Source organism: Mizuhopecten yessoensis, unplaced genomic scaffold (genome assembly GCF_002113885.1).
Source record: "Mizuhopecten yessoensis strain PY_sf001 unplaced genomic scaffold, ASM211388v2 scaffold716141, whole genome shotgun sequence".
Taxonomy (NCBI): Eukaryota; Metazoa; Mollusca; class Bivalvia; order Pectinida; family Pectinidae; genus Mizuhopecten; species Mizuhopecten yessoensis.
In genome coordinates this window covers 5,050-62,405 of record NW_018479968.1, presented here as the reverse complement: position 1 = coordinate 62,405, position 57,356 = coordinate 5,050, and the positions used below count along the sequence as shown (strand labels likewise).

The 57,356-nt window shown below is 37.4% G+C and overlaps 3 protein-coding genes and 1 pseudogene across 4 annotated transcripts in view; all 4 read left to right on the top strand.

Annotated features, from left to right (window-relative positions):
- LOC110441823 (sushi, von Willebrand factor type A, EGF and pentraxin domain-containing protein 1-like) overlaps nucleotides 1-1,718 on the top strand; it is a 34,846-nt gene extending 33,128 nt beyond the window's left edge. Inside the window, exon 4 of the mRNA XM_021485088.1 lies at nucleotides 1,540-1,718. Within this exon, the coding sequence (XP_021340763.1) occupies nucleotides 1,540-1,718 (179 nt within the window). The remainder of the gene's footprint in view (nucleotides 1-1,539) is intronic.
- A 5,191-nt stretch (nucleotides 1,719-6,909) lies between these two features.
- On the top strand, nucleotides 6,910-10,425 carry LOC110441822 (annotated as a pseudogene).
- Nucleotides 10,426-35,684: 25,259 nt separating this feature from the next.
- On the top strand, nucleotides 35,685-41,596 carry LOC110441820. 2 transcript variants are annotated; one of them, XM_021485087.1, is made up of 6 exons: nucleotides 35,685-35,753; nucleotides 36,287-36,496; nucleotides 37,051-37,118; nucleotides 39,894-39,978; nucleotides 40,539-40,669; nucleotides 41,256-41,596. In XM_021485087.1, the coding sequence occupies exons 2-6, from the start codon at nucleotides 36,340-36,342 to the stop codon at nucleotides 41,427-41,429; spliced, it is 615 nt and encodes a 204-aa protein (XP_021340762.1). In that variant the 5' UTR covers nucleotides 35,685-35,753; nucleotides 36,287-36,339; the 3' UTR covers nucleotides 41,430-41,596. The 2 variants fall into 2 exon arrangements, with proteins under 2 accessions (XP_021340762.1, XP_021340761.1); XM_021485086.1 differs by having other exon boundaries at nucleotides 40,536-40,669.
- Nucleotides 41,597-46,416: 4,820 nt separating this feature from the next.
- LOC110441825 lies at nucleotides 46,417-48,647 on the top strand. Its single transcript, XM_021485090.1, has 2 exons — nucleotides 46,417-47,196; nucleotides 48,154-48,647. The coding sequence occupies exons 1-2, from the start codon at nucleotides 46,432-46,434 to the stop codon at nucleotides 48,157-48,159; spliced, it is 771 nt and encodes a 256-aa protein (XP_021340765.1). The 5' UTR covers nucleotides 46,417-46,431; the 3' UTR covers nucleotides 48,160-48,647.
- Nucleotides 48,648-57,356: the final 8,709 nt, after the last annotated feature.

Sequence of the window (57,356 nt, the reverse complement as noted above, 5' to 3'; positions counted from 1 at the left end):
CCCACAACTACGTGAAATTGAGGTGGAGCCCTGTACCCACTGACATAACACAGACCACAACTACGTGAAATTGAGGTGGAGCCCTGTACCCACTGACATAACACAGACCACAACTACGTGAACTTGAGGTGGAGCCCTGTACACACTGACATAACACATCCCACAACTACGTGAAATTGAGGTGGAGCCATGTACCGACTGACATAACACATCCCACAACTACGTGAAATGGAGGTGGAGTCCTGTACTCACTCACATAACACAGCCCACAACCACGTGAAATTGAGGTGGAGCCCTGTACCCACTGACATAACACAGACCACAACTACGTGAAATTGAGGTGGAGCCATGTACCGACGGACATAACACATCCCACAACTACGTGAAATGGAGGTGGAGTCCTGTACCCACTCACATAACACAGCCCACAACCACGTGAATTTGTAATAAATCATCTGTTGTTAAATATTTCTTTTAAAGTTATCGAAAGAAAAAATGAGCATAATCTTCATATACTGACATAACACAGCCCACAACTACGTGAACTTGAGTTGGAGCCTTGTACCCACTGACATAACACAGCCCACAACCACGTGAATTTGTAATAAATCATCTGTTGTTATATATTTCTTTTAAAGTTATCGAAAGAAAAAATGAGCATAATCTTCATATTGATTTCAATACCTCGATTTGGCTTCCCTCACATACCCCTGCAAATCGGGATAGAGAAACTATTACACCTGTTGGTACTCACGGCATGTATCGTAAGAGGCGACTAATGTGGGAACCCCTTTTAGAATTAGGGACTTGCGTTTGTGCCCTTTACTTCGGGACTTCTAACTACATTTTGTTTCCTACCGCCTTGCCTGCCAATAACTTACTTTTGGCTTTAATGTTGAACACCCAGGTGAGGAAGGTAATCAGTTCTGTCCTCGTGCCAGAACATACTGTACCAAAGTCTTTAAAATGGCATATGTTGTTGCTTGCTTAACCTTGAACATTTAGAGCAATGCCAACAATTGGCTTACCTTTTGACAGTATAATGTGGCGGAACACTGTGCTGGGTGACTTCAGCATGGTAATTCAGTAGGGTAGCACTATTAAGTCGGCATCAGATCCGCGCTATCACAAGGATGCATATACACCAACATATCCTGCCTCCAGCCCTCATACACACATGGAGACACGTCCTCAAATAACCCTAGCTGTTGATAGGACGTCAAACCCTGTATAAATAACTAACCCCTCACGCATTGTATGTGGAAGGGTAAGAATACCTTTTCTTAGTCGAGGGCCTACTGCTCAATATTTTATCCCGAGGGTTTGAATTACCTTATCCATACCTCACACCTGGGATGGCTTCTATTATTACAATGCCGTGACCGCAATTAAGAAAATATGCTTTTCTTTCAATTAAAAAAAACCCATTCAAAGTGATAAATGTAGTACTGTCTGTCAGATAGAAAAAGCTGTTGAAGTTTAATGTTATAGGAAATTTTGAAAGAGGAGTAGGTCTTACTGATGTATTCGTCGTTACAGGTATACCGGCCTATAGAGACTACACCATCACCATAACGACGGGATCTGAAAGTTCCTCTGGCACTGATGCTAACGTTTACATACGTCTTATTTGTGAGTTGGAGGATTTCACAATAAACTGTCCTTCATCCTCGAGTTTTGAAAGCGGCAGTGTCGACGTTTGTCAGGTAACTTTTTAGTGTTAAACTTTCTGACTGCATAGGTATGTCACCCAGTAACTCCCGCTACAGGGTTATGACCAACTTCTGGGGACCAGTAGACAGGGATCTAAATTAATAACTTATTCCTAGTCGATATGATTGGCTAGTTGATAATACATTATCATTAAATCTTGGAAAAACTGAGAGTATTATGTTTGGTCCAAAGCTTAAAATAAAAAAGGTTTATGNTTGGAGGATTTCACAATAAACTGTCCTTCATCCTCGAGTTTTGAAAGCGGCAGTGTCGACGTTTGTCAGGTAACTTTTTAGTGTTAAACTTTCTGACTGCATAGGTATGTCACCCAGTAACTCCCGCTACAGGGTTATGACCAACTTCTGGGGACCAGTAGACAGGGATCTAAATTAATAACTTATTCCTAGTCGATATGATTGGCTAGTTGATAATACATTATCATTAAATCTTGGAAAAACTGAGAGTATTATGTTTGGTCCAAAGCTTAAAATAAAAAAGGTTTATGGTGAAGAGAGTTTTACAGTAAGCTGTAATAATCATAATATTTCAGATACATCATGTGTAAAAAATCTTGGTATTGTAACGTGACGGGAAGGAGGTTTCCAGAATACAACATTTCACAACAGAGTTCTATTTACAAGTTTACTTACACTTTATATACAACGTACACCATTACGGTCAGCATAGTCCATAACAACACCTGAGAGAATCCCCTAGCTAATTTACCTCAGCTAAGCTATACAGGAGACAGCCTAATCACGTCTGTACTCCACTAGATCACTCCCCTTTCTCCCCGGACCCCACGCTGGTCTCCCCCCAGTTATTACACCTAGGTGTACCTGAGGCCAACCCTGTAGCAGTGACAGCTCCCATGACCTTAAAGGTCAACTCTCCGGCTCAGCCATGTGACAGCCTGCCTGCTATCAGTATGGTCCCCCCTCCCGGTGTAAATTAAAGTCTGTACTAAATACATGCCCCATCATTCTTATCAACCCATTACTCTTAACACAATATGCACGATTAGGGATATACAAACACCAATTTATCACAGTATATATATTTACAACTAGCTATCTGGTGAAGAGATTGTTGATTCGATAATTAAAAAGGTTAACCAGAGATTAAAATTTCTGTATAGGAATAGTAGTTGTTTGTCTTTCGAATCCAGGAAGACCTTGTGCTCTGCGCTTATTCTATGTCACTTTGACTATGCAAGTGCTAGTTGGTATGAAGGACTGTCAAAAAAACTTAAAAATAATCTACAAGTGGCACAAAACAAGGTGATAAGATTTATTTTAAATGTACATAATAGACACAGTTTGTCCTACCATGATTTTAGTTGTGTCAACATGCTGGATATCAATACCAGGGCAAGGCAACTTAGACTTAATAATATGTTCAATATTTCCAATGGAAAATCTCCTTAGTATACACTGTATGTACAATGTATCATTTTTTTTAACGGGAATCCATGTTTCTATATCATTCTCTTAAATCTATGTACTTTTATTCTACAACTTTATATTTTTCTTGTACCAAAGGATTGGAATTCACTTCCTGACAGCATAAAAAGTGAAAATAATAAATTAACTTTTAAATTTATATAAGGTGAAGAGTCATTTACAAAAGCTTATGAAAGGAAAACAAGAAAGTGAATATGTGTACTTTTAATATGGTTCTATGTTTTAGATTATTATGAATATTTTCTTGTATGTTTCAAATTCAATTAAAAGAAAACATTTAAGGTATTATGTGTACTTTTAAACTGACCATCATGTTTTAACGAAATAGTAGTTCATGTTATGAATAATGTCTCATAAATGTATCAAATAATTGTAAAACATCAATATTCAATTTTGAAATTATACTTTAGTTTCTTTGAAAGGATCCCAATGGATATACGCGTTCTGCTTTTTTGGGTTATCCTAGGTAAAAGGCTGCAATTTCTGTGATATATATTTTAACTAGTGCTCAATTTTGTTATGTTATGGTACAAGTACTGTCGTCAAATCTAATGTTGTACTGTTACTCTACTCTGTGATATTCATGTATTGCTATATGCCTATTTTACTTGAATAACTGTTATTATTATTATTATTATTATTATTAACTTACTGAAGTTTTTTTTATATATAAAACACACGTCAACATTAGTCAAAATGGGATGTGATTAAAAGTAGTAATGATAATATAGGAGGCAAATATTTTATTTTTGACAATGTATGTTTCATTTGGATTATAATTATGATTTACAGGAATCGTTTCCCAATCGGGGTCCATTGGTCAAGGTTGTAATCGGGCATGACAACACCGGCGTTGCCGCAGGCTGGTTGGTACAAACGGTATGTTTATCGTCTGTTTTTTATGCCTGGTTTTATTAAGAAATTGGTTTCATTTGAAAAACAATTGTTCTTATTTCATGAAGTGAAGAATTGATTAACTGAATAATTGAGCCCGTGCTTATCCTACTCTTGTGCGGATGTAGATGCACTGTATTTTACAAGTACATTATAACCTATTTTTTGTTTTCTTTTTCAATTGACTAATGTGTAGGCTACATTTAACAATTGACATAAATCAAACACGTGACTGAATGACGTATGCTGGGTTGTTGGCGATAAGATCTTCCGTAATATAAGCGTATTTTACAAACGTGATAAAAAGAATAGCCCTAGTTTATAGAATAATACTATTGTTATATCAACGTATCTCATGAACACTCTAGTTTACCACGGCTGTAAAGAGGGAGAACGGAAAACAACCAAATACTCCTCTATTCTATGAATGGAAATGATATTGATAACAGGAAACAAGATAAACCACTATACACTTTCAGTGACGAAAACGTAGTCCTACTTGCACAAATTTGATGTCGTATTTGTAACTGACGGCCGAGAAAGATCTCCACTTGTTCTCTCTCAGATGACGATTTCTCGAACCTAAGAAAGAGATATCCCACGTAATACCCCATGCTAGATTTTTCTATCTCGTCAAATCAGTCTGGTACCTTTACGTGTCATTCCGCGGCATTTTTACCCTGCGATGTACTCATCCGCGTGTAAACGGCTTGAAATTGACAATCTTCTGCATTATAAATATTCTGTTTTGCCGTTATATGTATAGTTTTGATAATGGTAGATATCTGATATTGTAGATAATATATAATCTACACTGTAAATTACGTTGTCTTCTTTGTAAGGACAGACTACACTTTACGCGGAAGCATTCAGATGTAGCTTTAGTAGTGTAATAGCCATTACTATTTGAGGCCTCAGACTGGATACTTGTAGCATTCAGCAAAATTGAATATTTTCTTTTTCGAACTAAAAGTTGCGAGAAAAACAAATCAATTACCTGTAGTAAATAAGCAAGTTCAGTTACAGGTAATAGATTTTATTTGTCATGTTCATGTCAATCCTTCCACAGCCAAACTATAGCACGGAAGTACATTTTATAATATTGCTGTAGACTGATGGGTATGTGTCGATGTGTATTCGATATATATGGGTTGGAGAGTGTAATACACTAACCACCACCTATCAAATTAAATTCTGATCATGGAGCTATACAAAGTTAGGCTGATACTGTTTAAATTTCCAAACTAATCTTCGTACAGTTTAACACTCAATGATAGTTTCATAGGGTTTCATACAATTCCATTTGTTGATATGAAGTAAAATATGTTATTGTTAATTGTGGGAAATATCCGGGTGTGTCGCTTATACAGCTCTGGGAATATTTGATTTCCTTTTAGTTGTTTCCCCTGCACCAAATGAATTACTTATTGGTATTTCTCTCATTTCCGTGTGTGTAAGACAGAGCTGTCCAGGGTAAGAAAGGGATGGAAGAAATTTCAATCTTACTCACCGTTTCACGTGACGTGGCATCACAATTGCTCAATAATCACGTGATGTCACGAATTCGGAAATGTCTGATGCCGCAATGCGGAAAAGGCTACGTGATGGAAATAAACCCTTTCACAATATATTGACCGTACAAGTTGAAAAGATGATTTTTTTTTGTGCAAACTAGGTTTGCAAATATGGGGTTTGCTAAATCTAACTGACAGAATCGTTTTCGACAAAAAAGCTCAGGGAAGAGTTGAAATTTTTAGTTCAAAAGCATTTTAATTGTTTTAGACCTTATTCTGGGTAGTTGGAATAAGAGAAGACCCCTGGGTGAAATACTGTATACCATGAACGTCCGCTTTGTAAAATTGAACCTCGAAAAATATATTTACCGAATTAAAGATACATATTTGACAACAATTTGTATGTATGTGATATCCGCGAAAGTTACCATAAAACGATCTAAATAGCTTCAAACCACGAGGGAAAACACACAGGAACATTTTATGTCACACATTATAGGGCTCAACAATGTTTACCAATACGCCACTTCAATAGTCCTTTTCATGATTTCAAATTTAATTTCAGTATAAGACATGAAATGATGGCAGACAAGCGACCATTTACGTTAATACTACATACATTTTACAATGAATTCCCGACAATGTGTAGATTTCTAACACAAGTTGCCCTCGACATCAGATGAACGCACATGTGACTGTAATATCCCTTCAAAAGATTACAAATACTCTATACTCAACATGAACTTGTGCTGGAGTATTTACTTTTGATTAAGATTTAAATGGTTATTTTTTAATAACAGGTCGTCCTCGTCGACAACAGTGGTGGTGGCAAACAATCGTACAATTGGGACGTTAATCAGTGGCTCCAAGATAGCAGTCTGGAAATCACTCTATCTGTGTCTTAACCCCTATTACTGTCTATGTCTCTATCTGTGTCTAAGTCCCTCTCACTGTATCTGTCTCTATCTGTGTCTTTGTCCCTCTCACTGTATCTGTCTCTATCTGTGTCTTAGCCCCTATCACCGTCTCTGTCTATATTTGTGTCTAAGTCCCTCTCACTGTATCTGTCTCTATCTGTGTCTTAGTCCCTCTCACTGGATCTGTCTCTATCTGTGTCTTAGTCCCTCTCACTGTATCTTTCTCTATCTGTGTCTTTGTCCCTCTCACTGTATCTGTCTCTATCTGTGTCTTTGTCCCTCTCACCGTATCTGTCTCTATCTGTGTCTTAGTCCCTCTCACCGTATCTGTCTCTATCTGTGTCTAAGTCCCTCTCACTGTAGTGTTTCTGTACATTGTATGTACAAGTGGTTGTAAGGAACCCCTACCATGTCAAACTTCAAATAGGGGGTAAGAATGTGGACATGGAAATCGATACAGGCGCTGGAATTTCAGTGTTGAGTGAAACAACATTTCGCGAGTTATCTGAGGATACTGGACTTGAACTAAAACCCACCCAGGTCAAATTACGCACATACACAGGGGCAAGTGTGCCTACTTTGGGCGAGTGCGTACTCACAGTGTGCTATCGTAACTTTACGAGAGAAATGTCGATTGTAATAGTCAAGGGTAACGGTCCGAATCTCATGGGACGCGACTGGCTAGGGAAAATAAAGTTGAACTGGGCTGAGATATTCAAGGTCAGTGAGGATCATGAACTACAGACAGTGCTTGATAAGCATAAGGCATTCTTTGCAGGAGGACTGGGTAAGGTGAAAAACTTTAAAGCCAAGATATATGTGGATCAGAACGAGAAACCGCGTTATTTCAAGGCAAGACCAGTTCCATACGCATTGCGGGAAAAGATTGAAACGGAACTGGATAGACTGGTGCAGGAAGGCACCATTGAGCCTGTTGAAATGTCAGAGTGGGCGACACCTATCGTACCCATTGTCAAGTCGGATTCTACCATTCGTATCTGTGGTGATTACAAAGTAACTGTAAATCAAGTGAGTAAGTTGGACAACTACCCAATCCCTAAGACTGAAGATTTGTATGCTAGTCTTGGAGGTGGAGCTTTCTACTCGAAACTGGATTTGAGCCAGGCTTATCAGCAGTTAGAGTTGGACACCGAGTCGAAACCCTACACAACAATCAATACCCATAAGGGCCTGTTTTGCTATAATCGTCTACCATATGGGATTTCGTCAGCTCCCGGAATTTTCCAGAGGACAATGGAAAATATCCTTCAAGGTGTACCGCAAGTGATAGTTCGTGTCGACGACATCTTAGTCGCCGGGAGGGATCGACAGAGTCATATCAAGAACTTAGAACTGGTTTTGACCAAACTGGAGAATGCGGGTATACACTTGAAAAAGAGTAAATGCTTTTTCATGAAGGAAGAAGTTGAGTATTTGGGTCACAGGATCACTGGAGAGGGCATGCAACCGATTGAGGTCAAGGTTAGAGCCATCAAGGACGCTCCTGCGCCCAGGAACGTGAAAGAACTTCAGGCTTTCCTTGGTATGCTTAACTATTATGCGTGCTATTTACCCAACATAAGCACAGTGCTTGCACCACTTCACATGTTGTTAGCCAAGGAGACTGACTGGAAGTGGGGAAAACGCGAAGAAAATGCGTTCGTCAAGGCCAAGGAACTTTTACAGTCGGATACGGTACTCGTGCATTACGATCCGAAGAAGAAGCTAGTGTTGTCGTGTGATGCTTCTCCTTATGGCCTTGGTGCGGTTCTATCGCATGTCGAGCCAGACGGCAAGGAACGGCCTATCGCCTACGCGTCGCGTTCGCTGGCACCGGCTGAAAAGAACTACTCTCAATTGGATAAGGAGGGCGCAGCCCTTATCTTTGGTGTGAAAAAGTTTCACCAGTATTTATATGGAAGGACATTTACCATATATACAGATCACAAGCCGTTATTGGGGATTTTCAAGACTGATCGGGCCATTCCGACTATGGCATCTGCGCGCATCCAGAGGTGGGCGCTTCTACTCGCGGCATACGAGTATGACTTAATCTACCGTCCGGGAACATTGAATGCTAACGCCGATGGGCTTAGTCGATTACCTCTGAGTGAAACTGTAGATGAGGTACCAGTTCCAGGAGAAATGATTTTGATGATGGACACGCTTAACTCTTCGCCCGTAACCTTTGAGCAAGTGCAAACCTGGACAAAACAGGACCCTACGTTACAGGAAGTTATCGGCTGGGTGTACAGAGGTTGGGGAGAGAAGTGTCCGAATGAACGGTTAAAACCCTATCACAACCGGAGACATGAACTCAATCTGTATGAGGATGTTCTACTGTGGGGGAATCGCGTAGTAATCCCTACATTTGGACGAGCATCGTTGCTCGACGCCCTTCATGAAGGTCACCCAGGCATCGTCAAGATGAAAAGTTTAGCTCGAGGGTACGTCTGGTGGCCAGGCATTGACGCCGAAATCGAGGAGCGAGTGAAGTGTTGTGAGTCGTGTCAACTACAGGCTTCCATACCGGCAATGGCACCACTTCATTCATGGGACTGGCCATCGAGGCCATGGTCACGCGTACATGTGGACTACGCAGGTCCATTTCTGGGTCACATGTACCTGGTCGTCATTGACGCATACAGTAAGTGGGTTGAGATTTTGGTTACAAACTCATCCACATCGGCAATCACTATCGAGAGACTGCGGTGCGTGTTTGCGCAACATGGATTGCCAGAAATGTTAGTGTCGGACAACGGTCCGTGCTTCGTGAGTGAGGAATTCAGTGTTTTTATGTCAGAGAATGGCATAAAACATGTAAGGACTTCGCCACACCACCCCGCTTCAAACGGACTGGCAGAGCGGGCAGTGCGGGGATTCAAGGAGGGCATGAAGAAACAACAGAACACAGAGGGTAGTCTGGATAAAAAACTTTGTCGTTTGGATTGTCTCCAGCAGAACTCTTGTTCAACCGTAGAGTCACGACAAAACTTAACTTAGTTCATCCTGAAGTTCGTGAGCGTGTACAGCAACAACAGCTGTTGCAGAAGAAACAACTTGATCAGCACACGAAGGAACGTCATTTCGCTGAGGGAGATTCCATATTCGCGAAGAACTTCTATGCTGGACCTAAGTGGAAATCGGGTGAAATCGTGTCGCGAAATGGACCCCTGTCCTATACCATAAAGGGGGAAAATGGAACAGTGGCTAGATGCCATGTAGACCACTTAAGCCAAAGACATTGTCTCCCTGTGAAAGAAGTCGACCCCGACAAAGACTTTTATGACACCATACCTACCTCTGTACCTGTATCTGTACCGGTTACTGAGCCAAACAACTCAGTTGGTAAACCAAAGCCTGCAGATAACACATCGACACCTGTACCATCAACAAAATCGTCGATTAGTCCAGGAGAACCTTCAAGGAGACCCCAAAGACCGCGTAAACCACCATCGTACTTGAAGGAGTATGTTCGTGATTAGCTAGCATTGAACACATTATTTTGAGTTTCTGTTAAGCTTTAAGTAAGGATGAACTGTGTTCTATGAACTTGGTAAACTTAAGTGTTCAGCGTTGGTATCGCGCATTATTGACTGTGTTTATTGATGCACTCTATCTGTGCAAGAGTTTTTGGTTCAAGAGTTAATAGTTCATTTCATTTCTAGTTATATGGGAAACTTTAATTTCAAGAGAACAGCATCTCACAATCGGTGAATGTCTTCACTGTGGGTGGAGGGATGTAGTGTTTCTGTACATTGTATGTACAAGTGGTTGTAAACGCTCCGTAGCGGATCGGTTACGGATGCTGACGGATGCTATGTCGGTAATTTGTATTACGTAATGTATTGCATGATGGGTAATAAAAGCACATGTTTTGAGAAGCCATCTTTACCTGATGTTTGGTTAGTTGTGTCTAGGTAAAGAACATAACACTCACTGTATCTGTCTCTATCTGTGTCTAAGTCCCTCTCACTGTATCTGTCTCTATCTGTGTCTTAGCCCTTCTCCCGTCTCTTGTCTCTATCTGTGTCCAAGTCCCTCTCCCGTCTCTGTCCCTATCTGTGTCTAAGTCCCTCTCCCGTCTCTGTCTCTATCTGTGTCTAAGTCCCTCTCCCGTCTCTGTCCCTATCTGTGTCTAAGTCCCTCTCCCGTCTCTGTCTCTATCTGTGTCTAAGTCCCTCTCACTGTATCTGTCTCTATCTGTGTCTTAGCCCTTCTCCCGTCTCTTGTCTCTATCTGTGTCTAAGTCCCTCTCCCGTCTCTGTCTCTATCTGTGTCTAAGTCCCTCTTAATGTATCTGTCTCTATCTGTGTCTTAGCCCCTCTCCCGTCTCTGTCTCTATCTGTGTCTTTGTCCCTCTCACTCTCTCTGTCTCTATCTGTGTCTTAGTCCCTGTCACTGTATCTGTCTCTGACTGTGTCTTTGTCCCTCTCACTCTCTGTGTCTCTAACTGTGTCTTAATTCCTCTCACTGTATCTGTCTATGGCTTAGCCCCTGTCACTATATCTGTTTATGTCTTAGCCCCTGTCACGATATCTGTTTATGTCTTAGCCCCTGTCACTATATCTGTATATGTCTTAGCCTCTGTCACTGTATATGTCTACGTCTTAGCTCCTGTAACTGTATCTGTCTTTGACTAGCCCCTCTCACTGTATCTGACTATGTCTCAGCACCGCGGGGCGAGGGGAACGATTTTGAAATTGCATAACACCTGTCAAAGCCTCGTGTTTGGCAACTTAAGAATCTCCCCCTCGGGTTGAGATTCCCCTATCTCACCTTANGGGTGAAACAATCATACACCCCATTTCACGTGACGTAACGTCACAATGGCTCAACAATGACGTGATGTCACAAATTTGGAAAACTCAGATGCGGCAATTGGGAAATGGCGACGTAATACAATTAAAACCTACTACGATATATTAACCGTACACGTTAGAAAGATGAGGTTTTTTTTCTGCGTAAAACTCTGTTTGCAAATACATGAATGGGATATGCTAAATCAGACAGACATATTCGTTTTCGTCAGAGGAAAAAATGATAATTTCAAAATGGTAGCAAGTCCAAACGTATTTTCATGCTTTCTGAGTCTATTCTGGTAGTATGAATCAGAGAAAAATGCTCGTTCATGCCCAAGGGTGTATGATAGGGAAAATTCCACCCTCAGGATTTTTCAGAATTGGAAAATTTTAAGGGCTTTTTGATGTACTATTTTTCCCGTGAACTTCTTTGAAATTATTTTAGATCAACGTCCCGATCCGATTTTAGAAATGAAAATTCGTTATATGTACCTGAATTTGCAAGTCATACTTGTTGGGGCTGGAAGGGGAAGATGAGAAATCGGCCTGTAGCTGGGGTGACAACAACGATCCTTCATCTGTCACCTGCTTCTTGTGTAAAATTAAGAGGGATACATGCTTATATGTTTATAAAGATGTTGTTAATATCCAGTGGCTCTAGAGGAAGGACGCGTTATAAGGTATAAGACTTGACATGAAAACAAAGTTTCTTCAACTGGTAACTGGTTACCTGTGACATCAAAGTAAAAAATAAAAATTAGAATAGAGTACGGACAAGAATATCCGGAAGTTTATTTTTATATCAAAAATGTGAATGTATACTTATTTGTTAATATATATGTATGACGAATACTGATACTTGATCGAATATTTTTTTTCTTGTAATATAATAAATTTATCATTAGAAGAAGAATTAAGTGAAGCGGTCAGAATGAAATGTGAAGGCGAATGCAAGATGTACATATACTGATCAGGGTGTAGAATTTTGAAAGTAATATTGGAAAATATCAGCTTGTACATTTTTTAAAGGTTATTCTAGAGGCCCATGTACATTGTATGTATATATATATATATACATTCTGTATGTTTGTCATAAAATTTTGGAAAATATAATAAAAAAAAAGAAGAAGTAAGCATGGGGCGTGAAAACTTTCTGATTTTTTAAAATGTTAATGGCAAACAATTTGCAAGGTCAAGTAAGTTAATTGTTGTTATTGGTGCCTTTTTTGTTGAGGTTGTAGGCAATAAGAACTTTGCTCTTATGTTTCCAAAGAGTTCTGGAGCATTCAAAAATTCTGTGACAACAACTCCTTTCTCTCTTGCCACTACTAGTACTTTCTTACAAGATAAGTCACCCGTTTTGGCTATTTCTGTGATTTTATTTTGTACATACTCATAGTTACTTCTGCATACCAAAGAGCCATTTTGGTGGTGGTGGTGGTGGTGGGGTGGTGGTAGGGGTGGGGGTGTTGATGGTCGTCAAATAAAGTGCACTCTCGTTTCGTAGCGAGCGGCTGGTTTTCTACTTTGATGCTCCGGAATTGTAATTCTGCACTGTAGTATATAAAAATACAAAGAGTTTACTCCCCTGATGAACCTCTACTGAGGTGAAAACGCCTAGAGAGGTACTCAGAAACTCTTTGTATTTTTTTTTTTTTTTATATTTAATCATTACAAGGACTTTGGATGTTTTTCTGGTTATATATATATATAGTTGTATGAGGGTGGATATGTACGTTTTTGTGTGGAAAATTCAGCATTGAACTGTTTTTGTATGACATGTATGATATATTTGAATAACACAGCTATGCCAGCAAACATCATTATGCGCTCCAGCGATGTGATGATGACGCAGTCCTGTGATATGACCGGACTGAGAATTCGTTTTTGTGTTTAGACATTCACATGATATGCCTTGTCTCAAAATTTTGATCATTTCAATATTGTACGAATCTGGATGAGCTTGCATTCGTGTCAATTGGTTCAAAATCAATGTCTGTCAAGTTGATAGATGTTAAAGTTTCATCCACGCTAGATGACAATTCATCAACCAGATAAGTCGGGAAAATCGAAGGAAAAATTGGGAAAATCGTTTCATTCTGNTTACCTGTGTAATAGTACCGTGGTGGTGGTACAGACCTTATTTCTTACCTGTGTAATAGTACCGTGGTGGTGATACAGACCTTATTTTTTACTTGTGTAATAATACCGTGGTGGTGATACAGACCTTATTTATTACCTGTGTAATAGTACCGTGGTGGTGGTACAGACCTTATTTCTTACCTGTGTAATAGTACCGTGGTGGTGATAAAGACCTTATTTCTTACCTGTGTAATAGTACCGATGTGGTGATACAGACCTTATTTCTTACCTGTGTAATAGTACCGTGGTGGTGGTGGTACAGACCTTATTTCTTACCTGTGTAATAGTACCGTGGTGGTAATACATGCCTTATTTCTTACCTGTGTAATAGCACCGTGGTGGTGATACAGACCTTATTTTTTACTTGTGTAATAANGATGTTTTTCTGGTTATATATATATATAGTTGTATGAGGGTGGATATGTACGTTTTTGTGTGGAAAATTCAGCATTGAACTGTTTTTGTATGACATGTATGATATATTTGAATAACACAGCTATGCCAGCAAACATCATTATGCGCTCCAGCGATGTGATGATGACGCAGTCCTGTGATATGACCGGACTGAGGATTCGTTTTTGTGTTTAGACATTCACATGATATGCCTTGTCTCAAAATTTTGATCATTTCAATATTGTACGAATCTGGATGAGCTTGCATTCGTGTCAATTGGTTCAAAATCAATGTCTGTCAAGTTGATAGATGTTAAAGTTTCATCCACGCTAGATGACAATTCATCAACCAGATAAGTCGGGAAAATCGAAGGAAAAATTGGGAAAATCGTTTCATTCTGTCATGGTAAGACCAGTGCAGGTTAACAGACGATATTTCTTATAAGTTGTATCAGAGTTAAAATAGTTTTCAACCGATGTGCATTTTGTACAACATTGCAGATGTTTGTCTTGTTTTGTTGTTGTTGTAATAAAAGTATTTTTTGAAAAATATTTTCTCGCTTTGTTTTTTACTCATTTACAATTACTTTGTCAAATCTCACAATGCCTAGCGATACATTGGATATTATAGTTCCGGTCAGTAAACAATCTATAAACAAACAGTTTGTGATGTCCAAAATATTTGGAAATAAAACGTCTTCGACGAAACTACATCGTATGACCTTAAGCAATCAGTTGAAAAAAGGAAAAATCGAAATTGCATGTCAATTCAATAACATGTATGGACGCCGACGAACGACTTATTCAACGTATATTTGTGGTCTGTATGTAGGACATGTATTTCAGGCACAAAATTTAATATTTTGAAAATCTGGTCACGATCTTGATTATATCATATGTTTAAAGTTGGCTAAGGAACATCCGGATTTTTATTTCTGGTTTGGATAAGGAAAGACTGACTTACCAAAAATACGGCTATGTCACCCGAAGTTAAATTTGTCAGGAAATACAGAAAGAGGAGTTAGTTTTACCTGTATATACGTCGTTACAGGTTCAGCTGTTAGAACTTATATCATCAACATTAATTCGGCTGATACACATCTTGCTGGCACTGATGCTAACGTGTACATGATACTTACCTGTGAGTTCGGAAGGTTTACAATAGACTTTCCGTCATCCATGGAGTTTGAACAAGGTGATAGCGACAATTACCAGGTAACAAATTCATTCTATTTTTCAATGTTGTTGTATTTGTAGACCTTTTAAGTAAATACAAATCAATTAAACGCAATCATAACCATTTTATTTAGATTACTGATTATATGACAAATAAATCTAATATGTTACTTCATTTCCTACATTGCTAAAACAGATTATACTGATATAAAAATCACGGTCGTTAAGATAGTATTTTATCAATCGGGGAATGTTAAATTGACATTTATTTGTTGGAACTGAACATTTTTGGTACAGTTTGGTACATTTCAATGGTCATCATTCCATGAAACTTAATTTGGATATCACTATAATACATTTTAAATTTCGTAAATATTTTAAATGAAATTAAAAATATCTTTTCTACAGGGAACATTTCTCGATGTTGGTCGTTTGGAAAAAATTACAATTGGACATGATGATTCCAAAAGATATCCATCGTGGCACTTAGGTTCGGTATGTATATTGCTTCTGTTGTTAACGACTGGTATAGTGGTTAAATTATTTTACACATCCGTATCATACATATACTATTTACGTATCTTTAATAAGATTCATCAGTTTGGAAATTATGCGATTTGATATGAGTTTTAATTTTTACAAAAACAATGTACGTATTAAACGTGTCGTAACGTTTCTAGACCGACTGGTCCCTTTGTCAAGCAATGTCATTCAAAACTTAAATACATACTTTTTACGGCATACAAACTATATTTCTTACCTGTGTAATAGTATCGTGGTGGTGATACAGACCTTATTTCTTACCTTTGTAATAATACCGTGGTGGTGATACAGACCTTATTTCCTACCTGTGTAATAGTACCGTGGTGGTGGTACAGACCTTATTTCTTACCTGTGTAATAATACCGTGGTGGTGATAAAGACCTTATTTCTTACCTGTGTAATAATACCGTGGTGGTGATAAAGACCTTATTTCCTACCTGTGTAATAGTACCGTGGTGGTGGTGATACATGCCTTATTTCTTACCTGTGTAATAGCACTGTGGTGGTGGTGATACAGACCTTATTTCTAACCTGTGTAATAGTACCGTGGTGGTGGTGGTACAGACCTTATTTCTTACCTGTTTAATAGTACCGTGGTGGTAATACATGCTTTATTTCTTACCTGTTTAATAGTACCGTGGTGGTAATACATGCTTTATTTCTTACCTGTTTAATAGTACCGTGGTGGTAATACATGCTTTATTGCTTACCTGTGTAATAGTACCGTGGTGGTGATACACACCTTATTTCTTACCTGTGTAATAGTACCTACGTGGTGATACATACCTTATTTCTTACCTGTGTAATAGTACTGTGGTAGTGATACAGACCTTATTTCTAACCTGTGTAATAGTACTGTGGTGGTGATACATACCTTATTTCTTACCTGTGTAATAGTACCTATGTGGTGATACAGACCTTATTTCTTACCTGTGAAATAGTACCGTGGTGTTGATACAGACCTTAATTTTTTACCTGTGTTATAGTACCGTGGTGGTGGTACAGACCTTATTTCTTACCTGTGCAATAGTACCGTGGTGGTGGTGGTACAGACCTTATTTCTTACCTGTTTAATAGTATCGTGGTGGTAATACATGCTTTATTTCTTACCTGTTTAATAGTACCGTGGTGTTGATACAGACCTTATTTCTTACCTGTGTAATAATACCGTGGTGGTGATAAAGACCTTATTTCCTACCTGTGTAATAGTACCGTGGTGGTGATACACACCTTATTTCTTACCTGTGTAATAGTACCGTAGTGGTGATAAAGACCTTATTTCTTACCTGTGTAATAGTATCGTGGTGGTGGTGATACAGACCTCATTTCTTACCTGTGTAATAGTACCGTGGTGGTAATACATGCTTTATTGCTTACCTGTGTAATAGTACCGTGGTGGTGGGGATACAGACCTTATTTCTTACGTGTGTAATAGTACCGTGGTGGTGGTGGTACAGACCTTATTTCTTACCTGTGTAATAGTATCGTGGTGGTGATACAGACCTTATTTCTTACCTTTGTAATAATACCGTTGTGGTGATACAGGCCTTATTTCCTACCTGTGTAATAGTACCGTGGTGGTGATTCAGACCTTATTTCTTACCTGTGTAATAGTATCGTGGTGGTGGTGATACAGACCTCATTTCTTACCTGTGTAATAGTACCGTGGTGTTGATAAAGACCTTATTTCTTACCTGTGTAATAATACCGTGGTGGTGATAAAGACCTTATTTCTTACCTGTGTAATAATACCGTGGTGGTGATAAAGACCTTATTTCTTACCTGTGTAATAACACCGTGGTGGTGATAAAGACCTTATTTCTTACCTGTGTAATAGTATCGTGGTGGTGATACAGACCTTATTTCTTACCTATGTATTAATACCGTGGTGGTTATACAGACCTTATTTTTTACCTGTGTTATAGTACTGTGGTAGTGATACAGTAATAGTACCGTGGTGGTAATACATGCCTTATTTCTTACCTGTGTAATAGCACTGTGGTGGTGGTGATACAGACCTTATTTCTTACCTGTTTAATAGTACCGTGGTGGTGGTGATACAGAACGTATTTCTTACCTGTGTAATAGTACCGTGGGGTTGATACAGACCTTATTTTTTACCTGTGTTATAGTACCGTGGTGGTTATATAGATCTTATTTCTTACCTGTGTAAAAGTATCGTTATATGATATAGTTCATTTTTACTTCTCACCTGGGTAATGTCATTGTAGTGTAATTTAATTATTTCGTTGCATACCTTATTCTTTACTTGTTTGACATTGTTTTGTTGAGAAAGTTCATCTTTCTTACAGTATCTTTGTAATAATTTTTGTTGTAATTAAGACCTTATTTCTAATCTTTGAATGATGTATTTAGAGATACAGACCTTATGTTCTACCTTTTTGTTAATGCTTACGCTATACTGGACTTATTACATCAATAGGAGTATAAAGCCAACGTCTTAGAAGGGTTGTGCACGCATTACCTAATAAATATTAGCGCAATACTCTTTTTTGTTTGTACTCTCTATTACAAGTATTGAAAATTAAATTAAATGATACTATTGTATTACATAGTTGTGTGATACATACTTGTTGTATCATTTTATTTTAGTGATACATTCTGCATAATCACCCTTGTAATGTATTTTTACTATCTTATTTTAGGGTGATACCTTTGTATATATTTTTTTCTGTTTTGATGTTACATTCCTGTTCGGGAATTATATTCCTGTTTTATATTATTGCCTTACAATTGTATTAATATGATATTATATAAAAACTATCTTCTACACTGATAGTACACGTGTAAATGTATCATAGATGGCTTTGCCGATAATTCAATTTATACATGTTCATCCCAAGAAATCACCTGATAACACGACCGAAAATAAAACTCCTTCACAACTGCATGGTCTATATCGTTTGGCTGATACCTTTTCACTTCTCTTAACTTGCTCAGTTTTGCACTTATTTGAACATAAATAGTACTTTACATGTAACTGACCAGGCAGTATATATAATAAAAAAAGAAATTGGAGGTTCTTATATACCGCTTTATCACAACCTAGTTCGTAGGTCGTCTCAAAGCGGTTCACAAATTATTATCCGTGGTTATAGGGCCTTTGCTACTTGCCAGTACATTTCTCAACTCCCTGGGGAGCATACAGCCGGAGCTGCCATTTCAGCGCTAACAGCTACTTTCAATAATTCTAGCACTGACCAACCACGTACTCATTTACAGCTGAGTAGACTTGAACAAGCGGAGTAAAGTATCTTGCTCGAGGATACAACACATTGCCGTATTGTGTAAAGGACTATGGAACATTTACCAACTACCTTCTTGAAATCATTTTGTATATATTTTGTCTTTCATTTGGTGATTTCAATACAGTTTTCAATTAGTAGCAGATAAGCTAACACTATCTATTTTACGACAATGGGAAGAAACAAGTTGGCACCTATGTTGGGTTTCTCAAACATATCTTTTAGTGAAAATTACAAACAATATATGCCTGATGCGTGTTTGCGTTATCATATATTCAATATTTATTCACATCTTAATGTTGAACATTTCTATATCAGATTGTCATCACGGACAAGTTTAGCGAAGAAACATTCCAATGGACCGTGGATCAATGGATACACAGCGGCAAACTGGAAGTAACAGGGATAGTGCATCGACTTGATGATGGTATAAAAGTTAAGAGTGAAAATTCTTAGGTAAAAGTCAGTATGGTACGGGTGGATGATTTTATAATCTGTGGATAAACATTGACAATCAGGTGGACCCAGTGGATGTGGTACGTGGCTGATGAGTTTATAACATGTAAATAAACATTGACAATCCGGAGGAAACAGTGGATGTAGAACGGGGTTGATGATTTTATAATATGTAAATACACATTGACAATCCGGAGGACCCAGTGGATGTGGTACAGGGTTTATGATTTTATAATATGTAATTAAACATTGACAATCATGAGGAAACAGTGGATGTAAAACGTGGTTGATGATTTTAAAATATATGGATAAACAGAGATAATCTGGAGGAAACAGTGGATGTGGTACGGGGTTGATGATTTTATAATATGTAAATAAACATTGACACTCCGGAGGACCCAGTGGATGTGGTACGGGGTTGATGAGTTTATAATATGTAAATAAACATTGACAATCTTGGGGAAACAGTGGATGTAGAACGGGGTTGATGATTTTAAAATATATGGATAAACATTGATAATACGGAGGACCCAGCGGATTTCGTACGGGGTTGAGGATTTTATGATATGTGGATAAACAGTGACAATCCGGAGGAAACAGTGGATGTGGTACGGGGTTGATGATTTTATAATATGTGGATAAACAGTGACAATCTGGAAGGAAACAGAGGATGTGGTACAGGGTTGATGATGTTATAATATGTGGATAAACAGTGACAATCTGGAAGGAAACAGTGGATGTGGTACGGGGTTGATGATTTTATAATATGTAAATAAACATTGACAATCCGGAGGACCCAGTGGATGTGGTACGGGGTTGATGATTTTATAATATGTGGATAAACAGTGACAATGCGGAGGACCCAGTGGATGTAGTTCAGGGTTGATGATTTTATAATATGTGGATAAACAGTGACAATGCGGAGGACCCAGTGGATGTAGTACAGGGTTGATGATTTTATAATATGTGGATAAACAGTGACAATGCGGAGGACCCAGTGGATGTAGTTCAGGGTTGATGATTTTATAATATGTGGATAAACAGTGACAATGCGGAGGACCCAGTGGATGTAGTACAGGGTTGATGATTTTATAATATGTGGATAAACAGTGACAATGCGGAGGACCCAGTGGATGTAGTTCAGGGTTGATGATTTTATAATATGTGGATAAACAGTGACAATGCGGAGGACCCAGTGGATGTAGTTCAGGGTTGATGATTTTATAATATGTGGATAAACAGTGACAATCTGGAAGGAAACAGAGGATGTGGTACAGGGTTGATGATGTTATAATATGTGGATAAACAGTGACAATCTGGAAGGAAACAGTGGATGTGGTACGGGGTTGATGATTTTATAATATGTAAATAAACATTGACAATCTTTGGGAAACAGTGGATGTAGAACGGGATTGATGATTTTATAATATGTAAATAAACATTGACAATCTTGAGGAAACAGTGGATGTGGTACGGGATTGATGATTTTATAATATGTAAATAAACATTGACAATCCGGAGGACCCAGTGGATGTGGTACGGGGTTGAGGATTTTATGATATGTAAATAAACATTGACAAACCGGAGGAAACAGTGGATGTGGTACGGGGTTGATGATTTTATAATATGTAAATAAACATTGACAATCCGGAGGACCCAGTGGATGTGGTACGGGGTTGAGGATTTTATGATAAGTAAATAAACATTGACAAACCGGAGGACACAGAGGATGTGGTACGTGGCTGATGAGTTTATAATATGGAAATAAACATTGACAATCTTGAGGAAACAGTGGATGTGGTACGGGATTGATGATTTTAAAATATATGGATAAACATTGACAATCCGGAGGAAACAGTGGATGTAGAACGGGGTTGATCATTTTATAATATGTAAATAAACATTGACAAACCGGAGGAAACAGTGGATGGGGTACGGGGTTGATGATTTTATAATATGTAAATAAACATTGACAATCCGGAGGAAACAGTGGATGTGGTACAGGGTTGATGATTTTATAATATGTAAATAAACATTGACAATCTTGAGGAAACAGTGGATGTAAAACGGGGTTGATGATTTTAAAATATATGGATAAACAGAGATAATCTGGAGGAAACAGTGGATGTGGTACGGGGTTGATGATTTTATAATATGTAAATAAACATTGACAATCCGGAGGACCCAGTGGATGTGGTACGGGGTTGGTGATTTTATAATATGTAAATAAACATTGACAATCGTGGGGAAACAGTGGATGTAGAACGGGGTTGATGATTTTAAAATATATGGATAAACATTGATAATACGGAGGACCCAACGGATGTTGTACGGGGTTGAGGATTTTATGATATGTAAATAAACATTGACAATCTTGAGGAAACAGTGGATGTGGTACGGGATTGATGATTTTATAATATGTAAATAAACATTGACAAACCGGAGGACACAGTGGATGTGGTACGAGGTTGGTTATTTTACATTATGTGGATAAACATACATTATCTGGAGGCCCAGTGGATGTAGTTTCGGGTCGGTGATCTTCCGGAGAAAGAGATGTGATACGTTGGTGTTTTGTAATGCTTGACTGTACAATTTGGTATTGTCTTTGGTGACGCAAGACAGTATAGATGGTATTCGGTAACACCAGGCAGTAGAAGGTCGCATTATTTAACGCTAGACTGTAGAAGATGGTGTGTGGAAGTTAGTATTCTGTAAAACTAGACGACAGACGTTTGTACTTTGTAACACTTCACGGCAGAAGTTGGTGTTTTATACCACAAGACCGTGACGTTGATGTTTTATATTATTAGACAGCAGATGTTCATATTTTGTAACAATCGACAGTGGACATTCGTGTTTTCTTACACTCGACTGTTTAAGTTGGTATTCTGTAGTATTTAAAAGTAAATATTCGCGTTTTGTAATACATGACAGTAGATGTTGGTATTTTATAATACTTAACAGAAGATGATTGTATTCTGTAATACTAGACAGTGGATGTTGGTATTCTGTAGTATTTAAAAGTAAATATTCGTATTCTGTAATACGAAACAGTAGAGGTTGGTATTTAATAACACTAAACATTTGAAGATTGTATTCTGTAATACTAGACAGTAGATGGGTTTTTTCATAATACTAAACAGTAGAAGATTGTATTCTGTAATACATGACAGTAAATGTTGGTTTTGTATAACACTAAACAGTTGAAGATTGTATTCTGTAATACAAGACAGTAGATGTTGGGTTTCCGTAGTTTTTAAAAGTAAAGATTTGTATTTTGTAATACTAGACAGTAGATGTTGGTATTTTATAACACTAACAGTAAAAGATTGTATTCTGTAGTACATGACAGTAGATGTTGGTATTTTATAACACTAGACAAGAGGACATGCACAGAATATCAGAAAATAGCATTGCAGCATGATATTCGGAAATATTCATTTAGCTTTAAGGTTGTTGAAATCTTGAACAGTCTCTCCGAATATGTTATTTCATCGCCAACGATTAAGGATTTTGAAATTAATCTTGATACTCGTTGGAAAAATCTTAAACCGAAATACAATCATTTGGCCGGCCATAACGAAATCTCATGAAATGACAATTAATGATTAATATTTTCTAAATACGCTACAAATATGTTAAGATATGGATATAGAGGCAGAGTATCTGCCTCTTTCCATTTTTATCCTATTGTATTGAATCCTATTGTAGACTGTAGAATTTGTTATTCTTGTTAACTAGACAGTAGATGTTCGTATTCTTTATTATGATAAACAAGACAGTAGAGGTTGGTATTCTTTGTTTTGTAATACTAGGCAGAAGAGGTTGGAATTTTTGTTCTGTAAAACTAGGCAGAAGAGATTGGTATTGTTTATTCTGTTGTACTAGACAGTAAAGGTTGGTATTCTTTATTCTGTTATACTAGACAGAAGAGGATGGTATTCTTTATTCTGTTATACTAGACAATAGATGTTCGTATTCATTCATTCTGTTTAACTTGACAGTAGAGGTTGGTATTCTTTTGTCTGTTTATACTAGACCGTAGAGGTTGGTATTCTTTATTCCGTATTTCTAGACAGTAGCAGTCGGTAAGAATAGAGAGTAAAAGTTAGAATGGGGTGAAAAAAGACAGTAGAAGTTGATGTTTCACTCTGATTATGTTTTTACCTGTGAAATATTGAAAATTATTCAGTCTATAAAAGAATATCGTAGCATATCGGTAAGCTACCCAGGCTTTGACATATGGACCGTGACATATTGGTCAAATCAGCAAAAGTTATTTTTTACTAGTGAAAAATATCACTTTTGCTGATTTGACCGATTAAAACACTGATTACAAACTACTATGAGAAAAATAACAAGTAGGCTATTTATAAAAGCATTGTTAGCTTAACGATACGCAGAGGCCTCCAGAAAATCCGTCTAAGACATCCGCTTTTTCTACTGTCAAGAATAATCAGATATGTTACCTATCATAGGGGAACTATTCTCTTGGGATCCCACCGTGTAATTCCATAGTACCTTTCATTTTAAGGAAGCCAGCAGACTATGAAGGTCAGTGATTCTGACTGTTTGATCGGAGGAATCGTATGTCAAATGAAACACGGTGCCAGGGTCCAAAAGTACCAAATTAGTCTAAGTGACTGACATGGGGAACCATAGTCATCTCTCACAGTGTTTGACTATAACTTACAAAGAAGGTGGTGTTGATATTTGATTATCAAGATAAATGGTGTCATAACTCTGCATTTTTCCACTCCCCACCATTTGAGATTTGGAGCTTATCAACAGCGCAAAGAGATCTGAGTTGATATGATGAAACTTTTATTAAATAATTACATTACGATAGTTATTTGGCATACTTTACCAAAAATATGAGCTAAAATACATACTTTATTAATAAAGTTATTATTTGGAATGCAAGTATGAGTTTTTACATTTTATTAAAATATTTGCTGAGAGGACCATATCTATCGCGTAGGGCTGTCTAGATATGCTAATGGTTAAAGGATCCAGATAAAGTATTTTCAACTTGATGTGTCGCTTCGCATTCCGGATCAGGTGTTTGTAAAAGAAATGTAATAAACACATGACCACCCTGGTATGAGTGTAATAACACCCATTACATACGTTGTGTTATGAACTTACGTGTAATAACACCTTGGAGGGTTTTGATTGGTCAGTCTATTCACATTTCGTGTATGTTTATACGCGTGACGTAGTCTGTAAACAGAACTACTTTTTTCACTACGAGTCGTTGTAAAAGAATATGGCTACTTTCTCAGTCAATGATCTGGTCAGTATAGACAACAGTGAGCTCGTGAAAGTCGTACATGTACTTGTTAAATTTTGAGAGTGATCTGCCAGGAAACCGTCTTAAACTGGTATCTGAAGAGCCAACTAGGCATAATGTTACTGTGAACACCAAACAGAAGTAGACGAAACAGTCGGATGTTAATACATTTGTGGACAAACAAACTAACAAAAACACACTTTCCAGAACGTTTTATGACTTGAAACTGCTGACTACGTTCCTAGAAACATGTGATGAAACCCGACAAATTCAGGACATTGTACCAGAAGAGTTGTCTCCCCTACTCTTCAAATTCCTTATAAGCGTGGATTTCTCTGTAGCTTTGACTGGTCATTCACTGGCAAATAGTCACAATTGTAGTAAAGTTCGTGATGTCCTACATGCAAAACAAAAAGAGTTAGAACGCAAAGGAAAGAGGAGTTTAGAAACTAAATCAGAAGCCATAATTGACGATGAATTAATGAATCTCTGGGAATAAAATCAACTTGGTAGCAAACCCCTGACAGCATGATAAAAGCCTTTTGGGTTTACAACATAGTGCAATTTGGATTGAGGGGGTCAGGCGGGTCAGGCGGGGGTCAGGCGAAGGTCAGGCGAGCATCGGTCCATGTGCTGGGGGATGTGTCATTACATAAAGATTCACGGGGTCAGGAATATCTAGAGTTCCAGGAAAGACAAACTAAAACCAGACAAGGTGAAAATTCTCGAAATGTAAGACAAGTAAATCCGAAAAAGTGGTCCAATATCGACATGCCGGAACGTTGCCCAGTACGTGTTTACAAGTTGTATGCAGCAAAACGACCAACAGCATAAATCAACGACATTGACCCTTTTTACATCACCATACACACAAAACAGACAAGCTTGAAGCCTAACGATCAGTGGTTAAAATCTCAGCCTATCGGTGTTAATAAACTTATCTCTTTACTGAAGAAGATGACTGAAGCAGCAGGGCTTACAAAAAACAAACGTTTTTCTTACCACAGTGCAAAGAAACATCTCGTGCAGAAATTGAAGGAAAATAATGTTCAAGCCCCCAAAATATGCAAATAACTGGTCATAGAAATATTCAATCTGTAAATAATTGCAGTCACATTAACTCTGATCAGCACAAGAACGTTTCGCGGATATTATCCGTCCCTTCAGGAACCATAGCTCTCGTCCCAACACAATGTCAACAGAATCAGTTGACGTGTAACAACACCGGGCAAAAATACAGCCACGAACATGGCTTCATTACTGAAAATTATCGGAGGACTTCACACAATGTTTAGTGATAATGTGTATGGAGGCCACTTCCACATCAATATGGTTCCAAAAGAGGACACTTCGGCAATCCAAAACCAATTAAACGAAGAAGAATCGTTTCAGACAGCGACAGTGACTAGTCCAGCTGAGAAATATGTGTGACCTAGATGTTGATCTTGCGCGCGCTATGACGCGGCTGTCTGCCAGTCTGGCGAGGTCATTTTAAGGTCGTTGTTTTAAAACATTGTTTCACTGTGATAACTAATAATAAACATGTACTTTTGCAAAGTTAAACTTAAATTGATAAATTAAATGATAAAATGAGTTGTTACTACTGTCAAAGTATGTACGTATTTAGGAACAATGTCTCATCGCTTTGTGTGGAATGATATTATTACTGATGTAATTCGGTTACTATTGATATAGTAGGAATTAAAAAAAAATGTTTAAAATACGAATGACGTAAAAAAAACCCATTAATTTTAAACATTTTTTTTAATTCCTACTTTATCAATAGTAACCGAATTACATCAGTAATAATATCATTTGATATGAGATTTATGAAACTCACAAGTCGTTTCATAATTCTCATATCAAATGGAAACTCATGTGAGATCCTCTCTATACCTGTAAGATATCGTCTATACACTACACATGTTGGTAATGTGTAACAATAGACATTCGAAGTTTGTATTCTATAACACTAGAGATTCGAAGTTTGTATTCTTTAACATAAGACATTCGAAGTTTGTATTCTTTAACACTAGAAGTTCGAAGTTTGTATTCTTTAACACTAGACGCTCGAAGTTTGTATTCTTTAAAACTAGACATTCGAAGTCTTTATTGTTTAACAGTATACTTTCTTAGTTGATGTTCTCTAACACCAGAGAGGAGAAGTTGGTAATCTGAAACACGATGCATTACAAGTTGTTATTTTGTAAAATAGAAAGCAGAAGTTAATATGATGTTACACCAGAAAAAAGACACTTGTGAGTATACGGCAATAAAATATCAATAGGTAAATTGTCAAGTGATGCCATCTGCTATGTGTAAATATGTACATGCTGTTCTACGTTAGACCTAAATATGTTTCTTAAAGTGGCAATTTCGCAAAAAAACAATTATGTGAAATGTTTTTTTTATTTATTTATTTATCTTCTTCGCCATCTACTGTAAAACGGAATAATTGCATTAGTGTTGGTTGCGGTGCCATTAAAATCTTTGCAAACTTTCGAATGGTCATAACTGCCCAGCCTTCACGATTCGGTGAATTTTGGATGCTACATGCATACAAATTTGATAGGAAGGAATCCGTGAAATACCAGCAATTAATAGTCCATTTACAGACTTACTTTGTGACAGTTAAGTAATACATTGACACAGTACTTGACGTGGTTACCGTTACATAAGAGGATTGCTATGGGGATAATGTGTAATAGTATAAATCGCCTACAGTGTGTTACTCTCTTGTTAAATTCTCCTTTACACGCCATATGGTTTAGTCATTACTTACAGTTCAATTTACCGACATTTGTGTCAATATATTTTTACATCGCAATAACAATGGGAAGGATTTACTAACATGTGTGTGTTAATTGTATCCCCCTCGTCACTGTCACTGATTTACTAACATGTATGTGTTACTTGTATCCCCCTCGTCACTTTCATTGATTTACTAACACGTGTGTGTTCCTTGTATCCCCCTCGTCACTGTCATTGACTTACTAACACGTGTGTGTTACTTGTATCCCCCGCGTCACTGTCATTGATTTACTAACTTGTGTGTGTTACTTGTATCCCCCTCGTCATTGTCATTGATTTACTAACATGTGTGTATTACTTGTATCCCCCTCGTCACTGGATAGGAAGGGATCCGTGAAATACCAGCAATTAATAGTCCATTTACAGAATTACTTTGTGACAGGTAAGTAATACATTGACACCGTACTTGACGTGGTTACCGTTACATAAGATGATTGCTATGGGGATAATGTATAATAGTATAAATCGCCTACAGTGTGTGTCTCTCTTGTTAAATTCTCCTTTACACGCCTTATGGTTTAGTCATTACTTACAGTTCAATTTACCGACATTTGTGTCAATATATTTTTACATCGCAATAACAATGGGAAGGATTTACTAACATGTGTGTGTTAATTGTATCCCCCTCGTCACTGTCACTGATTTACTAACACGTGTGTGTTCCTTGTATCCCCCTCGTCACTGTCCTTGATTTACTAACATGTGTGTGTTTCTTGTATCCCCCTCGTCACTGTCCTTGATTTACTAACATGTGTGTGTTTCTTGTATCCCCCTCGTCACTGTCACTGATTTACTAACACGTGTGTGTTCCTTGTATCCCCCTCGTCACTGTCATTGTTTTACTAACACGTGTGTGTTACTTATATCCCCCTCGTCACTGTCATTGTTTTACTAACACGTGTGTGTTACTTATATCCCCCTCGTCACTGTCATTGACTTACTAACACGTGTGTGTTACTTGTATCCCCCACGTCACTGTCATTGATTTACTACCCTGCACGTGTTACTTGTATCCCCCTCGTCATTGTCATTGATTTACTAACATGTGTGTGTTTCTTGTATCCCCCTCGTCACTGTCCTTGATTTACTAACATGTGTGTGTTTCTTGTATCCCCCTCGTCACTGTCATTGACTTACTAACACGTGTGTGTTACTTATATCCCCCTCGTCACTGTCATTGTTTTACTAACACGTGTGTGTTACTTATATCCCCCTCGTCACTGTCATTGTTTTACTAACACGTGTGTGTTACTTATATCCCCCTCGTCACTGTCATTGACTTACTAACACGTGTGTGCTACTTGTATCCCCCTCGTCACTGGATAGGAAGGGATCCGTGAAATACCAGCAATTAATAGTCCATTTACAGAATTACTTTGTGACAGGTAAGTAATACATTGACACCGTACTTGACGTGGTTACCGTTACATAAGATGATTGCTATGGGGATAATGTATAATAGTATAAATCGCCTACAGTGTGTTACTCTCTTGTTAAATCCTCCTTTACACGCCATATGGTTTAGTCATTACTTGCAGTTCAATTTACCGACATTTGTGTCAATATATTTTTACATCGCAATAACAATGGGAAGGATTTACTAACACGTGTGTGTTGCTTGTATCCCCCTCGTCACTGTCATTTATTTACTAACATGTGTGTGTTACATGTAGCCCCCTCGTCTCTGTCATTGATTTGGTAACATGTGTGTGTTACTTGTATCCCCCTCGTCACTGTCATTGATAAATGGATTATTTTTCCCTCTCTATACGAGGGTCACTATTTACGGCCATGCATTAGAAACCTAAGAATGCATGTTGTATAAGTAGCGTCATTATATCATCATTTTGCCATTAGAGTGGGAAACTTGAATAAGATATATGTATATATATATGTGTGTGTGTTTATATAAGGACAAAGACGTAGTAATGACAGTGTAGACAAACAAATTTGTCAAATTTTCAGGGCGATCTGCCACTTTATCAAGACAGGAACATGAAAATGTACATACCACAACATAAAACAGAGAAAAATAGTCACCATGAAACAATAATACAATAAAAAATACATAAACAAAAAGAAGTATATATAAATATCTATTTAAGTAAAACGCATCCATCCAACATTTGTTTGTTCGGACCCATTTCCACTATTAAATCATAATGTTGTTGTAACTGATGAGACCTATGTCTATGTTTATATATCGAACTGCTTGAATGTCATAAAAACATTGTTTGTTTTGGAAATATCATCGGACGATGAAAATGTTGATGCCAATTTGCTCTCGGACTGATTCCCTGCGGGAACACTGGGGATCTTCTATTCTGTTCTCTGGATAGAATATCCCTTGGAAACTAGTAAAACCCAGTTAGTAGAATATTGAAGTTCTGCTATATGTATGTTTTCGATGTAACGATACTTTTCATTGGTTAAACGCCATGTATGATTAGATGATAGACCAAGCGCGTACATGTACTACTTCCAAGAGATCAACGCGCTATTAAGAACCTGTCCTTGCAAATGTAAACAAGTGAGTCGCGGGACTATAATCGAATAAGGGTATCTAAGGTTTTGCTTACGGACAACCAAACGTTTCTATTTCATGTCTTCTTTAAAAATGTCAAGTTCACGGTCAGGATGTTACGCCGATTTCACCACGAATTTGACTAGGAATTGTGTTTGTAAATCTGTCAAATGCCTATTTCATGTGGAGAAGAGCAATGTCGACAGATTGGTGGATTTGTTTGATTGAAAACAGTACCTGGTTTGAAAATACATGACGTCAGCGTGTATGATTTATCGTTTGAAGACCAAAAGCGACTGAAAATTACAACAACAAAAATCGGTTAAATAGACAAAAGAAGACAATTACCTGCAGTATCAGAAATAATAAAAACGAGCATCTGGTTGGGAATTGAAGATATTTTGGCATCACATGACGAATGTTTGCACGCTTAAAAGAACGGTCTAATTTTAACAATAATATGATGTAGGCCACCTTGCTTATCATAGGCGTATGGACAATGAGATAGACGCGAAAACGATTTTCATGGCATAATACTAGGTAGAATATATATAATCAATATATATTTGTATATAATGATAGAAAATATATCTCTGGATTCACAAATGCGTTGTGATGGGAAACCAACACATGTCGAAGAAACAGAGACACTATTGGAGTATGTCTTTGTGTAAGCTCCTGGATTTATTCGAACTCTAATGATAGTAACAAGTAACTGTCAACATTCCATTGAGCTCTGGTCACCCTACTTTTGACTTTAATAAAACCAAAAAGCACAGATCTCCATAAAACTATTTCAATACTTTTTTTTGTTTTAAAACGACGAATAACGTCGTCAATTAAAGAGACACTTAACTGCTATTGGCGATACATTAAGTATTCTATAGCAAGAGAGGAGAGGAACAGTGTTCTTTATATAAACTAAAAGGTCTTATGTCTTTAATGTTGTAGCATTATTGATGATGGCACGATTGAACTACATGTACATTGTATGTTAAATATCTAATTATGAAAATAAATATGTTTTACATGTCTCCTTGATATTTAGGTTTCTCAAAACCAGAAATAAGTATACTTTATTTTAGACACGTTGCAAAAAGGATATTATGTAGTTCTTGAACTTTCAGATCAATGCACATATATGTACACTAGTAAGCGAACATGAAACATAGAAACATTACAAAGGACCCGAGCCCTGCCCGGGCCTCCAACTCGAGAATGTGTTACCGCAGGTATTCATGGATTTAGCCTAGTGTGTAGAGAGTAAAAGTTGGTAGAATACAATTCCAAATGGTGGTACATGTATTTCAGGATTGACCTGAATTATGACGGTGTATACGATAGAATACAGCGTCGTTGGCAACGAACATATTCTATGGTGCGCGTTAGCACTCCATAAAGAATATGTTCGCTGCCAACTGGTTCATACTACCGTATGGCCATCAAAATGCAGGTCAATCTTTACATAAATGTAACACTATTTGGAGTTGTATTTTACCAAGTGTAATTCTCTACACAGGTCACTTCTTCTATTTGCATCATAAATAATGTTCACATGCTATACAAAGAAAAAATCATTCGAAGCGGGTTCCTACGATTGTAACTACGGTAGCTGTGGTTGCAAGGATAATATAGTTTAAGTGTAGCTACATCGATATATGGGTAAATTTAGATAATACGTAGTGAAAAACACTGATTTTCTCCTTTTCAGCGCTTTTAGATTTTTGATTATATTATAGGTAATATTAGTAGCACCTCGAACAAACTTGTTCATTTGTAACGATCGTTGTGCACACCCTATGACACACTGCTCTGGTAGTGACGATATCGAACGTCCCTATGTTCATTCATGTAATAAGGAGTTTGCTAGCATCCCTTTGTTGTATAATCAGACATCATGGATCTATGTTTTATGTTTCTGGTGTTGAAGGAACCAAACAATAAATGTCATCGAACAATTATCTCGCTGAATCGTGAACGGCGCAACACCTGAAAATGGTATCAAAGAGCCAAGCCCCTTTTCGTTGCGTATACGCTAATGTATACGCATACGTATATAGATTTTGATAAGCTGAAGAAGTGGGAGATGTAAATATAAACATTTGAGTGAAGTCTTAAGGTTACACCTTAGTGCCCTAGGAGTGTGCAAGGTTATAACTTGCAAGATCCTGTCGGCACATTCAAAATTAGCGTAGTTTTAACTACAAATCCCTGTTATTTACCCTATGTCAGATTAAATGGCTCGATTCGATGCAAGGATCCTGTATATACATAGAACAAAAAGGTGATAATACATATGTTTGATTTGTTCGTATTTTTACATATTGTTCTGTCAGATGCACTCAAATAAACAACAGTTCCTTGAATATATATACTTGGTTATAAATATACATATATGAAGGAAATACATGACGTGTTTTTTTATTTGCATTACATGTAGTACTCCTGTGTTATTTACAGTATCACGTCCGGTCACCGCCTATTTCATTGAGGAGGTCTTTGTCTGTCCCGCCCTTTCCTAGTATTCGTCTTCATATCCACATTATCTATGCTATATTGAAGAAACTGAAAGCATCAGCTGGCCCATGATCCGATTTGTTCAACAAATACATTTACTTTCTGAAGCCCACATCACTGGGGTGGTAAATAATCATGTTCCTGAACGTAGTATACGGCTTTTAAAATAAACGAAAAAGCAAAGGAAGTTAACATCTATAATAATATTACAGGTTATCATATCGGACCGGTAACTTCAACAGAGTCAATAGTTTATCCAGACCTACTACGGGGTGATCACAGTTTATAAACAGGATAGTGATGAAGTGTCTTTTGGCCAACCTTGCCTAACTTATACAATAGCTTACGATTGGATAAATAGTGTACTTAATCATTTACAAATTTGTTTTATCAAACGTGATGCCATAATCTTTAGCTGTCATTAATTATGGAACGCTCCGATTTGAATCTCACGGATAAGAGAGAGAAAAAAAGACATAGTGTTGATGGGTCTTAACATATGTCAAAAAGAAACACAAGTGAATAAGCAAGTGTCACAAAACCGTAACCGCCAACGTATAAACAAAGAGCATACGTGCAAGGAGATGCTGAGAAAGTATAATGATAGTACCGTCATGTTAATCAAGGTTAAATCGAGGTAATGTCACGTCCTAGAATAGAGAACCAGGGAAGTGGCAACGAAGCAGCAAGACGTACCTTAGAGTAAGATTAAAACAGTCCTCATATAAGTATAACTTAAACAAACAAAAACAAAAAGTACATATTTGTATGACTCGAACAAATTAACCCGTACTTCACAATTAAACAAACATCACATATTGCTTGTAAGTTTGGCTTTAACAGAACAACATACAGTACATATATATGACTTTAACAAAAGAGCACGTATTACATATAGGATCTTACATGAGTTTCCATTTCATATGATATTTATGAAACGAGTCTAAGAATTTTTCAATTTAGCGAGCCTCTGGCGAGCTAAAATGAAAATTCGTGACGAGTTTGACCGTTTAAGACTACATACTGTTTTCTATTATAACGATAACTTTTAAGCCAACAAAGCAAACTACCTCTAATACCTATGTTTTTTAATTCGCCAGGCTTAAGTTAAAATATAATGACCTAGGATTGCTCCCAATCGCCTGTAATGTTTTGTGGGGTTTGTTTTTTTTCTTTTATTTTCTGTTTCAGTTTATTTGGTTTTGCTCTTGTGTGTTTGATGTCATAGGTTTATGTATATTGTTTTTGCATCAGTGTCTCAGTGTATGTCTTATGTATGTACATGGCATTGGCATTTTTTTGCTTAATATCTGCTTATGTGTTAATAATAATATCATGATGATGATGATGATGTCTGATGATGATGATGTCAGATGATGATAATTATCTTTTTTTAATATGTATAAACAATCATGTATTTATGAACAATGTCATATATGTTTTGTCTTGTCTTGTAAAAAAAAATAAAAAAATATATATATACTAATCTATCTATGATATACAAATCTATCTAATAATCTATTTCTGATTTAATAATCTATCTATTGTATAATATTTTATCTATGATATACTTATCTATCTATGATATACTTATCTATCTATGATATACTTATCTATGCATGATATAATCATCTATCTATGATATATTAATCTACGTATGATATACTAATCTATGTATGATATACTTATCTATCTATGATATACTTATCTATCTATAATATAATAATTTATATATGATATACGAATCTATCTATGATATAATAATCTATCTATGATATACTTATATATCTATGATATACGAATCTATCTTTGATATACTTATCTATCTATGATATACTTATATATGTATGATATACTAATATATCTATGATATAATAATTTATTTATGATAAACTAATCTATGAATGAGATATCAATCTATCTATGATATACTAATCTATCTATGATATATTAATCTATTTATGATATAATAATTTATCTCTGTTGTACAAATATATGACTGATATAATAATCTATGTCTTATATAGGACTCACACAACTAAATCAGCAAATCAGCAAGTGTTTCATACGTTTGTAGTTCCTATTTGAAAAAAGTTCCGGCTAATTACTGGGCCACTGAAGGAGTTTAATAAGGAACTAATGACAGATCTTTAGATAAATGAAATGTTCAGGTATTTAACTTTTGAAAAATATCTACTTTTGATATATTTCCTTGTCTGTGTGCGGATTTGCACAGGGGCAAAATGTCTGGGGGCGTTTCTGTTTTTGGTCACCGGTTTTGCTTGTAAACTTCTGGTTGTCAACTTCTTGGCGCTGTGACACTCCAATATGCCACTAAACCTACCAAAAAAGTCATTTTACAGCCTTTGCAAGGATGTATTTATGAATCTAGACATTTGTCACTAGTTTTGAACTTCAAATATTAAAGTTATTAGCTAAAATGTTTGGTAATAACATATAGTAAATGATTTAGTTGTGTGAGTCCTTTAAGGCCTCACACAACTAAATCAGCCAATCAGCAAGTGTTTCATACGTTTGTTTTTCCTATTTGAAATAAGTTCCGGCTAATTACTGGGCCACTGAAGGAGTTTAATAAGGAACTGATGACAAGTTTTGAACTTCAAATATTAAAGGTATTAGGTAAAATGTTTGGTAATAACATACAGTAAATGATTTAGTTGTTTGAGTCCTATACAAATATATCCCTGATATTCCACTCTCTTCCCTCTATATATATGTGTGTAGCATTATCTACATCAAACACCGTCCGAATAAATCCCTGTCTGTTTCGAGGAGTTTAAACCCTCAGCACACAGATTTAAATTAAACAAGAAAAACAGTCATGCCATTTGATTTATACACATGAGTTAAATGGGTTTTCGCGTTGTTTTCACTTTTCATATGTATTAAGTTCCATATGTTGTCTGTTTTGTAAGCATTTAACTGTGTTGGTGTTTTGTGATTGTTGTTAAAGTTACTAATATCTGGCATCCATGTGCTACATCGATGTAATATTTTGAAACATAACAATATTAGTCGATCCTGCATTTTCTTATTTTCCTATTAAAATCGTGATTTCGATCCAGAAACGCTACTGAAAATAATAATGTAAAAACAAGATGAATTCCTCGTGGGTGTGGCCAACGTAATCGGATCAACCGGTCATGCGTATTTACAAGTTCCGGTGATCCAATATTAGCATATTAAGTAAGGAATTAGAGGCGCTCTTCCACACTAGCCAATGTCAGCTGTCGCCGTTAGGGATTAGTTAAATACACAGGTCTGCATAACAACCTCGTTGCTCACTTGGTCTGCAGAAAAAATAGAGTAAGTATAACGCATTATATTAACAAACGGATTTAGTTTTGTATTTTATAATGCTTTTGTTTACGAGAACGCTTATTTTTAAGTGTTTTTGTTCAGTTTTATAACAAAATAGAAACGAAATGATACAAACTATTCCGGTTTTATATATTTGGATTACTTTTCCTCGTCTATAGTACTTACATTCTTTTTAGCAAGCTTAACCTTTTGATTAACCTTCACCACGTAACATTGAAATGCAACTCATAAGGAAATTGTTTTCAATACCATTTTGGAGTAAAACAAACTATGAGGTATATCTCCGGAAACTGTCTAGATGGAAGCTCTATTCCACGCCATGGAACCAATTTTAATATCCTGTTTTTCGGCGTTATATTTGATCAGATCGGAAAAGTCTTTTTAATGGCTAAACGATATCATGAAATGTTAACAGATGTTAACGCTTTTAATATGTTTATACGTTTATTGACATAAGTAAAAGACAGAGTTTAGATAACATTGAATTGTACACGTTTCTATTTTTAAAAATTCATTAGTTTCCCAACTTACAACTTGGGATATTAGTGAGCAGCCTACCTTAGTGACTACCATGGGAGTAGGTGTTTTGGTCAGCCTGTTATGTGTTGTTTGCCTGCCCGCAGCACTGGCACAGTATGGGGGGTATGCCGGATACGGAGGCTGTCCACAGTGTTGGGATAAAACAAATGAGTTGCATCCGATGGTGCTATTCTGTAAAGCTAAGTATGGTAAGTCATATGTAGGATGTTTGTAAAAAGGAGTATACTTTACGTTCAGAACATATTGATTTACGAAAGGCAAAATAAAATTGGTATACTTTACCCATCACCCTATATATATGTTTTATTGATACAATACTAAAATTTCACTATTTCTGGAACATTCCCTGATGTCTTTTTGTCGTGTGTTGTTTCCGGACTTTATGTCATAATTCAAATGACCGATTTAAATTAGTTTTCAAAACTTTTATGTGCATATTTAGCCATATTTTTTTTTTATGTTATTATTATCACGTTGCCATGTAATAACTATATACACATGTTGGCCATGTATGAACATCATTTATCATAGTATATAGAATTTGTATATGCGTTTTATGTAATGGATATCATAGGAAATAAGCCAATGACTTGTCAGCGCTATCCCGCTAAAACATCTACTGTTTTGTCCTTGTTCTATACTTTTGTGTATGGATCCAAAATTGTTACGAATGTATCTATGTAAAATAGTTCTTCTTGTTACACATTAAGACGGTTCGAGACACTTTTTTTTTCATTTTTAGCTCTCAAGATAAGGGCCGAACAACAAACAGGAAACACATTCGTGGTATCAGTTATAAAGGATTTCAAAGTAAGTTTCAAGCATAAGAGTGCAAGAGAAAACATTTACGTGATACAGCTACGCTATTTCCAATGGGGAATGCATGATATGTAATATGTCCATGAATACATCCAAAAATTCGTTCGGCTGGTATTAGACAGTATAAAGCGTAATACCTTTAGAGAAAAGTCGGACACGCCCAACTTACTGAAAAGGAGTTTTGAAAATGAATAACAGATAAATCCACAATTAGAAATCTTTTATTTCAGTGCAGCATTTTAGAAGTGATGTTCTCGAAGTTTGCAATCTCACTCTCTCGCTCTAATTTTACATTTTGACACTACATCACTGCTAATGATCATATAATAAAATTATTTTTTACAGTAGCTGATATTAATACACATATGACGTCACTATAGACTAGGTCGTTGATGCATACAGTTATTTTATAATATTTCATATTGAAGGTTGTTCGATATATTTGACATTTAATCAACAATAACAAAATACATACACCGATACGAATTGGCGAGCGTCTTAAGTTGCTATCCTTTTCAGTTTTAACTGTATTCTTATACAATCGAGACTTAAGGAAATTGTACAAAACAACAGCTGTCTTCGCCTGTCACTCTTCTTACTTTCTGTAATGCTTTATCCTACGTAATAGGATAATGTCTTCACCACATTCGCACAAAATTTGCATTATGACATGTTGAGTTTACGTCAATCATATCGACTTTACTTTCCCATTGCACTTGCCATGTATAAAATCACTAACAACCCGTTGAGATGAAATTGCTATGGTATGATGATATTTGTTTTTGGGATTGCGACGTCCTTTTAGTTGTGACGACATAAATGTATAGTTGGTAAGAAACTGTTGAAATTGGCAAAACAGCCTTTCCAGTTGATATAAGCCCATCCCAGACAGTTTTGATTTTGAGACAGTGATTCTATTTTACTTACTAAAATAGAATCACTGTTACAATACAGCTATTTTGCATGTATGTGGCCTATCTAAAATTGTAAGTATACTAATTTAACTGTATCATAGTAGCGAATTGGGTAGAATGGTTTTATTTAAGTGCATATGATACATACAACGTACACATCTCTGTAAAACGATACCACCATCGCGACCAAAATGGACGTCAAATAATACTTACACTACAAACTTCAACAAAAAAAGATAAATGAGGTTATAACTGGTCACCAAAGGGAGGGGGTCAAGCACAAACTTCAAGTCATGAATTTTGAATGAACTCGAAACAACACAAAACATGACATGATATATAAACTATATGTCTACAACGGGGTGGGTACTGATTGTTTATTCAGATAAGTTGTATGTTGCTGTTTCAGTGCTATAACACGCTGTAAAACATGAAATGTTCGTTGTGTATAAACATTAGTTGATAAATAAATACACCGAATTTGAATGATATGCGTGTCTACTGTTTGTTTATATAGGATATCGGGGTAAAGGAATTCAATCATTAACGATTGTTTGAATTGTATCCTGTAATTTTCAAAAGTAGCCATTAGAGAAACGTTTTTTTCCTGTGTATTTCGAAACGTTTCTGATAAGCTGTCTCCTTTAGCCGAAATTTTAATAGAAAACCCTACTGTAGCATTGACCTTCAGACCACATAAATGCAAAGGTAGTTCCCTGCCTTCCCGTTATTCTAGTTCCGTGTAAGTTGTATGTTACATACATAATATCTAAGCATATTACCGCAATAGGAGGTTTATTATCATTTATTGTACGTATGTCTCTATCATATATTGTTTATTACATGTACTCCAAAAACAAAGTTGTTGTAAACATACTAAGCACATTAGCCATTTTCACTAAGTTACGGCCAAACACCTAGCATAAGTCTTATTCTCTATAAAACAAACGCCGCACCGCCAGGTATTACCAACCCTGCTTCCTTATCAAGGAAAGGGAAGGTATTCTTGGTCCAATGCTCTGACCAGTCGCCAAGTTTTACCTCACTTCAATAGCGTTCATAGTTGTATGAAGAAGCATTCAGTATATTTACTCTGATGTGGATGCTAGAACGATTTTGGTGACATCAAGAATACTGAGGAATAGAATTTGGTCCTAAAATCTACATTTGTACAGTATCCCAAGTGATGACCAATGCTCTAGTATATATTCACATCAAAAGGAAAATAACACCTCGTCAAGATAAAATCAAACGTGATGATTGGTTATATAACAACCACGTAGCAATTAGACACATTGGTGACATTTGATAATTTGGATACTTAGCCTACTATTTCTGATTTAAAACTAGTTCACTTTTGTACAATTTGGTCTCTTCTATCGTTGATACAAGAACAAATTGTCGTTTGATATCGTTTTCGGATAAAGCAACATTTTCGTGATATATAAATTAAGAATTGTAAGCGGAAATGTTGTCGAAAGCTTCAGGGGTGTGATGCAATTGTGCTTAATTTTTTTCTTTAATTTCTCAATCTATATAGAAGATTTTAAGAAAAAAAACATAAAGGTATTTAATTACGTACTTCAGTAGAAAATGGGATGCAAGCGCATGGAATTTTGAATACATTGATAATCATAATCAACGGCATATGCATTTACTTGGTAAGAGACTTGGTAAGAGACAAATAATGTTCAGTTGAAACTGTTGTTTCTTAATAAAGTACATCTATCTATTATTCACTGAATTATATATAGTTATGATGGGACATTCACTATTCCGAAACAATTAGCGTTGCTCCGGATTCTTTGTTGAGAGTTTTTAGTATTATTCTGTTCAATTAAATTTGTTTCAGAACAACCTACCTATTCATGGAAAATTTACAATTTACACCGATTGTCCATCTTACTTCAAAGTCAAAAAAACGTATATGATACTCGGTAAGTAGAATGTGTAATACATTACACTATACTTACTGTGATGTCAACAGTTATGTAATTCAAGGTTTTGTTATATTCGAAAATAAGTTGTGGTCTAAATGAGTCCAATGTTTCTTTAAAATATTGATATGATTTTTATTTGTGGTCTATTCAGAAAGTTTACCATGAAGGATTCCGTGAGAATTCGGCTCTTTATATGTGTACTTGTGGAGGGTATTTTTTGGAAACTATCAATATTTTAGATAAGTTATTGCAAAAGGTTTTCACTAGAAATGTGTAGCTAGTTGTCAGATATTAAAAATGTAGTTTTTATTGCAGAAAGCATAGCAAAGTTAACATTTACCTGGACAATTTAAAAACAAAATACAAAAACAAAACAATGGTAACGAAAACAAAACAATGGTAACGAAAACAAAACCAACAGATATATGATTGTTTTCAATATATTAATGCATTAAAGACGGTTGTCATTTTACAAATCGTTTTCGTATATGAGTGAACGAGATACTAAATTACATGTATTACTAATCTTGGTTGTTAAAACTTGTTTCAAATAGCAGGCGGGAGTTCCTTCGGCTACGGAGGGTTTTCTCTTAGGATGGAGGCATGCGACTTTAAAGTGTTATCCAAGGACCTCGCATGCACACAAAGGACTGCTTTCGGTAATGGTGGCTACGACTGCGAATGTGTTGTGAGTACAAGATAGTTATAAACTAAATATAGAGAACATGTGATGTTTGTGACAGCGTTTCATCGACCAGTAAACACTGTTAACACTATATGAACCTATGTCTTCACAATGTTAAATGTTGTTTAATCATTTGTTCAATATAGTTTCAGGGCACTGCTTCCATAACATCGCAAACGATTAACACGTACAAAATGTAGGTTAAGGCACTCCTCGAACGAATTTTACTCGATAGTGTATTTTACAGTTTCTCATTTACTTTATAAACACACATGTTCTTGCCATTTGAAGTTTAACTGAGAATGAATTTTTAACAAAACAAAAAAGGTTTCGTGTTTGAATTCATAGTTTAACATAGTGTTGGTAAGTGCCAAAAAACACTTTTTCTTGTTTAAATCATACATAACTAATGGCAATTAGTTTGTAAATTAAAAAAACGTTTTGATCGTGACCAACGTACTTATACATTGTACTTCGCATTAATTACTGTTTTTTATTTCCATCTTTTTTTTTAAACGTACGTTTGTTTTTATGTCGTACCTTCAAGTTTCGTCCCCTGTCTGATCACTTTTTATAAATCTTTTGTCAGGATATGTGTGTGGCTGGTAAACCAGGCGAGTATGTTCCGGATTACCAGGTGAAATGCTTCAACAGTTATGTTTTATGTCAGAAGTATCATCGTGATCCATCTGCCAAATGCTTAAAGTTCTTCCATCACTACTATAGGCCATGCCTTTCTAGCCGAGGGAATGGTTACAGATGAGTCAACAGTCGTTTAACCATCTGTCACACAACTCAACGACAAGCTACAACATATGATAAGGGTACAGGGGGTCGTTTTGGATTGAGATGTATCTGTCGGATTTTATGTCCATCAAATACAATAAAATTCAAAAGTTTGTGAAATTCAATAAAATCTTTGCTTATGTTTTCAAAGTTGTACTGTTATTCATTAACTAAAAACCGTATATGAACGCAATATTATAATTCTGTATCTGATGAAGGTATATGACACTAAACTAAGTGCAGTGGCGGATCCAGAGACCTTTTTTGGGGGGTTTCCAAATTTCCAGGGGTGTTTCCAAGTGGGGGGAAATTGAGGAAAAGGGTAAAAATACATGATTTTTAAAGAAAACTCTCAGGGTGGGGGGTTCCTGAAGCCCAAAAAACCCCTCTGGATCCACCACTGAAGTGATAACGCTTTTTGCTACATCAGAGGCTGATCTGAGTGTTAAGATATTCTAAATAAATGCGTTATTTTTAACTGACCAAGGTTTCATGCCGGAGTTCATCAACAATGGAGTATCAACGCAATGATAAAAGACATATTCACTATGTCTTGAAAATGTGTGTCTGACATATAATATTCAAGGGTTCGAGAAATCCAAGAGAGTCTTCTTCAGATTATAGTCTTGGCAATATAGTTGTCAATGTATAAATTAATCGAGAAAATATTAAAAGAAAACTTTATTATGTAACTTGTCGGATTCTCGGCTGAAAATAACAACAAGTGGCAGCGGTTACTTTCACAGTGTATTCTGGAAAGATTTTCTCAGCATTGTACAAAACATTACAATGACTAAAGTACAACAACATTAGCACTGGCTTTATTTCTGTCTAGGGTAACAATTTCAGTAAAAATGACAAAATGTGACTAAGTGTGACAAGGAATGTGACAAGTTGTGACTAGCAAATACAATGACTAGAATTATCTATAATCTTATAATCAACACACTGAAACAAACCATTTAGCTTAAACACCACTTTTACCACTTTTATAATGACTTCAAATGTGTGACTATAAATAGTTCGTCACCATAGCTCAAAAACTGTCACATCCACTGCAACAAACCCAACTGATCCATAATAGTTGTGTCACAACTACAATGACTTGCGATTATATGATCTGATCATATTTACAATAATAAACAGCATAATAATTGATAACTATTCAATCGACATTATTTCGACAAGGAAAATTAACAATTTCAGCTGAATATAACAGTTATTACATGAAATATGTCATTATACATTCATGATACTGACAAACACACATTTCACCATTATCTCTTAATAAATTTACGATTAATTATCCATATCTTACTCATCTATTAATAATCTCAATGAATAACAACATAATATTATGTTTCGATTTCATATCGCACATATATTTACATTCAAATGAGAGTGCATACATTCCATCCCGTGTACATTGTATTATTCCTAAATGTATACCAAGGGAGTTAACTCGCATTAAACAGCCATTTATACTAGCAAAGTAGCACGGCGTCAAAATACCAATCACAAAGTCAACATAGAGAATCTGCACTAGTATACAATATCGAATAACCTATGTTTCTATGGAATAACAACATGATTCAAGAAAACAGTAATCTGAACTGAAAATACTAGGAATGAGGATATCTCCCTTAGATAGGGTATTCGGCGGGGAAATGGACACCTATGCCGTTTCCCACAACATCAGTACAAATAACTAGATTCCGTTGTAACACAATAAATCATCACAACATGTCAAAATCATGTTTCAAAAATATAAACAGACCCCCTAACAGACATGTTTACCTACATGACGGCATCATCGCACACATATACCTGATCCTGATCCTGATTCAGGAGCTATCTTGCTTTAACCAGGCCAACTGACCAATTTCATTACCCCATATACTAACACTATATTGACCATAAAAAATGGTACCCATATACCCTGGATATTCCAAAACTACTCGTAACAATTACAACAAACAAGACCAAGGTCTGACTACGGTATAAACTATACATTTATCCATGCGCAAAATTGTATTGATACTGAAATAAGGAATGAAATTGAGGTATTTGTTAAATTTTCAAAGTAATGTTTGTGGGTCAATCAACAAGATACAACAAGCTGTTCCAACTATTGAACAAATTTCGGTGGACTTGCGAAAAGGCGGGAATTTTAAATTTTAAATATAACGTGTAAATTTAAAAAAAAAAAAAAATAACAGGCAGAGGAAACGTAAAAATAAACATTAAACTGTTTTTATTTGACATGTATGATCTATTTGAACGACACAGCTTTGCAAGCAAACATCACAATGAAGGAAAAAATCCTTAAAGAAAAAAGTGGAAGAGAGAAATAGACAGAAACAGAAAGGCAGATTTTGATAATATGCAAGGATCAGTGATAGATTGACGGATAGAGAGACAGTGAAAGGGACAGAGAGTCATATAGATATAGAAAGATGAATAGAGAGACAGTGAAAGGAGCAGAAAGACATAAAAGATAGAACGACGGATAAAGAGACAGTGAAAGGGGCAGACAGACATAGAGATAGAAAGACAGAGAGACATAGAACGGTGCATAAAGGCATATAGCGATATAAAGACGGATAGAGAGACAGTGAAGGGGGCATAGAAACATATGGAGATAGAAAGACCAATAGAACGACAGTGAAATGGGCAGGAAAAGATATAGATAGACAGAGAATGTCACATGATAGTTGTCAATAATTTTATTGTGGAACAAGTAACATTGACAGATGTTCTGTGTCAATCCACGTATTCAACGTCCATGCGTAGGATTCTTGTCCATCACCACGTACCTCGATTTGAATCTGTTAATCAAAGAAAAAATTATTACTCTTATTCAAAACTCAATATTTCAAAATACAGGCAAATGTTAATGTTAATCATAGAGTGTTTTTAATCTTCTGAAAAAGAAAATATAACAGTCTGGTGCTGTATTGTGTCGGAATTAAATATTCCCGCGGTTCGGAGTATAGAGGGAATTATTTGTCTTCTCTGGCACGAGCGGCACGTGCGGCCAGTGGGCCGGTGTACTCGTGGCGTACACGGGGTGAGTTCATTCTCTAGCTGTCGTTCTACCAGTGCGGTCAAACACAAAATGGAGGAAGATCTTCGTACTCAGGTATCTGCGCAGGTTTCAGCTCAACTACATAGTGCGCTTAGTACCTCGCAAAACGAGATGCTATCTCACTTGGACAATTTAGTTTCTTTAAAATTGAATTCCTTTGAAAAGAAGATGAATGATAATTCCGAAAAAATACAGCAAACTATCCTAAACACGGACACCTACAAGTTCAAGAGCAGGAGTTGTGAGGAACAGCATAAGTTCAACGGGAAAGTGCGGGCTAAAATAGCGGAGGCTGCTCACACCGCGACTACGGACGGCGATGCCACCAGAGTTTCTATTGAGGAAGGTATGGCTATGATAGACTATCGCAATAAGCTTGTAAAGTTAGCCGACAGTTCAGAGGGCGGTTGGAAAACTGTGGACGAATATATAATAAACCCCATAGCGTCCGACTCCGAAAACGAGAAGAAGATGGACCGGGCCCAAACCAGAGCTAACAGAAAAGCTAAGGTTTTAAAAGCTATATCGACCAGGGGCAGGGGCAGGTACGCTCCGTACAGCCGTGCTGCGACAGCAACGAGACCCCCCGCCAACGTTAACGTCATCTCAACGCAGGAGAGGGGCAATAGCCTTCCCCGGAGCGGTTTCAGGCCGGGCACATGCTTTGGGTGCGGGAAGATGGGCCATTGGAGACAGGAGTGTCCGGGAGCCTCAGGGGCCACAGTAAATACGCCGGGCTATAAGATAAGTAAAGTTTTTATTACACAGGGGTTCGAATCGTTCACCGGTAACAAGGTAAGTGTGGGCAATTTCGTCCCAGCCTGTACAGGTCAGAGGTCAGCACGAGGATGCGGTCGATTCCGATACTCATAACGGTAAATGTTCGGACATCGAGAGTTCACCGGTTGGTAGATTAAAAGGTAACATACGGTATTGGTTGGACAAAGGTACTAACGAGACGGTACTGTCAATCATCGACAGAGGGTATAAAATTCCGTTCAGGGAGATACCATCTGATGCGCACATGCATAATAATAAGTCGGCACGAGATAACCCCGAATTCGTCGCGACAGAGATTAAAAAAATATTAAGAATGGGTTGCGTCTCAGAAGTCCCGTTAGGTACCCGGGTCACAAATCCGTTAACGGTAGCGTACAATAGATCCGGTAAGCCACGTCTCGTCTTGGATTGTAGGCACATTAACCCGTTCTTGCATAAATTCAGATTCAAATACGATGATGCTAGAGTAGCTAGGGAAATGCTTCAAACAGGCGATTATCTGTTTACGTTTGATCTCAAATCGGCATATCACCATATTGAGATTTTCCCCGAACTTCGCACTTTTTTAGGTTTCGAGTACGCAATCGAATGCAAAACGCTAACATTCGTCTATAATGTTCTCCCTTTCGGTATAGCGACGGCGGGTTACGTATTTACCAAAGTTTTACGACAGGTGGTCAAATCCATTCGCGCGTCAGGCCATAGGTTGGCCATGTACCTGGACGACGGTATAGGAGGTCATCAGACAGAGGGCGGAGCCAACGAGGCTAGCAGGTACGTCAGGCAGGAACTGACAGATTACGGTTTCGTGATAGCCGAAAACAAATGCCAGTGGGTGGCGTCACAGTTCGCCACGTGGATAGGATACACGCGGGCGATGGAGGAGGGCGTGGTTAGAATCACGTCGGAGCGGATTGACAGGCTTTTGTTTTGTTTGTCAGGTACTATGACACAGGTAACCCAGAGGGGTAGGCTTATTTATGCAGCTAGGCACGTGGCAGGCGTCGTTGGTCGAATCATATCAATGCAGGGCGTGGTCGGTCCAGCGCGACTTCGCACGCGCGAGCTATACAGGTGTGTGTCGGCCAGAGCTAGTTGGAACGCGTGTGTTATGCTCACACCCGGGGCCTTAGATGAAATTGAGTTTTGGTTGTTTAACTTACAAACTTTTAACAGTAATGGCTCTCAGTTAAAAGAACACGTGGCGAAACAATGTGACGTCGTGGTTTGCACCGACACGTCCGGAGAAGGATACGGGGGCTACCTACAGCATGTAGATAGACCAGTCCAATGTGACGTCGTACGCAACACACAGGTATGTAGCACGTGGGAAAGTTTACCGTTAGACACGGACCATGTTGACACAGACATATCGCATGAAGGCGTGGCGCTTGTTACAGCAGTAGTGTCCCCCTTGGTGGACGACACAGGTAGGATTGCAGATACACGTAAATTCTACAGTAGTAATCCCTATGAGGGGCGACCTGCAGGAGGTCTTGATGATAGTACCCTGGTCGGCTCGGGGGGTCGAGAGTTTATCTCAGGGGCTAGGCGGCCTTCAGGAGGCCAGCAGTTTGCTATACCCGGCGCGGGTCAGCTTACGGAAGTTCAGTTTCGCAGTACCCCGAGCGAGGGGCGACCTCGTGGAGGTCAAGGGCTCAGCACCGCGGGTGCCAGGTTTTTTTTGGATGGCCAGTTGTTTGGTTCCTCTGGTAAGGGTCGACCCTCAGGGGGTCAGGTACATTTAAAGAGTGTTCCGAACCAGGGACCACCGCACGGAGGTAGTATAATTTCCATCCCTCATGGAGGGGGGCTTCGTGGTGGTCACGCAGTCAGCGACATCGAGGCAGCTGTGACACTCTCACAGGGTCAAGAGGTAAGTCTCCCCTCAGTAGGGAATTTGTGCCACATGGACAGCCGCGTATCAATAGGCACGTGGAACGAAAGAGAGAAAACATATAGCTCAACTTGGAGGGAGTTGGAGGCTATGAAAAGGGTAATCTTTGACAAGGTAGACTCGATCAGAGGTAAGCATGTTAAGTTATTGACTGATAACAAGAACGTTTGTTCCATAGTGAAAACAGGGAGTAGAAAATCAGATTTACAGGTTATAGCACGCGAAGTAAATGACGTGTGTCACGAAAATAGCATAGACATCACTCCGCAATGGCTACCTAGGGAAAGAAACGAAACTGCAGATTATTTAAGCAGGTGTAAGGATTGTGACGACTGGTCAGTACAGGCATGGGTGTTTGATTTATGTGAGGCATGCTGGGGGCCACACCTTGTTGATCGTTTTGCTACGGATTACAATAGCAAGTGCATACGTTTTAATTCCAGGTGGTGGTGCGTGGGCACCGAAGCCATGGATTCGTTCATAGTTACATGNCTAGTTGATCGTTTTGCTATGGATTACAACAGCAAGTGCATACGTTTTAATTCCAGGTGGTGGTGCGTGGGCACCGAAGCCATGGATTCGTTCACAGTTACATGGCAGGGGGTAAACAACTGGTTAGTGCCACTCCCAAGGCTCATTTGTCAGGTTATATCTAAAATGAAATGCGAGGGGCCCACGGGACTCTGATTGTCCCGCTATGGGAGAGCGCGGCATACTGGCCAATATTATGCCCCGCAGCAGCGTTTGAGGGTTTTATCGCAGATTATCGTCTGCTTTCAAACACGGAGGTCACCTCAAGGGGGAGGGGCAAAAACGGGTGTTTCGGAAGGAGTGTTTTGGGTTTTGACATGATTGCCTTTAGGATAGTATTTTAGGACAGTGGTTTCCGGTTCACGTATACGTTACGCTTATACGTTTGTTTTTCTTTGTTAACAGGCATAGGATTGAAGAAGTCGATAAACGACGCATTGGAGGCCTCGGGCATCGCGGAAGGTTCCTCTCTGCACCAGATGGCTAAGGGTATGGCTGGTAGGCTGTTACAGAGTAGGAGTATAAGCACAAACTCAAAGTATTATGGCGCGTTCAGAAGGTGGGAGCAGTTTATTTCGGCTCATTGTTTTTCAGCCCTTCCTGCATCACCGATTCACGTAGCGGTGTATTTGAACTATTTGTTAGATAACGGATCCACATTTTCTACAGTGACATCAGCGACGTACGCCATCAAATGGGCGCACAATATCAACGGTCACCCGGACCCTACAACTAATTCATTCATTCGGAGCTTGGTGGAAACATCCAAACGTGTAGCAAGGAAGCCGACTTGTAAGAAGGAACCGGTAACCAGTGACATGCTGATTAATTTGTGTGGGACATATTCTAAATCAAACGACTTGTTGATAGTACGAGATTTGTCAATGCTTTTAATTTGTTTCTCTGGGATTTTACGTTTTAACGAGCTTAGTAGCTTACATTGTTCCGACGTGAAGTTATTCGGCGAATACTTAGCGTTAGTCATTAGGAAGAGCGAAACAGACCAGTATCGTTTCGGCCACGAGGTAGTGATAAGCAAGGGCATCACGGTTGCTTGCCCATATTCGATGTTATTAAGGTACATAGAATCGGCAGAAATTAGTCTGGGATCGGAAGATTTTTTGTTTAAACAAGTTTATCGCTCCGGAAAAAACATGCAAGCTTATTAACAAAAACAAAGCACTCAGCTACACAGGAGCTAAGGAGGCAATGCTCAAAAGATTGAGGTTGGTCTCCGGTGAGGCTAAGTTAGGCTTGCATTCGCTTCGAGCGGGAGGGGCTACGACAGCCGCTAATAACGGAGTCGACGACCGATATTTTAAGAGGCACGGTCGCTGGAAAAGCGAGTTCAGCAAAGACAGTTACGTGGCAGATTCGCTTGAGAAAGGTTTAGCTGTAACGAAAAAATTAGGTTTGTAAAATTCGGCATTTGAAATGTTTTTTACCTAGTTTTCTACTTGCCCTTTCTTTGTGATTTTCTCTATATTCACGACAGGCTGGTCAGGCAAATGTGATTTGCTCGTTGTGTTATTTGTTTCGAATATGTAGTGAAGAGAAGACTACTTGTTATCGAGACCATCCACGAGTTACTTCCCTTCAAGTTCTGGCTGGAAAATCCACCAGTCTCGCGAGAGAATGCGAACGGCTGTACGTCAGATAGCAAAAAGCATTACCCGGACACAACATTTTCCCAACTTCCAAAGGTAAGCAGTGTCAAGAAAAAATGTTGCAACTTGTAATGAGAGACAGATTAGAGAAAAATATCGCCACTAAATTACGTTAAAGTCTCTATGCAGACATCAGACATTACCTTGTGTGTTCGATCCGGCCGTTCCAAGGAAGAGGATGAGACTCGTCAAGCTAACCAGTGACAAATCCGACGTGTGCTATCCCTATGTTGCCGGGGAGGTGGAATTAAGTGACGCACGCACTTATACAGCAGGTGCCGGCAGCGGTTTAGGTAATAATTCAATACAAAATAACATATTTTATGAAATTATTTGTAGTGTTGATAAATAAAAACTTGTAATTATTTAATATTATAAACTGATAAAAAGCAAACTTATAATTATAGTGAGTGCTGGTACATGTAGTAGTATATATCTTAGTTCCCCTACCCTGACCACAATGTGACATTTTCTATTACCAATTAGGTGAACCTCATCTTACCTAAAATGTTGTATTTGATACAAGATGGTGTTTAAAATAGATATTTCATCAATACCGCTGGATGAGTTGGTGATAATTTTGATATTCTACACATCTGTGAACAATTTTGTAGATGTACGACTTGATCAGTATGCAGGCATCACTCAGGACCATCCTTATATATATGTGGATCCAGCCAGGAAGTACTGTCAATTAACAGAGCTTCAGGACAAAATAGTTTCTTTGCAGGTATGGTAAGTATGTATGTCATTTAATGCAGACATTGACACTAAACAGCTAAATATTAAGCAGTCTAATGTTATCCATGACAGAATCTACAATATTTATTCGACATAATTTTATTTGAACTGTGTGTTACACATGACTTTAAGTACACAATCATATGTTAAGTACAGTGCCGTACCAAAGGTGAATATAATTTTCACGACGTCATTTTACTTCCGGGTTACTTATTTTGATTGTATAGTCCGGCAGATTGGTGCAGAAATCAGAAGAATTGTGGGTTTTATAGTAGAAGCATAACAATTTGCATGCATATAGGGAATGATATACCGATCAATTTTGGATATGGGGCCAATACAAAATAAATCAATATGGCCGCCAAATCAAAGATTGCCGCCAAATATTTGCCGAGAATGGCATACTTTATAAACGTCTGGAATACTCTTATGGAGTGACTGATACCGCACTATGCTGGATACAGTCATACCTGAGTGAACCACGACAGTGTATTGCCATCGGATCTGCCACTTCACATGACAAAGTACTAGATTTCGGGGTTCCTCAAGTGTCGGTGTTAGGACCACGAAAATAAGGTATGTACTCCAAACCGATTGGAGAGATTTGTCGTCGCCATAGCCTTCGCTATCATTGCTATGCTGATGACACACACATTTACATGGTCATAAAACCACAGGACAGTTGGAATACAGTCTCAGAAAGTCTGGAAGCTTGTCTGACAGATATCAGTATCTGGATGAACGCCAACATGCTTAAACTTAATCAGGAAAAGACGGAACTAATCGTCTTTTCCCCAAAGTGTCAGCAAACAATGGCTCTCCAGCTCAAGGTTGGTGCCAGAACTATTGAGACTGTTCCAGCTGTTAAAAACCTAGGGGTATACTTTGACAGTTCTCTGAACATGGAGAAACAAGTGAACGCTATTGCCAAATCCTGTTACTACCAGATCAGGAACATCGGCTGTATTCGGCAGTTTCTAACTGCAGATGCATGCAAGATTTTGGTGCATTCACTTGTTACCTCTCGGTTGGATTATGGTAACGCCCTGCTCTGTGGTATATCTGACAAACTAACTAGTCGTCTGCAGAGGGTCCAGAACACTGCAGCACGGCTAGTTACTCGTACTCGAAAGAGAGAGCACATCACACCTGCGCTTTATTCGTTGCACTGGTTACCTGTACGATACAGGTCGCAGTACAAAATTCTGGTATACACATACAAGGCACTGAATGGAACAGCTCCTCAGTACCTACAGGAACTTGTTACCCTGTATCAGCCGTCAAGATCACTGCGGTCGGAGTCAGAATCTTTGTTGTGTGTCCCAAAATCTCGTACTGTGACCTACGGAAACAGATGCTTTGGGAGGGTTTCGGCTACGTTGTGGAATAGCTTACCATCTGCTATTAGGAAGTCGAATACCCTGGTCAAGTTCCAGAGGGACATTAAAACTCATCTCTTCACGTCTGCATTTTAGAAACTTTGCAAGACGTCATGTAAATACCACCCTTTTATTTGTTCAACTATGTGCACATTGCTTGTTAAATGTATGAAAGTGATTGCAAGCCTTTGTTGTTTGTTTTCACAATTATAACAATTACTCTATTATCCATATGTTGTAAAGCGCCTAAGAGTAATTTTACAAATTATTTAGGGCGCTATATAAATGCTGTATATCATTATTATTATTATAAAAAAAACACAGGAAAATCGTGGATTTTTGGATAGAAGCATACAACTTGTCATACTGGTTGAGAATTATATACTGATCAATTTAGGATATGGGGCCAATCTTTTTCTTTCAAGATGGCCGTCAAAAATAAGATGGCCACCAATTCCAAGATGGCAGCCAAATATATGTTAGATTTAACAATCCCATATGTACATTTGTATACTCATTTGTTAATAGTTTCTTACATTTTTTACACAATACTTATTAATTTGTTTATGTATGAGCAGACAATCATGTAAACAAAACTTATGTATATTGCCTTTAAAAGAATGGTGATGGCCACCATTTTAAGATGGCAGAAGATTTTTTCAAAACTTGCATAACAACTTATTTCCTCATCTCAATTTTATTAATTTTAAAATAAATTCATTTCTCGTTATGATAAGTATATATGTATGACAGTGTGGTATTGAACATTATTTTGATACTCAATGAAAATTTAAAATCAAATCAATTGTGCTCACTGCATTCAAAATGGCCCTTAAATATTCCTTGAAAGAAGCAAAAATTAAAATTAAGATTGAACTTCAGAAACAAGCCCACAACATCGCCTCTCGTGCAATAATGGAGGATGCAATTCGCACAATATGGACAGAAATACCCCTGGAATTCACCCCAAAACTGTACAAATCAATCCAAAAGCGCATAATAGCAGTAATCAAAGCCAAAAGATGTATCACAAAGTATCATGGAAGTTTAAGCCATGATAATTACTTTTGATTTCTGAGGTGTCAGAACTGACAAAATTGGCAGCCATCTTGGATTTATCTTCACTTTTGGCACAGCTCTGTAGCTGTCACTGTAGTGTAACACTTGAACTATTTGTCAAAACTGCAGCAATCCCTTGTTTTGGTATTAGAAACATAAAAGAAATCAAACAAATGCATATTTGTAGCCTTTACAACTTAATATGCAGCTTTATAGTAAAATTATTCTCATTCTCTTGTTCTTATTTTTAGTTATCGTCATATGAGACTGAAATATAATCATTCCTGACATGAACTGTTTACACTGTAATGCAAATCTTTCAGAACTGTTAGTCTTTTGACCATTTGCAGAACATGTTTCTCTTTCTAAAACATCTACAAAAAAGGGGGTCAGTTTGCTTCTATTTTTGACCCATTATCATTTGTGTTATTTTTTACCTTTTTCGGGGTCAAAAATCAAAAGTGCTTCAGTTACACTAAATATGTAAAAAAAAAATAAAAAAAAATCAATAATGTATAATTTTCCAGTTTGTTGCATATTATTTTTTATCATATTGAACATTATTATTAAATTGTACAGCAAAATTGAACCTGCTACAATTGAAAATGGCAACACAATGACAATTTAAGTGATCAATCTAGTGTCAAAAAAGGTGAAATACACATTAATACACATCTTCAAAATAGCCGCCGAATTGGTTTTTGTTTTAAATTCTTGTAAAAAAAGTTCTACAAACAGCAGGCATCTAGTTTTTTGACATATTTTCAGATGCGTGTTTGCTAATAAACTTGATCATAATTTGTTTAATCAATACGAGACTTGAACGTGATTGAAGAGTACATTCTTAATGATTCTTGATAGAATAGAAAGATATCATTGACTAGCTATTCCTAACAAAATTAGCATAACCATTGATTGTGACATCATAATTCTTGATATCACGATTATAATGTTGTAATAATAACCACTCAAGACTCAAGAGTAATTAATGGTCACATCTAGCTTTGGTAGGTTTTGATATTTTTTGATAAATCCTTTTCATCATATATAATATTGTATGTTTTTCCAGACAGCATGTGCCAATCTAACAGAAGAGAATGCAAGGTTGAAGGAAAAGAATGACACCCACTTCAATCAGATGATAATATCACAGAAAAAGTCCTTGCTTCTGATCAGTTAACAAGATGTAAATCCAGAAGAGTCAATTGCAAGGAAGCTGACCATAACAGAGGAATTTATTTTGGTGCAATTTTGTTCCCTGGCTATGTCGTTTGGGNGGGGGGGGGTGCGGAAATTTAGATCTTCTGATTAAATGGTCATCCAGAGACAAGACAAATTTAAGAAAAGCATGGCAATCTAAATACCCTGACACGACTGCTGTAATCAATTGAACTGAGCTATATTACACAGAAACCCAGCAACTCAGAAGCCCAGGCCAGCACATGTAGTTCTTGCAAGATACATAACACTTTGAATGCTTTATTTTGCATACAAGTTATATCAATTAGCTATAATTTGTGTGTACTAAATCATGGAAATACAAGAATGATTGTTATTCAATATAGCCTACACAGATACAATCAAATAATGTGTAAAGCTTAAGTTGCTTGATGTGTCATATCATATTATTTAAAAATGTACATGTAATAAATAGTAAAATAGTTGCATTCAATTGAAATATTTCTTGTATTATCAAAGTTTCAAATTAAGCATAGAGGTTAGAGGAATTAGAAAGGTTTCATAGAATGTCATATCTTGGAAAAAAGAATTTGACATTTTACAGGATCATCATTATAGTCCTTATTATAGTCCTTGAATAATTTATTTATACATCACAACTATTGAATGAAACAATTGATTAATGCATTTATGTCGAAATGAACAATGGTTTACTTTTTACACCGCGTGCCGATTTATAACTAGGTACAGACAGAAACTGATTATTTGTATTTGGCATCATAACCTGTCAAACCTCGGTGACTGTAACACAATTTGAAATTCGATCTGGTGTTTTACAATGGAAGAGGAATTGAAAATAAAAATCAACATAACGACAATCTGAGTTACACCAAAGTATGACTATGTTCTCTTTATTTTAACTTATATTTTTATACATTATTTAGATATAAAGGACTATCAGGACGAGTAAGAATACCTTGGTATGTTATGTAGACCAGGCCCCGAGTCATGAAACAATCTAAGACTTCAGATTTTGCTTAGCCAATCACGTATGGCGTCACCTTTCATGACGTTATTTGTGATTGGCTAAGTCCAAACTGAAGTCAAATTTAGAGTTAAGATCGTTTCATGATCATGGGGCTATCTGTGTCAAGATGAGTTCAAAGGTCAACATTAAGTGCTAGTCGTGTGTCAAAGGTCAACTTGGGTTAAAAACTTTAACAATCTTCTTTTCAAGTTCCTTAGGGCCCAGGGTCAGGATAATTGGCCAGTAGGTACCTGGGATGGAGTGCTATAGACTTTCCTCCTTAAAATGGCATTGACCTACTTTCAAGGTCACAGGGGTAAAATATGTTAAAAATTTCAAACAACATCATCCTAAGAACCATTTGGACTAGAGTCATGATACTTGGGTAAGTTATGTAGACCAGCTGTGTGAATCGTGTTCTTTATTACAGTAATGATGTCAAAGGTCAACTTTAAGTGCTAGCCAGAGTCAAAGGTTAACCTCGGTTAAAAGCATTTAAGTGAATATTTCAAATTTCAAATAACAATATCTACAGAACCGTTTAAGAGATGTTAAAATGTCTTGTGTTCTAGTTACAAAATTAGGTCTAAAGTTACCTATATGTCATTTTAATGTAACAAAAGTCACAGGTGAGCGATAGAGGCCCTCTGGGGTAGAAAAATAAGACCTGTTTACAACTGGAGTTAGATAACATCGATATTGTATAAGACGTGTTCATTAGTAGAGTAAGATTATAACGATAGGTACAATGTAATAAGTAGTGTAACAACATTTTTAGCTCACCTGGTCCGAAGGACCAAGGTGAGCTTATGCCATACCGTGGCGTCCGTCGTCCGTCCGTACGTACGTCCGTCCGTACGTCAACAATTTCTTTAAACGACTTCTTCTTAACCACTGGTTGGAATTAAACTTAATTTGACTGGAAGCATCCCTAGGTGGTGGTGATTAAAAATTGTACAAATGGTGGGACTGACTCCCCAGGGGGCTTAGGGGCGGGGCCAAAAGGGGGCAATTTGACTATATTGCTACAAACGACTTCTTCTGTAGACCTTTGCACTGGATATCAATCATATTTGATCAAAAGCATTCCTGGGAGGCAGGGATTTAAAATTGTACAAATGGTGTGGCTGACTTCCCAAGTGAGCTGAGGGCAGGGCCAAAAATGGTATTTGGCTATACTGCTTTAAGCGACTTCTTTTCTGGAACTAAGAAGTGGATATCAACCATATTTGACTGAAAGCATCCCTAGGTGGTGGAGATTCAAAATTGTACAAATGGTTGGGCTGAACCCTAGGGGGCTGAGGGGAGGGGCCAAAAGGGGGCAATTTGCTTATATTGCTATAAACGACTTCTTCTGCAGAACTATGCCATTTATATTGATCATATTTGGTCGGAAGTATTCATGGGAGGCAGGGATTCAAAATTGTACAAATGGTGGGGCTGACCCCCCGGGCTAAGGGTTGGGGCCAATAAAATGTATTACTTGGAAATGGTTGACATCCCCACCATATAACCATATATACAATTGCTGAGTAAATAGAGAAGAATGCACATTTGCTTCCAGGATGTCTCTAGGGTCTGGCCCCACCCTTGGAGACATAGTCCCTGGGTCATAACTTGAAAGCGGTTGAGATCTCCACCCCAAAACTATATATACAAATGCTGGGCATAAAGAGACGAATGCAATCATGATATCAGAATATACCCTGGGGTCTGACCGAACCCCTAGGGACCTAGTTTCTTAGTCACAGCTTGGAAACAGTTGAGAGTCCCACCCTATAACCGTATATATACAATTGCTGAGTATAAAGAGATGATTGTACACAACCCCTAGTTCATAACTTCGATATGGTTAATATCCCCACCCCAAAACTATATATACATTGTTAGGCATAAAGAGACGAATGCAGTCATGATATTAGAATTGATCCCAGGGTCTGCCCCACCCTTGCAGATTTGGCCCCTGTGTCATAACTTTGAAACGGTTGAGATCCCCACCCCCAAAACTATAAATACAAATGCTGGGCAAAAAGAGACAAATGCAGTCACGATATTAGAATCGATCCTGGGGTCTGGCCACAACTCTAGGGACCTAGTTACTGAGTCAAAGCTTGGAAACAGTTGAGATCCCCACCCCATAACCATACATAAAATTGCTTGGCATGAAAAATCTAATATAGCTACATGTACCTAATTCAGTTAGTGATGTTCATAGTTATAATACCAGACTTTCTGACCCATCATGCCTGTCACCTATTCTTTGTAAAACAAATATTTATCTAAATGCATTTCTTCCTTCTGCTGTAAACAATTGGAATTCTCTTCCATTACATATTAGAAATAACCCTTCCATTTCCCATTTAAAAGCCTTTCTGAAATCTAATAGTAAATCATGTCCACCTTCATACTACTTTCAAGGTTTACGTCTGGGTCAAATCTACAACGCAAGACTGCGTATGTCATGTAGCTCCCTAAAAGAACACTTGTTTACGAAAAACATCATACCATCCCCGAATTGTTCCTGCGGTGCCATTGAGAACTCAACACATTATTTGC

Excerpts from the sequence above, each read along its gene's own strand:
- LOC110441820 (XM_021485086.1), top strand. The coding sequence starts at position 36,340 with ATGGGAGTAGGTGTTTTGGTCAGCCTGTTATGTGTTGTTTGCCTGCCC. Across the intron at positions 36,497-37,050 it reads ATTCTGTAAAGCTAAGTATG|CTCTCAAGATAAGGGCCGAA; the intron begins GTAAGTCATATG and ends TTTCATTTTTAG. Across the intron at positions 40,670-41,255 it reads GCTACGACTGCGAATGTGTT|GATATGTGTGTGGCTGGTAA; the intron begins GTGAGTACAAGA and ends ATCTTTTGTCAG.
- LOC110441825 (XM_021485090.1), top strand. The coding sequence starts at position 46,432 with ATGCTCACACCCGGGGCCTTAGATGAAATTGAGTTTTGGTTGTTTAAC.